At 43.0% G+C, this 72,089-nt stretch overlaps 1 protein-coding gene across 1 annotated transcript; it reads left to right on the plus strand.

Annotated features, from left to right (window-relative positions):
* The first annotated feature begins 3,554 nt into the window (after window positions 1-3,554).
* LOC129869599 (BMP/retinoic acid-inducible neural-specific protein 3-like) lies at window positions 3,555-48,571 on the plus strand. The gene is made up of 8 exons (XM_055944143.1): window positions 3,555-3,912; window positions 9,744-9,934; window positions 11,697-11,893; window positions 17,024-17,129; window positions 19,042-19,278; window positions 27,727-27,949; window positions 43,738-44,080; window positions 44,225-48,571. Exons 1-8 carry the CDS (start codon window positions 3,701-3,703, stop codon window positions 45,011-45,013), a joined length of 2,298 nt encoding a protein of 765 aa, XP_055800118.1. The 5' UTR covers window positions 3,555-3,700; the 3' UTR covers window positions 45,014-48,571.
* The last annotated feature ends 23,518 nt before the right edge of the window (window positions 48,572-72,089 follow it).

Consider the following 72,089-nt stretch of genomic DNA (forward strand, 5'->3'; position numbering starts at 1 on the left):
TTTCTCTTAGCTTATTTGAGCTGTTCTTGCCATAATATGGTCTTGGTCTTTAACCAAATAGGGCTATGTTCTGTATACCACCCCTACCTTGTCACAACACTACTGATTCGCTCAAACGCATTAAGAAGGAAATAAATTCCACAAATGAACTTTTAACAAGACACACCTGTTAACTGAAATGCATTCCAGGTGACGACCTCATGAAGCTGGTTGAGAGAATGCCAAGATTGTGCAAACCTGTCATCAAGGCAAAAGGTGGCTACTTTGAAGAATTTGTTTAACACTTCTTTGGTTACTACATGATTCCATATGTGTTATTTCATAATTTTGCTGTCTTCACTATTATTCTACAATGTAGAAAATAGTAAAAATAAAGAAAGGCCCTTGAATGATTAGGTGTGTCCAAACTTTTGACTGGTACTGTATAGAAAAGTGTGATGTTGGGATGCAAACTCAAAATGTAATACATTTCAACTTTATATCTGACATGGTGCAGGTGTCTTATTTTTTTAAAGCCCATAACCATGTGTGTGAGGTGTATACTTTTATTTCAAAGTATATTTGTGTAAGACTACCAAGAATCACTCTGTGCGACCCTGATTTAGAACATTGCAGTATTAAGTATGAATAGGTAAAAGAAAATGAATGAAACACTAATCATATGAAATGAAAAAACAATGAAAAAACACTAATCATATGGAATTTAGTTTCGCTGTGAGTGATTGGAGAGCAGCAATGACAATTGTCTACATATTTACCTTTCGTCATTTGGTAATTACTGACTAACTATAATACAGTGTAAAGTGATTATTTTCATTATCTGTATATTTTCTTTCCTAACACTTATCAATGCCATCTACTATTGGATAGGTATTCTACATTCCTTTCTATACTCTGAAAGACCGACACGGCTCATTATGTATTGTATAGCCTTTCTTCTGTACCTTTTCTTCCATCAAATGCACTCTTTTCACCCAGAGAACCCGTCCCCCCGTCCCCCCGTCCCCCGTCTCTTGCCTAACATACATACACCCCCATCACTGGCCTTTGTGTGGTGGCTTCACACCGGCCTGGGTTAAAGATGGCCCACAATGTGTACAATCATATTTGAGTTGAGCCACAAGAGCCCTTGTTCTCTCTCCTACTGCTGGTAATAATGAACGTGCCTTTCACTTCAAAACCATAGCCTAGGCCACGGCAATCTATATGTTATATTCACGCACGGCTTTGCTCGTGTCTCAAAGAAAGGCGATTTAACGACATTTTATGAAAATGTAAAGTTTGTGTTTTCACATATGTACAAATGTGATCCAGTAATGCCCTTCTCAAGTGGGAATGGTGTGCACCTGATATGACTCAGACAGATAATAACAACAATCTGGTTAGTCTTGTTGTGTCTGATAATGTGATTATAGAGCTGGTGATGTCTGAATCTGTAGACAGATATATATTTTTATATATTGGAATTTTACAGGTAGAGAGAATAGAGAAAGAGAATGAGAAGGAGGAGAGGGTAAACTGAGAGAGAGGGAGAGAAGAAAAAGAATGAGAGAGAGGTAGAGAGTTTTCCTTCCTGCATTAGCGTTTGTTTGGCCCCATGCCTGTGGGGTGATAGGATTAAAGTGTCTTTAAACATGACCCCTGTTCTCTATTCTGATATTAACAGGATAGACAGTCCCCTCGCTGCAAGTCAAGGTCACTTTTAAACCATGTTTACAAAAACCCATGTAAACCCTAGGCCTATGTGCTGCCGAGAGGTCCAGTAGATTTGATACAACACCAGAAAATGAAAATTGTAATAGCTGGAAAAAGATCTCACTGTTTAACATTAACAACAGCAACAAAAACAAAGTTAAAAGGGAATTACTGAGGATTGCCATGGTTGGATAGTTTCGTAGCCCCCCTACCTCCCTCACCATCTCTATCTCACTATGTGGAACACCACTGTGCTGAAATGAACTGCGCTCCATTGTTTGCTCCCTGCTGTGTACTCAGATCCAAACCCCCCCACCCCAACACACACACACACACACACACACACACACACACACACACACACACACACACACACACACACACACACACACACACACACACACACACACACACACACACACACACACACACACACACACACACACACACACACACACAGACACACATGCACACATGCACACACTCATGCAAACAAGCCCACAAACGCACACCTCATCAATATGCATGGCCATGCACGGATGTCTGCACTGAGGAATTAAATGTCATGCAGCAAAACCAGAGCATTTGAATCTGGTGTAATCACAGGAAAAAGCATTGTGAACCAGATAAAGCCTGTGTTTGCATCAGTGAGGGATATCCACTTATCTGTGAATTAACACTCAGTCTGCAGTTCATTATGGCCATACAAATACACACACACACACACACACACACACACACACACACACACACACACACACACACACACACACACACACACACACACACACACACACACACACACACACACACACACACACACACAGAGGGTCAGAAAGGGCAATGATTTTGAGTGGCATACAGAGTGAATGACAGTGACTCATCTAATAAAACCACCAGCACATTTATTCATGGCAGTCCATATTCTCTCTCTGTGGGGTCAAACATCAGTCATTAACCTCTGTCTCGCTCTCTTTTCCTTTAACTTTCAAACTACCTCACCCTTTCCCTTTCTTTCTCGCTGTTTCTCTCTCTATCTGCCTCTTCCCCATACTCTCTATGCCTCTGTTTCTCTCTTTCTTCCTTTCTCTCTCAGACTACCTCACCCTCTCCCTTTCCCTCTCTCTCTGTCTCTCCCTCTCCATCTCTTTCTTTCTCCCACACTCTCTCTCTCGCTCTCTCTATCTTTCTCTCTCCATCTCTCTCTTTCTCCCACTCTCTCACACATCTCCTAGCACCTACCCCCACGTCTACCCCCCGGCGTCTTGCGGTATTGTTTTGAATAATGATTTCTGAAACCCTCCCACACACATGGTCACATGGCTGAGTTCACTTGACAGATTGTCATCAGAATACAGTAATGGGATTTTTTTTAAACCAAGCATCTGGTTTGGTCCCAGCTGCAGGGGAGAGATTGACAACACTTAGGAGGGAGATGTTGAGTAATGGGAGGCTCGGACTAGAGGTGGAATAGAAGTGTAGTCTCAAAACAGATGACTAGTGACTTACTCCATAAGAGCTAAAGAGATCAGAGTTCTGATTGTTTGACGTGTAAAATACAAAGGCATTTTTTACTTGTCAGTATAGGATCTCTTAAAAGATGAAGGTGTCTGATGATTATAAGAACAGTACATTCTCAAGTGACAAATATTTACGTCTTTCTCTCCCAGGTGCTCCAGTGGATGTAAGGGAATGCAGATTCCCCGGTCATCCCAGAGGAGGAGTGAGCTCGCGTGTAGGAACCCCTTCCACTACTGATCCCATTCCTCCACCCCCCCCCCTCCACCCACCCCTCTCTCCCTCAATCCCTCCCTCCCTCCACCCCCCCCCTCCACCCACCCCTCTCTCCCTCAATCCCTCCCTCCACCCCTCCCTTCCTTCCTCCCTCCACCCCTACCTCCCTCCACCCCTCCCTTCCTTCCTCCCTCCACCCTTACCTCCCTCCACCCCTCTCTTCCTTCCCTACCTCCCTCCACCCTTCCCTCCCTCGCTCCCTCAATCTCTGATGGCTCTATGGGGCTTCCTCAGTGTCAGCCTGCACTGCTGGGTCTGGCTCTGGGCCGGGGCCCCTATCTCGACCAGCTTGCCCCACGACCGCCCCGGAGGGCCCCTGGACTGGCTGCTGTCCGACAAGGGCCCCTTCCACCACTCCCAGGAGTACACAGACTTCGTTGAGAGGAACCGGCAGGGCTTCTCCACCCGCTACAAGATATACCGGTGAGTTGTATAGCAGGGCTTGTACATGGGGCAGTCTTCCCAAACTCAGTCCTCAGGCCCTAACACTACACAGCTTATTCAAATGATCCAAGCTTGATGATTAGTTGATTATTTGAATCAGCTGTGTAGTGCTAGGGCAAAAACCAAGGAGTCCCGAGGACTAAGTTTAGGAAACCCTGACGTAGGGGCGGTTTACAGGTAAACAGGTGAGTCTCATAGCAGTGCTCTCTTCAGAGATATATAGGAGAATCAGACCACAAGTAGTCCAGATTAGGTATAGGGAGAATCAATAGTTAGATGGACAGATTAGACTGCCTACCAACGTGTTAGTACACCAAAGCAGGCTGAATGTTATATCCACTGTCAAATTGCTAAAGCACGTTCAGTCTCATGTGGGGTTTAAAGTCGTGAAGTAAATACCACTGGAAGGAAAGCCTTGAAAAGAGATGTGGAAAGTTCTCACCCCATCTAGGATAGTCTAGTAGTGGAATCTTTATTGAATTAAAGGAACTGCAAAACTAAGGTTAAGTAAATAAATGGCCTTTGAGGAGAAGAGGAGGGAAAAACTTAAATGTTTAAGTTTGGCACCTACGTGTGTAGCTATTGGTTGTTATTTCATAATCAATTAATCTACTATTGTAGCTGTTTTGTATCTACAGTATGCACCTAGGCACCAACATAATATAACTATTGTTGATAAATAGTACAGTTAAATTATTTGAGTGTATCAAGGTAATTACAAGCAAATGGCCATATGCATATTCTGATATCTGTTCAGGTAAAATATGTTGATTACTGTAGTGTAGGGGGAAAAACGTATGATTTGTCATAACGTTGAACACATTTTCACATATTGGCTCGTGATATAAAATGAGTGGAAAGTGTGTCATATACCCTGTCCGTCGTGAGTTGGAAAGGTATTGAACATGGACCGGGAAACCGCAGACGGGCCTCTGACTTCTATGGATTTGTGCTGGGTGTTTTATGGGCTAAGGTGTTCTGCTTCCCGCGTTAAAGTGTTTTAATATTTCTCCTCTGGCTAGTGCAGGCCCATCACAGCTCTCGGGACTGAGCTTCATTGGCGGTAAGATTAATAGTCTTATCATGTGGCCAAGTGATTAGTGGGCTCTTAATAGTTATTACTCTGCATTATCACACCATCCCCTGAGAGTCTACTGTCAGCTGCAAGGTTGTGTCTGAGGCACGCTAGATTACAACCAACCCTTGATTAACAGTAATATTATTAAAGCCCTTTCGTTGGCTGGTAGAAATGCTGAGCACTGTATTTTATGTCGGCTGTGTTTTTTTTTCTTTCATAAACCAGGTTTCCATCCAACCTCTTAATGTGAGTAAAGTACATGTCACGACAGGCCTGACGGAAACAGTCAGTAAACCTTCTAAATGTCTACAAAACAAAATACGCTTGACAAGGTGGGATCTTTTTGTGTCTGTAAAATTAATGATGCGCAAATATTATGCGCAAATATTTATATAATAACCATCATATCGAAGTAAACTTGGAGTCACGCAATGATATGGTGATATGTGTTGTGGTCCTACTAATACGACACCGGAAAGCATGCATTTTATTAGTCTACAGTCTAAATACGTTATGATGAACTTCACAGGGTGGTGAAAGGGCACGGTGACGGGCTTGATGCAACTTTTCAATAAATATCAAGGGTCTTATTCTGTTGACATGATGTTCGATGCTTAATAATCTTGCTTTTGTCCGTAATAGGAATCTCGCAGACAGAATCTGTGCACTGTCGGCGAACTGTTGGCAAGAGCGCACATGCAAATACCAGAGTGGGGACATTCTTTATAACGCAAAATGTGTAGTGATAAGACAATCAGTCTAGTTTGTTATCAGTACATAAAAACGCAAAAGTAATTGTCATCATGCACAACTTTTTATCGGCAACAAGTAATTTTGATGGAAACATATTATCTCTGGTGGGAAAATGTGCATATTTTTTTAATGCAGGTTTTACAATATCGCAAATTGGATGTTAACATAGCAAATTACTAATTGGTATTAATCGACCAGACAAAATTTGTGCTGAGATGACAACTGCTAATTGGGACATCATAGACAGATAATCACTTGATCACTTGATATAGGGATAATTCAAGGTAATTGTATGTGTTACAGACATTGGTCTCTTAACAGTATCTTACATAAGGACTGCATCAAGTTATACAATGTTCCCTTAAAATCAACAGCTTTAATGGTACAAGGCGACAGCCTACTCGGAACAGATGTCAACTCAATGTCTATTCCACATTGGTTCAACCTAATTCCATTGAAATGACAAGAAAACAACATTGATTCAAGCAGCGTGTGCCCAGGAGGAAACTATACTGCAGGTTTTTACAGTAGGAGGAAAGGTGGTAAATGAATCCAGCGTGCCTTTAGTTGTCAAGCAGATTGTTACTGATATCTGTTCTCAAACGTCCCCAGGGGATCTCAACACATCAACAATGGTTCCCAGTGGCAAAACTACTATCTATAAAAAGCTATCACATAGAATAGAATCCTGTAGAATTGCTTTGCCTTTGGCTTTACTGTGGCATTGTGTGGTGGCCATTTTGTATTAAAGTGCATGCAGGTGGTACTAATTGTCTCTGTCTCTGTTAATATGAGAAGTTATTGTGGCATACTCACATGCATATATCCAATATGTCCACTCTGTTGCCAATTCCCAGTGACAGCAGCATAGCCAAACAGTCCACCACACAGTTTGTTTGTTTAAATTACCTCTCATATCTGACAATCTATTCCCTATCCCGTAACACATAATTTCACAGAAAAACAGACATGCAGAGATAGAAAGTGACATTATTTGCTCCTGCAGAGTTTTGGATCTCTGCTAAATTCTCATAATCTTCACTGACAGAGAGAAGATGAATTACCGCAAGTGGGTGCTTCTAGTTACAGTGGCTGTGTGTTACTATGCCATCATTGCAGTAATGAAATTGCACCATCTCATCCCTCTTTCAATTTTCCACCTCTCTTCTTGATTGAATTTGAAAGAATTTTAATGGGTCCTCCAACAGGAAATGGAGGCTGCTTTCCTGTTTGGGTAATCACTCATTGTTTTGGCGAATGCAACAGCTTTTCCCTCAGTCAACATGCGTAGAGACGGGGTTCCGCTGCACCACCAGTCCTAGGCAACCATTGCCAAGTGACAGTTGCCGTAGACAGCAGGTTGTAGGAAATTGTAGGCTACACTTGTGTAGCTCTTGTATTTTTTGACATATTGCATTTGAGAAACGTAAATGAGTGTTGGTTCCAAATCACATAGAGAAGTTCACAGTATGAATGCCGTATTTCTGTACAGCTGCAATGCATCAAATTTGAGAATGTCTTTTGGAAACCTTGAAAAGACCTTGATCTGTGTTAGTGCCCTTCTTATTTCATACCCAGAGAAAAGCAATGTATCCCAATTCTCTGAAATCTCCACTAGGAGAAATAGTCCAAAAGAGAGATGTGTGAAAATGAATGATATCTCAAATGAAACCAAGGTAGCTACGTACAGCAGTGGAGGCTGCTGAGGGGAGGACGGCTCATAATCATTCTGGAATGGAGCAAATTGAATGGCATCAGACACATGGAAACCATGTGTTTGATGTATTTGATAACGTTCCACTTATTCTGCTCCAGCCATTACCACGAGCCTGCCCTCCCCAATTAAGCTGCCACCACCTTCCGTGACGTACAGTACAGTGATGAGAAACAGATAAGAAGAATAACTGCATGGTGTAGTCTAAGGAAAGACTGCAGAACCCCAAAAACTGCTCCATGGTAAAATCCATTTAATTTCAACCCACTCCTTGTTGGATGTAGCATTAGCCCTATGGGGGGTTTAAGATAAGACAAGTCCAGCTTATCACAGTCAACGATAACTGGAGAAACCAACGACAGAATGATTTTGAGAATCCACTTTCCTTACCTGTTCCCTTACTCTCTCCTCTCTCCCTCCTCTCTTGATCCTTTCTCGCTCTTCTCTCTTTCTCGCTCCTCTCACTCTCCTCTCTCTCTCCTATTTCCTCTCTCTCTCCTCTCTTGCTCCTTTCTCACTTCTTACATGCAATGCCTTTGAACTGGCGAATCTCAGCTCTCACATAGCAAAGCAAGATATAACTGGTGAGGAATGCTATGGTGGCCCAGTTGAAGAGGAAATGTATATGTATGGAGTGAAAAGAGGTCAGGATTAATGGTTATGTTTGGTGTAACTGACCGACAAATTACTCAAGGGACATGTCTAAAAGTAGAAGTATGTGGGTGTGCATACATTCATTAAGCTGTATGTTTCATGTATTGATTTGAGAAAGCTTTCCCATAAGTGGATTAGGCATGCTAACATCACACAAATTAAACTAATTGCTATATTTTCACTACCTGTATGAGAGTAGACATGAAAGTATTTTACAATTTTCCACATTGCCCCATATGATCCTTAAGAAGAGGCTTTTCATCATTACTCCTGCTTTAATGTGATATATCTCCTATCAAAAGGCCACGCCCCCTCTATCCATCACCTACAGCACAGGTTGGCGAACCTATTCTGATTACAGCAGACAAGCATCCAATTCACAGCGCAGTGCATCATTTAGTAATAACTTGCACCTGTGAGGTTAGTTAGGGAGTGTGTGTATGTGTTTGAATGTGTGTGTGTTGGAGAAGAGAGAAATAAATATAGCGGATAGGAGACAGAAAGAGAAACAGAGAGAGAGACAGACAGAAAGAGAGAGAAAGAGAGACATAGTGAGATCTAGAGAGAGAGCGACAGACAGACAGACGGGCAGACACACACAGACAGACAGACAGACAGACAGACAGACAGACAGACAGACAGGAGAAAAAAACAGGCAAGAAGAAAGGCTTTCTATATCCAGCATCAGGATGTAAAATATTGCACATCATTTCTTCTACATTACATTGCTTCTACTGTAGCCTCCAGCTAACTGACACAGACAGAGCATGTTCATTTCGACCTCCCTCACAGAAATATTATCTGAACCTGTCAGAGCCAATTAAAACTGAACCCGTGTTTAGATACTGTAATTATTTAAACACAGGGGATTAACGCAAACAAAGTCTTTCAAGGCGTAACAATGCTCCCATCTTTAAGGCTGCATACAGAATAACTTAGTAATGTTTGTAAATGTAACAGAAGATGTCAAAGCTACAGACGCTGATGCGAAATCAGAACTTTACAGCTGCCTCTAGCATTTCCTTTCCTTTCGGTCGCTTTACTTTCTTTCCTCATTATGAGTTGTATTGAGTGTCAGAGATCCGCCGATGTCTATGGGTTTCTCTGTCACTGCACATTTTGATTATGATGTGTTTATTAAGGAGAGCACCTGTCAGCTGCAGGCTTTGGGAGCATTCTCCTCCCCAACTACAATCATCTTCCAAATGGTACCTGCTTTGGATCTCTCTCTCTCTCTCTCTCTCTCTCTCTCTCTCTCTCTCTCTCTCTCTCTCTCTCTCTCTCTCTCTCTCTCTCTCTCTCTCTCTCTCTCTCTCTCTCTCTCTCTCTCTCTCTCTCTCTCTCTCTCTCTCTCTCTCTCTCTCTCTCTCTCTCTCTCTCTCTCTCTCTCTCTCTCTCTCTCTCTCTCTCTCTCTCTCTCTCTCTCTCTCTTAAAGCTAAGGATGCAGTGAGGCATTGCGGTTGATAGCTGCCACCATAGACTCACCTCTCCCCTACCCTTCTGCAGACAGACAGGACAGACCGACAGAAAACCATTTATACCATCACATCATTAGTGAGCCTTATTTACCAAACAGTTTCAAGGACATTTTAAAGTCTTCTTCTTTCCAGAGAGTTTGGGAGATGGAAGGTGAACAACCTGGCTGTGGAGAGGAGAGACTTCCTGGAGTCGCCGTTGCCCCTGACACCAGAGTTCATCCGTAACATCCGTCTCCTGGGTCGGAGACCCACCACCCAACTCATCACTGACAACCTGATCAGGAAGTATGGAACACACTTCCTGCTGTCGGCCACGCTGGGAGGTAAACACCACTATGTCTGAAATGGCACACTATTCCCTATATAGTGTTTGATCAGGGGATTCTGTGGGAATGATGAAGTAGGTCAGGAGCAGGAATCCTGGTGCTGGAGTGCATTTAGTCAATCACTGAACTGATCAATTAGCTCAGTTGGTCAGGTGTGCTGCCTACCTGGAACAAAATCCTATAGTACCTGCAGCACTCGAGGAACATGGTTGCTTATACCCCTGGAGTAGGTAGTAGTAGTTGACCCCTATTCACTGATACAGGGTCATATTTTTTAATCCCCCTAATGGTTAGGAAAGAGGGGAACGTTATTCTAATAATCTGTCAGTTTTCTGTGTTTGTAAAGTCCCAATAACACCAAAAAGCTAATGAGGGCAGGACATGTACATGCCTTCTATGCCAATATTGGTATAGCAGCCTATATGAATTCAGTGGAAGACCTTTCTTGAATAGATTTTTGTCTACATAATGAATGCCCATGTAAAAATCTCACTACACGTACATGTACTGCAGTGCTTTTGATAGTTATGTGGACAACGCCGTGAGGGTGGTTGCTCTTTACAGGAGAGAAGCTTATTTCAGCTACAAAGCCCTGTGCATGTCGGGGAAACCAAGGGAATGGGTTTCCTGTTGGAAAGTAACACTTGTCGATTACCTCAGCCGGGCTCCTGGAAAGGTCGTAGTTGTGAGTGGCCACACACACACACACACACACACACACACACACACACACACACACACACACACACACACACACACACACACACACACACACACACACACACACACACACACACACACAGCTGCACTGGCTGACGCGATGCAACCTCTATGCCATGGCACACAACCAGAGCAGTTCTGTATAAGGAGAGGAAGATGAGGCGCTGTTGCTTGGCCATGAGCCAGAGATGTGCTGCTGGCTGCTGAATGGGGTTATAAATGGATTGCCTGTCCGTGTTCTGGAACACATGGACTTCATGAAATAAATGAATAAATTACATAGGGATTTAAGGGCACCTTTCTGCAGCAGAGGAAGAAGAACACAAAACACAGACTACCATTGATAATATGATATGATGCCCTCCTTTATGGTGTCACGTTCCTGACCTGTTTTCCTTTTTCTTGCATTTATTTAGTTGGTCAGGGCGTGAGTTGGGTGGGTTTGTCTATGTTTGATTTTCTATGTTGGGATGTTTGTGTTCGGCCGGGTATGATTCTCAATCAGAGACAGCTGTCAATCGTTGTCCCTGATTGAGAATCATACTTAGGCAGCCTGGGTTTCACGTGTGTTTTGTGGGTGTTTGTTTCCGTGTCTGTGTTTGTGGCACCACACGGTACTGTATCGGTTTATGCACTTTGTTTATTTGTTTTGTAAGTCAGTTTCAGTTTCGTTATAATAAATCATTATGAACCCTAACCACTCTGCGTGTTGGTCCGATCCATCCAGGATTACGACTGCCGTTACATATGGTTGAATCTGGATGTATATTTGTTCATATTCTACCAAATAGCACATGGTTAATAGTCCTAATACCTGGCAGTGAATAATACACTATATTGTTCCTATTCATTGCCATACTACTGGGTAGCTGGGTAGCTGTTGATTATGTAGTTCAGAGACCATCTAAATAATGTCAACTGACAGTTGTATAGACTGTTAAAACCATGTTAGTCAGCGAACGTTCTCCCAATAGTTGAAAAAAAAGCCTGTTTAAAAAGCGTCAGCAAACATTGTCGTAACGCCATCTTGTGTTTGCAGGGGAAGAGGCCTTAACGATATTTGTGGACAAGAGAAAGCTGAGTAAGAAGGCGGAGGTGAGCGAATACTCTGGCTCTGGCAACTCGTCCAGCGTATCTCTGGAGGCCCTGCACCAGCTGGCTGCCTCCTACTTCATCGACAGAGAGAGCACCCTGCGCAAGCTGCACCACATCCAGATAGCATCCACAGCCATTAAGGTACACACAAACACACACACGCACACACATGCACACACACCGGACACACGCACACAAACACACACGCACAACCAACACCCAAATGCACACCCACACATACCCACACTCATGCACATGTACACACACTGACCTTCCATCAAACTTGAAACTTCATGCAATCATACTTGTTCAAGTGGAGCAGCACAGTTGGTTAGCTGATTAGAGATCCTGGAATGCCCCTTGTAAGAAGTGTCAGCTTGTCAGGTTGTAAAGAGCCAGGAGTGTTGATCAGTAGGTGGTGTATTTCCAGGGCCAGGCGTTGACATACCTCCTCTGAACTGAGTACTGTAGCTGTTGGGATGAATGTTGTGACATACAGGACATACCAGTAGGTTACTGCAATGTTGTGTGAATAAGGAAAATCATATAAATACCTCCACTCTGTTAGTGCAACATTTCGACAGGATGGATTTTGTCAGGCTGAACTAGTGTGCAAATATTTATGTTTCTTTATTATGCAATTTTTTTTAACCCTGTACCCGTAAAGTTGTTGGATGTGCACACACCCCTTTTGAAAATAGCAAACGTGAACCTTTCAGATCCTTCATGTTGCTATATAGCGACAGTCACATCTGTGTGTGGCATCCGGCCTCTCTGAATTTGTCGGAGCAAACTATGAATAACAGCTATCAAAGCTCTGTACTCCCTGAACCACAAGGATGTGTGGGAGGTCGGACATTTCTATCACAGCAGAGGTATCTAGTCACTACAGAAAGCGAGACGCGCTGCTTTGTCTGTTCTGTTGGGAGTCACTTTTGAAGTGTGTGGGTATGTGTGTAAGTGTGGGTATGTGTGTGAGCGCCAACTTTAATGGTTCAAAGGCAGAGACGTGTCGAGAGTGACAGGTGAGAGCAGAGAGGCAGAGAGGTTGAGCAGCTCATCAGTGAAGCAGAGTGAATCACTGAGAGGGAGGGAGACGGGGGAGGGATTCTTCAGCACACGCATCATTTCCACAGGGCGTCAACCCCCGTGACGCCGGAACAGACACAACCAACCGCTCCACCATGTGAATGTGAATTGGACAGGGGAAGGTAGGAGGATAGCAGATGAGGCTGCCGGTGCTTCCGCTGCCCCCCCCCCCTCCTTGTAGCCGTATGGAGGGGAAATTTGGGAGCTCATTTCAGAGGAAAAGCCTGTTAGTGCTCTGGTGTGCTGGGGGTTTGCTGTGGAAATCTTCTCCCTCTTAAAGAGGTCACGGTGCAGCCTGCTACCTCTCTACCTCTGTTCAGAAAAGGTTGTTGCTATAATGAGTAATGACTCAAGCTATTACCAGAGCGGCAGGGATCATTTTTGTTATGATTTGACAATTTCCCCAACTAAATCGATGTTGATATCCCCACCTGACCCATGTGATGGTTGGCAGTGTGTCTGCAGAATGATGAACAATGAGAGAAAGTTTTTCAGCAGTGGGGCTCTCACAACACCGTGTGGATTCATATTTATTTCCACTCAGACAGTCCCAGTATTGCATTATGTTCCCATTATGGCAGCATTGCATTTTTCACGTTTCCACCCTGCTACTCAATCGATTGTTGTCTGTGTTGTCACAGGGGCGCTGTACAATCTGTACCTTTCATTTCTAGTCTAAAGTCCTGCCCCTTCACTTGCCAGTGAGTCTTGGGCAAATGTAACTGCCACTGAGTTAGCACATAATTTAAATAACTGCCTTTTAGCTAATCTCTTCCTCCTCTTTTCTTTATCTAGCTATCATAGACATATTACATATGCACAGTACTATCTTAATTTGACCAGTTTCTCAGCTGGAAATGAATCCTGCAGCAACCGGAAATGTGAATTATCATGTGCATTATAATTCGTGGCCATTTTCGGAAGGGTTGATGCATTTTTAGTTAGGATAAATCATGTCTGACATTTAAAAGTGGAAATGACAATTAGCATTTCTCTGCGACAACAGTGATCAAATTAAGATGGTACACCTGTATATCAATCCTTTCACCCTAGTGGTCATGAAGAAGAAGGAAAAGAAGCTTAACTGTGTCACACCCTGACCGTAGATTGCTTTGTATGTTTCTATTTTTTGTTTGGTCAGGGTGTGATGTGGGTGGGCATTCTATGTTTGTATGTCTAGGTTTTGTATTTCTATGTTTTGGCGGGGTATGGTTCTTAATCAGGGACAGCTGTCTTTCGTTGTCTCTGATTGAGAACCATACTTAGGTAGCCTGTTTTCCCACTGTTAGTGGTGGGTTGTTATTTTCTGTTTAGTGTTTTCACCTTGCAGGACTGTTTTCGGTTTTTCATATTGTTATTTTGTATTCAGTGTTCAGTCAGTTAAGCGAATAATGATGAACACGTACCCCGCTGCATTTTGTTCTGACGATTCCTCTTCGTCTTCCGATGAATGCCGTTACAAACTGAGACTACTAGAACACAGTCTCTCTCTGTGCTCCATGTCAAATCCCTCCAGCAGCAGCAGCATAGAGATACAGGTGGCCAATAATGTGCCATTAAGCATTTAGTAATATACCAGAATATATCTGCAATGAAAAGCAGCTGCTATCCATAGAGGAAATTGAATGCCGTGCTCATCAGTCAACGTTGTGGCATATGGGCTATCATATGGCATATCAAATAATGCTCTGTATAGATTCAATATTCAAGTGTCTCAAAACTCTGCATTGTTCCTCATTTCCTCACAGTCTTATCAGCAGTATAATCCCATATCAAGGAAATTTGTGATTTACAATGTGCTGTTAATAATAATGGCAAAATCATTGCACACAGATGGTCTCCCCTCTCTCTGATTTACACATTCTATTCATTTTCCCAGACACCCAGATTTTGCTGGTTCAGGGTTTGATTGAAAAGCTCCAGAAGTTTCCCCCTACACAGCATTAGCTTCAGGTCTCTCTTTAGTCTTTCCCTCTGTCAGCACTTTGGGACTGTGTTTGATTGTGTAACTGATGGACTGACCCTTGTTTCCTAGCCGTCTCTCCCCCACCAACTGTCCTGTGACAGGCTAGACCTGGGCACATCTCTGGGCTGACGACACTGTCCCTCTCCTACAAAGAGAGAAAAAATGGCAATCAATTAGGAGCTTTCTATCAACAGGAGAGGACTGGAAAGAGATTTCATGTTGCAAGCGAGGGAGAATGGAAAGAATGATGAGGTCTGGCAGAGATGGTTTGCCAGGGAAAGGTCAGGAGAGATGTCTCAGTCAATATGACAGAAAAGACCTGCCATGGCTGAGTTGTTAGCTCTCCTTCAACACCACTCTGATGTTTCTATTTTTTTTGAGTGGGAGAGAATAAGAACAACACCGATGCCATTTTCACTGCGGGTGCATGAGAATACCTGTAACAAAGGAATGGATGTAATCAATTAAAGACCCAGTGCATGAGAATACCTGTAACAAAGGAATGGATGTAATCAATTAAAGACCCAGTGCATGAGAATACCTGTAACAAAGGAATGTATGTAATCAATTAAAGACCCAGTGCATGAGAATACCTGTAACAAAGGAATGGATGTAATCAATTAAAGACCCAGTGCATGAGAATACCTGTAACAAAGGAATGGATGTAATCAATTAAAGACCCAGTGCATGAGAATACCTGTAACAAAGGAATGGATGTAATCAATTAAAGACCCAGTGCATGAGAATACCTGTAACAAAGGAATGGATGTAATCAATTAAAGACCCAGTGCATGAGAATACCTGTAACAAAGGAATGGATGTAATCAATTAAAGACCCAGTGCATGAGAATACCTGTAACAAAGGAATGGATGTAATCAATTAAAGACCCAGTGCATGAGAATACCTGTAACAAAGGAATGGATGTAATCAATTAAAGACCCAGTGCATGAGAATACCTGTAACAAAGGAATGTATGTAATCAATTAAAGACCCAGTGCATGAGAATACCTGTAACAAAGGAATGGATGTAATCAATTAAAGACCCAGTGCATGAGAATACCTGTAACAAAGGAATGGATGTAATCAATTAAAGACCCAGTGCATGAGAATACCTGTAACAAAGGAATGTATGTAATCAATTAAAGACCCAGTGCATGAGAATACCTGTAACAAAGGAATGGATGTAATCAATTAAAGACCAAGTGCAGTAAAAAACATGAATTGCCTGTGTTTTATCTATATTTCCACACTATGAGGTTGGAATAATACTGTGAAATCGTGGAAAATTATGATAGTGCCCTTTTAGTGTATGAGCTGTTTGAAAAGCGCTTGCAATTTCAGCCTCTTTTGGTGGGATGGAGGTTTGGTTGCCTGGTAACATCACCAGGTGGTAAATAAGTTAATAGACCAATAAGAAAGAAAGTTACAAACCTCTCTGCCAATAACAGCTAGTTTTCTCTTTTTCCTTCCCCACTCAGACCACTTCCAGACAGCCCTAGCAAAATTCTTGCTTGAGAAATTGCTCTTTGCTAAGAAGATATTCTTGTTTATTTTTCACCATTTTAATTGAAAACAATCTAACTAACTTAATTATTACCCAGAAATGATTTGATATTGAGATAAAATGACTGCATTGGACCTTTAAGTGTTGTATGTGGGTGGAAGGAAGGAGAGAGAGAGCAGAGGAGAGGGCGTACTGTACATATGCTCTACCACTGCAATGTGCTGCGTCTCTCTGCTAGCCGTGCTTCATTATCTACTCAGAGCTGTGGGTGATGGTCATTAAAGGGCCTGTGTAATGTATATAATAGGGCCTCAGCCCTGACTCATAGAGCACAGGAAGCAGGAACCCATGGTTGGACACTCATCTCACCAGGGAACACACATGCCCACCACTTCATTGCTTTTCCCCAGCAGAGAGCAGCCACTCTCAGAAGTGTTTCTTTTGGCATTATGTGTCTCATACAGAAGTACTGTAGAAGTAGTAGTATTTTTTTTATTTTTTTCAATTTGGAATACTTCATGTACGTATACTAATGTCATTCATCGTACGGCAAAGCATGCACATGAATCCAGGGCAAGAGTGGGTGTAAGATTGCCAGGGTGTCAATTCAAAGGAAATGCATGATGCATAAATATATTTTTGTCATTCTTACATTGCTCTGATGTTAAAAGGAATGTGTATTCAAAGCATTGTGTGTTTGTTGTTACCCAGGTAACAGAGACCCGGACAGGCCCTCTCGGATGCAGTAACTATGACAACCTTGATTCTGTCAGCTCTGTTCTGGTTCAGAGTCCGGAAAACAAAGTCCACTTGCAAGGTCTGTTTCTTTTTGATTCATACCACGTATATTGCATTTTAATGTCAGACCTTTGATTACGTATTCCTGTTATGCAAATCCTGCACACCATTATCACATAATGTTACTAAGAAATAAGAACGTGAAATATTTTTAAGGTTTTTAGCACTCCCTATCATAAATTCCCATACAATAGCATCTTCAAAGAGATCCACACATCCCATGACAACGTTTGTAGAGAATAAAATACAGTATGGACCATCATTGTTCTGCTCTTACATTGAGAGTCTAGTCAAGGGTCACATAACCCTAGACCCACTTCAATATGCTTACCACCCCAATAGTTCCACAGACGATGCAATCGCCATCACACTGCACATTGCCCTATCCCATCTGGATAGGAGGAATACCTATATAAGAATGCTGTTCTTTGACTAGAGCTCAGCATTCAATACCACAGTACCCTCCAAACTCATCATTAAGCTTGAGACTCTGGGTCTTGACCCCGTCCTGTGCAACTGGGTCCTGGACTTCCTGACGGGCCGCCCCCAGGTGGTGAAGGTAGGAAACAACATCTCCTCTGATCCTCAACACTGGGGCCCCACAATGGTGCGTTCTCAGTCCCCCCCTGTACTCCCTGTTCACCCACGACTGTGTGGCCATGCACGCCTCCAACTCAATCATCAAGTTTGCAGACGACACCACAGTGGTAGGCTTGATTAACAACAACGACGAGACGGCCTACAGGGAGGAGGTGAGGGCCCTTGGAGTCTGGTGTCAGGAAAATAACCTTTCACTCAATGTCAGCAAAAGTAAAAGAGATAATCGTGGACTTCAGGAAACAGCAACGGGAGCACCCCCCTATCCACATCAAAGGGACAGCAGTGGAGGAGGAGGAAAGTTTTAAGTTCCTCGGTGTACATATCACCAACAAACTGAAATGGTCCACGCGGACAGACAGTGTGGTGAAGAATGCACAACAGCACCTCTTCAACCTCAGGAGGCTGAAAAAATGTGGCTTGTCACCGAAAACCCTCACTAACTTTTACAGGTGCACAATTGAGAGCATCCAGTCGGCAACTGCACCTCCCACAACCGCAAGGCTCTCCAGAGGGTGGTGAGGTCTGCACAACGCATCACCGGGTGCAAACTACCTGCCCTCCAGGACACCTACACCACCCGATGTCACAGGAAGGCAAAAAAGATCATCAAGGACAATAACCACTCGAGCCGCTACCTGTTCACTCCGCTTCCATCCAGAAGGCGAGGTCAGTACAGGTGCATCAAAGCTGGGACAGAGAGATTGAAAAACAGCTTCTTTCTCAAGGCCATCAGATTGTTAAACAGCCACCACCAGCACAGAGAGGCTGCTGCCTACCTACAGACTTGATATCACTGGCCACTTTAATAAATGGAACACTAGTCACTTTATAATGCCACTTTAACAATGTTTACATATCTCGCATTACTCATCTCATATGTATATAATGTATACGGTATCCTTCACTATCTATTCTTTACTATCTATTGCATCTTAGCTGCTCTGTCATTGCTCATCCATATATTGTATACTTATATATTCTTATCCCATCCCTTTACTAGACTGTGTGTATTAGGTTTTGCTTTGGAATTTGTTAGATATTAGGTTGTGGAATTGTTAGACATTACCTGTGAGATACTGCTGCACTGTCTGATCTAGTAGCATAAGCATTTCGCTACACTCACAATAACATCAAGTAACCATCTGTATGTGACCAATACAATTTGATTTGATTTTAATTGACATTGTTAGTGTACCAAGGCTAACAACTATACTTGAACTGCCTTGTGATTCACCCACTATAAATCACTTATTGCTATCCTCTCATACAGTACCATAACTCTACACTTTGATGGCGGTACTAAATCTTGGTTGTGTTGTGTTGTTTTACAGGCCTGCAGGTTATCCTGCCAGACTACCTGAGGGACAGTTTTGTCCAGGCTGCTCTAAGCTACATCGCCTGTAATGGGGAGGGGGGCTTCGTCTGTAAGGACAATGACTGCTGGTGCAAGTGTGACACCAAGTTCCCAGAATGCAACTGTCCCTACATGGACATCCAAGCCATGGAGGACAGTCTACAGAGGATCACTGAGACCTGGGGGACACTCTACAAGGAGTTTGAGGATTCAGGTGAGGACAAATTGTCTCTCGAACTTTTTTCATGTATTTTTATATCTCTAGTCGACAAACACGCCTTAGAGATAAAAATAGAACAAATCCTTGGTTTTGTATTGAACTTTCAGATCTCATTATAATGAGAAATCAGGCTTGGGCCAAGGCTAGAAAACCGACTTGGTAGCAGATTGGCAGTGTTTCAGGCAATTGAGAAATATATGTACTTCCTCAGTAAAGAAAGCTAAATCAAGCTACTTTTTATAGTTCTATCTCAGACTCTGCTGGTGATCTGTCAAAATGTTGGAAAATTGTGGAAATGTGGAAATTCCTGTCCTTCCCTGCCTAAGCAACTTGTGTCAGACTGGTATCATTACGGAGAAAAAATTGATATGTGATGCTTTTAATCAGCATTTTATCTCAGCAATTTATTTGAAATAAATTGTGATTTCATTTGGCCTGGTCAGTCAGTCTACTGCTTTTCCCTCTACCAGCATCTAGTTGGCTCAATGGAAGATCAGTGAATCTTCTAGCGAATCTTTGTTTTCATTTCAGCAATGTTCCACTTTTTAACGCCTTGCTTAAAAAATCAATTGGACTGGTTTGCTTTATCGTTTCTTGCTGCAGCTTTCTGTTCCGCTGATTGCAGAGTCATTGACACATATTTTTAATCTGACGATTATCTCAGGGTTTAGAAGGCGGCCCATGTGCTCGATCTCCACAAAGGTTGTTACACCTCCAATAATTATATTTTCTGAAATGTTTTACGAAAGGTTTCCTTGATATTACGAAAGGCGTCCCACAGGGATTGATTTTAGGTCATGTACATTTTACTGTCTATATAAAAAATGTTGGCCTATCTGCAAAAACAATGCAGATGACACTGTTTTGTATGCTACTGCCCCGACAGTTGACCAGGCTCTTTTGGAGCTTCAATCTACCTTCATTGCTTTGCAGAAAGCCTTGTTGAACTGAAATGGGTACAATCCAAGTATATGTCATTCTCCAAATCACATAAAGATCTATCTGATGCTTATGCATGGTGGTGCCCTCCTGTCCCCGCTTTTTAATATCTGGGTGTCTGTCACTTTCGTCATAAGGAGTAGACCAAGATGCAGCGTGGTATGTTTCCATCCTTTATTTTGGAATAGAAAACTTCAAAGAACAAAAACAACAAAACAAACAAACGAAACGTGACGCTAGAATAATGCTCACAGGCAACTATACATAGACAAGATCCCACAAAGCACAATGGGGAAATGGCTACCTAAATATGATCCCCAATCAGAGACAACGATAAACAGCTGCCTCTGATTGGGAACTATACCAGGCCAACATAGAAATATAATTAACCTACATTAACCTACCCTTAACTAGGGGGGCGCTGTTTTCACTTTGGAAAAAATCGTGCCCAATTTAAACGGCCTCGTACTCTGTTCTAGATCATACAATATGCATATTATTATTACTATTGGATAGAAAACACTATGAAGTTTCTAAAACTGTTTGAATTATATCTGTGAGTAAAACAGAACTCATTTGGCAGCAAAATTCCATACAGGAAGTGAAAAATCTGAAAACGAGGCTCTGTTTCAGGGCCTGCCTATTCAACTGGCTTTTATTTATCGATATGTATGCACTTTATACGCCTTCCACTAGATGTCAACAGGCAGTGGAAGGTGGAATGGGGTGTCTAGCTTGATCTGAGGCCGAACAAGAGCTTTTGGAGTGACAGGTCCGGTATTTTCTTTGTCTTCGACGGCGCGCGAGGGACCTCGACACTGTCTTCTGAAAAGCGTTCGGTATACACGGCGGAAATCTCCGGCTCTGATTTTATTTGATACATGTGATAATAACATCATAAAGTAGTTTTTTTCAACCGAGTTTTATCAGTTTATTCAACGTTTATTGGGACTTTTGGAGTTTTCCGTTCTTTGCGCCAAGAGAGGATGGGAATGTTAGCAACCTTGGCTAGCATTGTGGTGCGAATTCGACAGAAGAAATGGACATTCTAAAGCCAAACAACGATTTATTCTGGAAATAGGACTCCTTGTATAACATTCTGATGGAAGCTCAGCAAAAGTAAGACAACATTTATGATGTTATTTCGTATTTCTGTGTAATATGTTGATGCTTATTCTCCGCCGTGTTGGTGAGCGCTGTCTCACAATAACCCAAGCTGTATGTTGTGGTAGAGTTATTTAAAAAAATCTAACACATGGGTTGCATTAAGGTGCGTGCACTAATTCCAGACAAAGTTTTTAAAAAGTACAATAAAAGTTAGTAGAAACATGCCAATCGATGTTTAAAATCAATCCTCCGGTTGTTTTTGTCAGAAATAATCAATAATATTTCAACCGGACAAAAGCTTCGTGAATAGGAAAGGAGAAACAAGAAAGGCGCGTTCCCGATCAGGGCGCATGGCTGATGAATGGAAATTTCCACTGGCCACTGATTGAAAGTGCTGTATCTCCCTCATTTTTCAGAGTAAAAGCCTGAAACAATGCCTAAAGACTGGCCACATGTACAGGAAGCCATAGAGACCGTGAACTGGGTCCTAAGTTTTTGTATGGTGGATAGGCTTTCAATGGAAAAACAGCATTTCAAAATAATAGTACTTCCTGGTTGGATATTCCTTGGGTTTTTGCCTGCCATATCAGTTCTGTTATACTCAAAGACATTATTTTAACAGTTTTGGAAACATTAGAGTGTCTTCTATCCAAATCCACTAATTATATGCATATCATATCTTCTGGGCCTGAGTAGCAGGCAGTTTAATTTGGGCACGCTTTTCATCCAAAATTCCGAATGAAGTTAATTAGGGCCGATTCCAAGTTTTCATAACAATCGGTAATCGGCATTTTTGGAGAACCGATTGTGGCCGATTACATTGCACTCCAAGAGAAGACTGCGTGGCAGGCTGACTACCTGTTATGCGCTGGCAGCAAGAGCCAAGGTAAGGTGCTAGCTTGCATTAAACTTATCTTAGAAAGAACTATCAATCTTAACATATTCACTAGTTAACTACACATGGTTGATGATATTACTAGTTTATCTACCTTGTCCTGCGTTGCATATAATCGATGCGGTGCCTGTTATTAAGAAGGAAATAAATTCCCCAAAATGTACTTTTAAAAAGGCACACCTGTAAATTGATATACATTCCAGGTGACTACCTCATGAAACTGGTTGAGAGAATGCCAAGAATGTGCAAAGCTGTCATCAAGGCAAAGGGTGGCTACTTTGAGGATGACTCAACACTATACATATCAGCTACCACAGTGACTGAAATGACTGCAAGCCTTAACAAAGAGTTTCAGTTAGTTTCAGAGTGGGTGGAAAGGAATAAGTTAGTCCTAAATATTTGAAAAACTAAAAGCATTGTATCTGTAACTGTCATGGTCAAGGCATATTGATACAACTGTAGCTAAGATGGGGAGAAGTATGTTCATGATAAGGCGCTGCTCTACCTTCTTGACAGCACTGTCAACAAGGCAGGTCCTACATGCCCTAGTTTTGTCGCACCTCGACTACTGTTCAGTCGTGTGGTCAGGTGTCACGATCGTCTATGGGTGAGAGGACCAAGGCGCAGCATGTGCAAAATACATTCTCTTTTATTTAGAGAAAGGAAAAACACGAAACGAACACTGAATACAAACTAAACAAAACAACAAACGACCGTGAAGCTAAATGATGTAAGTGCAATGACAAGCAACAAACGTTCAACATAGACAATTACCCACAAAACCCCAATGCCTATGACTGCCTTAAATATGACTCTCAATCAGAGACAATGAACCACAGCTGCCTCTAATTGAGAACCAATCTAGGCAGTCATAGACATAACTAGACAACTACACTAGACACTGCCCCATACACATACAACACCCCTAGACACTACAAAAACACATACATTCCCCATGTCACACCCTGACCTAACTAAAAAACATAAAGAAAACAAAGAATACTAAGGCCAGGGCGTGACAGTACCCCCCCCAAAGGTGCGGACTCCGACCGCACAACCTGACATAGAAAGGGGAGGGTCCGGGGTGGGCCCCATCATGGCGGCGGCTCGGGTGCGGGACGTGGCCCCCACTCCACCATTGTCAATACCCGCTTTGGTAGCCTCCTCCAAATGGCCACCCTCCAAATTAACCCCACTGGATTAAGGGGCAGCACCGGAATGAGGGGCAGCACCGGACTGAGGGGCAGCACCGGACTGGATGGCGGATCCTGGCTGGCTGGCTCTGGCGGATCCTGGCAGGTGGACGGCTCTGGCTGATCCTGGCTGGCGGACGGCTCTGGCTGATCCTGGCTGGCGGACGGCTCTGGTTGATCCTGGCTGGCGGACGGCTCTGGCTGATCCTGGCTTGCGGACGGCTCTGGCTGATCCTGGCTGGCGGACGGCTCTGGCTGATCCTGGCTGGCGGACGGCTCTGGCTGATCCTGGCTGGCGGACGGCTCTGGCTGATCCTGGCTGGCGGACGGCTCTGGCTGATCCTGGCTGACGGACGTCTCTGGCTGATCCTGGCTGACGGACGGCTCTGGCTGATCCTGGCTGACGGACGGCTCTGGCTGATCCTGGCTGACGGACGGCTCTGGCTGATCCTGGCTGACGGACGGCTCTGGCTGATCCTGTCTGGCGGAAGGCTCTGGCTGATCCTGTCTGGCGGAAGGCTCTGGCAGCTCCTGTCTGGCGGACGGCTCTGAAGGCTCATGGCAGACGGGCGGCTTTGCAGGCTCAGTACAGTTGGGCGGCATTGAAGGCTCAGTACAGACGGACAGTTCAGACGGCGTTGGGCAGACGGGCAGTTCAGGCGCCGTTGGGCAGACGGGCAGTTCAGGCGCCGTTGGGCAGACGGGCAGTTCAGGCGCCGTTGGGCAGACGGGCAGTTCAGGCGCCGCTGGACAGACCGCAGACTCTGGCCGGCTGAGACGCACTGTAGGCTTGTTGCGTGGTACCGGAACTGGAGGTACCGGGCTAAGGACATGCACCATCAGGCTAGTGCGGGGAACAGCAACAGGGCACACTGGACTCTCAAGGCGTACTATAGGCCTGATGCGTGGTACCGGCACTGGTGGTACCGGGCTGAGGGCACGCACATCAGGGCGAGTACGGGGAGAAGGAACAGTGCGTACAGGGCTCTGGAGACGCACAGGCTTGATGCGTGGTGCCGGAACTGGAGGCACTGGGCTGGAGACACGCACCGCAGGGAGAGTGCGTGGAGGAGGAACAGGGCTCTGGAGACGCACTGGAAGCCTGGTGCGTGGTGTAGGCACTGGTGATACGGGGCTGGGGCGGGGAGGTGGCGCCGGAAATACCGGACCGTGCAGGCGTACTGGATCCCTTGAGCACTGAGCCTGCCCAACCTTACCTGGTTGTATGCTCCCCGTCGCCCGACCAGTGCGGGGAGGTGGAATAACCCTCACCGGCCTATGTAGGCGAACCGGGGACACCATGTGTAAGGCTGGTGCCATGTAAACCGGCCCGATGCCAGTGCGGGGAGGTGGAATAACCCGCACCGGGCTATGAACACGTACAGGAGACACCATGCGCTCTACTGCGTAACACGGTGTCTGCCCGTACTCTCGCTCTCCACGGTAAGTACAGGGAGTATGCGCAGGTCTCCTACCTGACTTCGCCACACTCCCTTTTAGCTCCAACCCCAATAAATTTTTGGGTTGTACTTGCGGGCTTCCGGCCTTGCTTCCGTGCTGCCTACCTCATATCGCCGCCTCTCTGCTTTCGCTGCCTCCAGCTCAGCTTTGGGGCGGCGATATTCTCCTGGTTGAGCCCAAGGTCCCTTACCATCCAATTCGTCCTCCTATGTCCAGAAATCCTGTGTAGGTGGGTCCTGTTGCTGTTTCACACGCCGCTTGGTCCGATTCTGGTGGGTATTTCTGTCACGATAGTCTATGGGTGAGAGAGAGGACCAAGGCTCAGCGTGTGCAAAATACATTCTCTTTTATTTTAGAGAAAGGAAAAACACGAAACGAACACTGAATACAAACTAAACAAAACTACAAACGACCGTGAAGCTAAATGACGTAAGTGCAATGACAAGAAACAAACCTTCAACATAGACAATTACCCACAAAACCCCAATGCCTATGACTGCCTTAAATATGGCTCTCAATCAGAGACAATGAACCACAGCTGCCTCTAATTGAGAACCAATCTAGGCAGCCATAGACATAACTAGACAACTACACTAGACACTGCCCCATACACATACAACACCCCTAGACACTACAAAAACACATACATTCCCCATGTCACACCCTGACCTAACTAAAAAACATAAAGAAAACAAAGAATACTAAGGCCAGGGCGTGACATCAGGTGCCACAAAAAATGACTTTGCAATTGGTTCAGAACAGGGCAGCATGGCTGGCCCTTGGATGTACACAGAGAGATAATATCAATAATATGCATGTCAATCTCTCCTGGCTCAAAGTGGAGGAGAGATTGATTTCATCACTGCTTGTATTTATGAGAGGTATTGACATGTTTAATGCACCGAGCTGTCTGTTTGAACCACTGGCGCACAGCTCAGACACCCATGCATACCCCACAAGATATGCCACATGTGGCCTCCTCACAGTCCCCAAGTCCAGAACAGACTATGGAAGGCGAACAGTACTAAACAGAGCCATGACTACATGGAACTCTATTTCACATCAAGTAACTCATGCAAGCAGTAAAATTAGATGTAAAAAAACAGATAAAAAAAACACCTTATGGAACAGCGGGGACTGTGAAGCAACACAAACATAGGCACAGACACATGCATACACACACACACACACACACACACACACGATAGCATACACACTATACACACACGTACACATGGATTTTGTACTATATATACAGTATGTGGTGGAGTCGGGGCCTGAGGTCACACAGTCTGTGAATGTATTGTAATGTTTTTTTAAATTGTATAAACTGCCTTAATTTTGCTGGACCCCAGGAAGAGTAGCTGCTGCCTTGGCACTGCTGATGAGGATCCATAATAAACAATACAAATACTTTGAATAATCTCAAATATAAAATATATTTTGATTTATTTAACACTTTTTTGGTTACTACATGATTCCATTTATGCTATTTCATAGTTGTGATGTCTTCACAACTATTCTACAATGTAGAAAATAATATTTAAAAAAAGAAAAAATGGAATGAGTTGGTGTGTTCAAACTTTTGACTGGTACTGTATATACGGCTGATCTGTAAAAGACTGCTCGTCTCAGCCTGACTCCCTGTCAAAATAAAGTTTAAATAAAAAATAAATACAAAATTGTTTTGGATCCTATTATATATTAAGATGCTCAAACTATTACACGTTTACTTTGATATATGAAGTGTCCAGTGCCACTCAGTTGACATGCAATATCTACAGGTGTCTTCAGCTAGCTTAGCTGTAAACTTACTCGTTGTGCATGCAGTTGATAATTGATCAATTAATGTGGACAATCTTTGTCTATATGAGCTGAATAAAAGTGTTTTATCATATGTCACACCCTTAAAGGTAGAGGACTGTTCCTCGGTGTGTACCCAAGACATATTGATATATACAGTTGAAACAGTGTAAACCATAATGACTCACAGTGAAACCTGGGGGAATTGGCACACGGTCTGTATACAGCAAATCACAACCTGACAGGATTGGATTAGAAAATCAACATCTCCTTGCACAGGTAGTTTACAATATGTCTCGAGCAGATTAATCATACATAAAACACATTTATTACATGTCCAGTGTTTCACATTGGCATAGTAACATCTTATGAATGAGGGCACTTAGTATAATCTGGGGCTATTATTGCCTCTCTATGTCACCCTGCAGTGGCCATGGTTGCTGAGGTGAAATCAGAAAGGATGTTTTTTTTTCTCTTCTATTTTTTGGTGTGTGAAATATCTGTGCAATTACTTTCAAAGTTGATGTTTTAATAGGAGGGAGGAGAGGAGAGTGCAGGGCAGTGCCAGGAATAAAGAGTTTTTCAGGTGTGGTCGTAAACGTGTCCTTCGGTAAAGGATATCAAAGACTTGTCAACGTTCTGCTCTATCAGCGGAATGGGATGCCAGCAGGAAGAAAGTAACCACGGAAACGTAGAACATGGCAGTTCTGGAACCAATTACATTGTTCTCCTTTAGCCTTGAGGAATGTGGCGACATGCCTGAAGTGATCGTATGCACTTTCTTTTCCAGCATAGGACCAAACAGAATGTGCAGGGAAATCCCAATGCCTTTACAGTTATACCTTTTGAAGGCAGATTTGTTTCATTGTTTTACTTTAAATCATTGTGTCCTGTTCATTTCTTTACTTTAAATAATTGCCAGGGGTTAAGAAAGTTCTACCTCCACAGATGTCCCCTGGCCATACTCATGGCGTGTTCATTTAAAAACAATCCCCTTTAAAAAAAAGTTGACTCTTCTTTTCATTTTCACTCTCTTTCTGACAGATGAGTTCAAGACCTTCCTTATGAGGCTCCCGCAGAACTTTTTCCTGAACGTGTCGACTATCCAGCACCTGTGGTCGTTGGATGGCATGTTCCAGTGGCGCTATGAGCAGCTGGAGAACAGCATGAGTGTGCTCTTCAGACGAGCCCAGAGAGTGGTGTTCAAGCTCTTCAGCCTCAGCAAGAGGTGCCAGAGGCAGCCTCACATCCGCCTACCCAGAGAATGGTAAGAGTCCCGCTCTGCTCTTACAATTACACCTCTTTCCACTGAGCCCCAATTACACTTTAATCACCCATCCAGGAAGCTGATAGCGATCCTCTCTACCTCTCCCTGTGTGAGTGGGAGAAACAGGGAGCCAGCCAAGTAATGTTTATCTACTTTATTACTGCAGCTCTGAAGAAAACTGGAAGTACTATACTTTTATTTGTGAAGAGAAATCTCCATAGACTGTGGAGAGAGAAAGTGGAATGTTTGTCAGTTTGCCTGGGAGTGAAGCGGAACACTTGAAAGGCTAAAACTTGAAAGGCTCCCCTACGTCCCGTTCGTTCGCAGCACTTCACACAGACGAAATATGATTGATTTCACTTCCTGGGGCCAGTTCCACTGCTAACAATGAAATCAAATCAAATCATTGAATCAAATATAATTTGTCACATGATTCATAAACAACAAGTACAGACTAAGAGTGAAATGCTTACTTTTCCAACAATGCAGAGTTAAAGATAAAGATAAAACATAGAAATAGCAACAAGAGGAATAAATACACAGCGAATAACAAATAACAATGATAAGTAAAAAAACATAGATAGATATACAAAGGGGAGAACAAGTCTTTGACACACTGCCGATTTTGCAGGTTTTCCTACTTACAAAGCATGTAGAGGTCTGTAATTTTTTATCATCGGTACACTTCAATTGTGAGAGACGGAATCTAAAACAAAAATCCAGAAAATCACATTGTATGATTTTTAAGTAATTAATTTGCATTTTATTGCATGACATAAGTATTTGATCACCTATCAACCAGTAAGAATTCCGGCTCTCACAGACCTGTTAGTTTTTCTTTAAGAAGCCCCCCTGTTCTCCACTCATTACCTGTATTAACTGCACCTGTTTGAACTCGTTAGTTGTATAAAAGACACCTGTCCACACACTCAATCAAACAGACTCCAACCTCTCCACAATGGCCAAGACCAGAGAGCTGTGTACGGACATCAGGGTTAAAATTGTAGACCTGCACAAGGTTGGGATGGGCTACAGGACAATAAGCAAGCAGCTTGGTGAGAAGGCAAAGACTGTTGGCGCAATTATTAGAAAATGGAAGAAGTTCAAGATGACGGTCAATCACCCTCGGTCTGGGGCTCCATGCAAAGATCTCACCCCGTGGGGCATCAATGATCATGAGGAAGGTGAGGGATCAGCCCAGAACTACACGGCAGGACCTGGTCAATGACCTGAAGAGAGCTGGGACCACAGTCTCAAAGAAAACCATTAAAATCCTGCAGCGCACGCAAGGTCCCCCTGCTCAAGCCAGCGCATGTCCAGGCCCGTCTGAAGTTTGCCAATGACCATCTGGATGATCCAGAGGAGGAATGGGAGAAGGTCATGTGGTCTGATGAGACAAAAATAGAGCTTTTTGGTATAAACTCCACTCGCCGTGTTTGGAGGAAGAAGGATGAGTACAACCCCAAGAACACCACCCCAACCATGAAGAATGGAGGTGGAAACATCATTCTTTGGGGATGCTTTTCTGCAAAGGGGACAGGACGACTGCACCGTATTGAGGGGAGGATGGATGGGGCCATGTATCGCGAGATCTTGGCCAACAACCTCTTTCCCTCAGTAAGAGCATTGAAGATGGGTCGTGGCTGGGTCTTCCAGCATGACATCGACCCGAAACACACAGCCAGGGCAACTAAGGAGTGTCTCCGTAAGAAGCATCTCAAGGTCCTGGAGTGGCCTAGCCAGTCTCCAGACCTGAACTCAATAGAAAATCTTTGAAGAGAGCTGAAAGTCTATTGCCCAGCGACAGTGTCTCGTTCCTGACCTGTTTTCCGTTGTTTTTGTATTTGTTTAGCATGGTCAGGGCGTGAGTTGGGGTGGGGTTGGGGTATGTTATTTGTTTCTTGTTTAGGTTCATGGTTAATTAGCCTTATGGTTCGCAATCAGGGGCAGGTGTTTGACGTTTCCTCTGATTGAGAACCATATTAAGGTAGGCTGTTCTCACTGTTTGTTTGTGGGTGATTGTCTTCCGTGTCAGTGTTTGTACAGCACGGGACTGTTTCGTTTGTGTAGTCTGTTCCTGTTCGTGCGTTCTTCGTTGTTTGTTAAGTTCTCATGTTCAGGTCGGTCTACGTCGTTTTGTTATTTTGTATTTATCAAGTGTGCTTCGTGTTTCGTCTTGTCTAAATAAATTAATCATGTATTCATCACCCGCTGCATTTTGGTCCGATCCTTGCTCCTCCTCGTCTGAGGAGGAGGAGAACGACTTAGACGAACATTACAGACAGCCCCGAAACCTGAAGGATCTGGAGAAGGTCTGTATGGAGGAGTGGGCCAAAATCCCTGCTGCAGTGTGTGCAAACCTGGTCAAGAACTACAGGAAACGTATGATCTCTGTAATTGCAAACAAAAGTTTCTGTACCAAATATTAAGTTCTGCTTTTCTGATGTATCAAATACTTATGTCATGCAATAAAATGCAAATTAATTACTTAAAAATCATACAATGTGATTTTCTGGATTTTTGTTTTAGATTCCGTCTCTCACAGTTGAAGTGTACCTATGATAAAAAATTACAGACCTCTACATGCTTTGTAAGTAGGAAAACCTGCAAAATCGGCAGTGTTTCAAATACTTGTTCTCCCCACTGTATATAAGTTGAACAAAATAACATGGCTTTACACACGGAGTAAAAAAATATCATGGCTATATACAGAGAGTAGAAAATAACATGGCTATATACAGGGAGTAGAAAATAACATGGATATACAGTGCATGCGGAAAGTATTTAGACCCCTTCACTTTTTCCACATTTTGTTATGTTACAGCCTTATTCTAAAATAGTTTTTTTTTACTCATCAATCTACACGCAATACCCCATAATGAGAAAGCGAAGACAGGTTTTTAGACATTATTGCTAATTTATTACAAATAACAAACAGAAAAAAACGTATTTATATAAGTATTCAGACCCTTTGCTCTGAGACTCGAAAATGAGCGCAGGTGCAACCTGTTTCCATTGATCATCCTTGAGATGTTTGTACAACTTGATTGTAATCAACCTGTGGTAAATTCAATTGATCGGACATGATTTGGAAAGGCACACACCTCTCTATATAAGATCGCACAGTTGACAGTGCATGTTAGAATAAAAACCAAGCCATGAGGTCAAAGGAATTGTCTGTAGAGCTCTGAGACAGGATTGTGTCAAGGCACAGATATGGGGAAGGGTACCAAAACATTTCTGCAGTATTGAAGGTCCCCAAGAACACAGTGACCTCCATCATTCTTCAATGGTGCAGAACCCCCAACACTCTTCCTAGAGCTGGCCGCCCAACCAAACTTAGCAATTGGAAGAGAAGAGCACCGGTCAAGGAGGTGACCAAGAACCCGATTGTCACTCTAATCTCCACAGAGGAACTCTGGAACTCTGTTAAAGAACCTACCAGAAGGACAACCATCTCTGTAGCACTCCAGCAATCAGGCCTTTATGGTAGAGTGGCCAGACAGAAGCCACCCCTCAGTAAAAGGCACATGACAGCCCGCTTGGAGTTTGCCAGATGGCACCTTAAAGACTCTCAGAACATGAGAAACTAGATTCTCTGGTCTGAAGAAACCAAGACTGAACCTTTTGGCTTGAATGCCAAGCGTGAAGTCTGGAGGAAACCCTGCCCCATCCCTACGGCAGCATCATGCTTTGGGGATGTTTTTTGACGGTAGGGACTAGGAAACTAGTCAGGATCGAGGGAAAGATGAACGGTGCAAAGTACAGATGTATCCTTGATGAAAACCTGCTCCAGAGCGCTCAGGACCTCATACTGTGGCAACTGTTCACCTTCCAACAGGACAACAACCCTAAGCCCACAGCCAAGATAACGCAGGAGTATCTTCGGGACAATTCTTTGAATGTCTTAGAGTGGCCCAGCCAGAGCCCGGACTTGAACCCAATCGAATATCTCTGGAGAGATTTGAAAATAGCTGGGCAGCGACACTCCCCATCCATCCTGACAGAGCTTGAGAGGATCTGCAGAGAAGAATGGGAGAAACGCCCCAAATACAGGTGTGCTAAGCTTGTAGCGTCTTACCCAAGAAGAGTCAAGGCTGTAATTGCTGCCAAAGATGCTTCAACAAAGTACTGAGTAAAGGGTCTGAACATTTTACTTATATAAATGTCATATTTCAGTTTATTCTTTTAATGAATTTGCAAACATTTCTAAAAACCTGCTTTGTCATTATGGGGTATTATGTGTTGATTGATGAGGGGGAAAAAATTAATCCAAAAAGTCAAGGGGTCTGAGTACTTTCAGAATGCACTGTATACAGGGACTATCAGTACCGAGTCAAAATGCAGGGGTACAAGGTAATTGACATAGCTTATTGTATATACAGTTGAAGTCGGTAGTTTGCATACACCTTAGCCAAATACATTTAAACTCAGGTTTTCACAATTCCTGACATTTAATCCAAGTAAAAATTCCATGTCTTAGGTCAGTTAGGATCACAACTTTATTTTAAGAATGTGAAATGTCAGAATAATAGTAGAGGGAATCCTTTTTTTCAGCTTTTATTTCTTTCATCACATTCCCAGTGGGTCAGAAGTTTACATACACACAATTAGTATTTGGTAGCATTGCCTTTAAATTGTTTAACTTGGGTCAAACATTCCAGGTAGCCTTCCACAAGCTTCCCACAATAAGTTGGGTGAATTCCTCCTGACAGAGCTGGTGTAACTGAGTCAGATTTGACGGCCTCCTTGCTTACACCTGCATTTTCAGTTCTGCCCACAAATGTTCTATAGGATTGAGGTCAAGGCTTTGTGATGGCCACTCCAATACCTTGACTTTGTTGTCCTTAAGACTTTTTGTCACAATTTTGGAAGTATGCTTAGGGTCATTGTCCATTTGGAAGACCCATTTGCGACCAAGCTTTAACTTCCTGACTGATGTCTTGAGATATTGCTTAAATATATCCAGTTTTTTTCCCCTCCTCATGATGCCATCTATTTTGTGAAGTGCACCAGTCCCTCCTGCAGCAAAGCACCCCCACAACATGATGCTGCCACCCCGTGCTTCATGGTTGGGATGGTGTTCTTCGGCTTGCAAGCCCCCCCCTTTTTCCTCCAAACATAACGATGGTATTTATGGCCAAACAGTTCTGGTGGTGTTTATGCTTAAGTACTATTGTTTGACAGATGAGCGTGGTACCTTCAGGCGTTTGGAAATTGCTCCCAAGGATGAACCAGACTTGTGGAGATCTACAATTTCTTTTATGAGGTCTTGGCCTTCTTTCTATTGATTTTCCCATGATGTTAAGCAAGGAGGCACTGAGTTTGAAGGTATACATTGAAAATACATCCACAGGTACACCTCCAATTGACTCAAATGATGTCAATTAGCCTATCAGAAGCTTCTAAAGCCATGACATAATTTTGTGGAATATTTCAATTTGTTTAAAGGCACAGTCAACTTAGTGTATGTAAACTTCTGACCCACTTGAATTGTGATACAGTGAATAATAAGTGTCTGTCTGTAAACAATTGTTGGAAAAATGACTTGTGTCATGCACAAAGTAGATGTTCTATCCGACTTGCCAAAACTATAGTTTATTAACAAGAAAGTTGTGGAGTGGTTGAAAAATGAGTTTTAATAACTCCAACCTAAGTGTATGTAAACTTCCGACTTCAGCTGTGGGTAGGGATAAAGTGACTAGGCAACAGGATAGATAACATGCTGAGCGGTAGCAGCAGGGTGAAGGTGAAAGTGTATGTGTGTGTGTGTGTGTGTGTGTGTGTGTGTGTGTGTGTGTGTGTGTGTGTGTGTGTGTGTGTGTGTGTGTGTGTGTGTGTGTGTGTGTGTGTGTGTGTGTGTGTGTTTATGGGTTTATGGGTTAGTATGTGTGAGTTTATGGATTAGAGTCCAGTGTGTGTGCAGAGAGTCAGTGCAAGAGAATTAGTAAAAAAACAAGTAAATGCAGGTAGCCCGGGTACTCATTTGATTAGCTATTTAGCAGCCTTGTTTAGCAGTCTTATGGCTTGGGGGTAGAAGTTGTTCATGGTCCTGCTGGTTCCAGACTTGGTGCACTGCACTTGGTGCATTTGCCATCCAGTAGCCGAGAGAACAGTCTTTAACTATTTTTTAAGGCCTTCCTCTGACACTGCCTGAATAAAAGTCCTGAATGGCAGAGATTATGACCACAGTGATGTACTGGGCCGTATTCATCACCCTCTGTTGCGCCTTGCAGTCGAGAGCCTTGTAGTTGCCGTACCACGCTGTAATGCAGTCGTTCAAGATGCTCTCAATGGTGCAGCTGTAGAACTTTTTGAGGATCTGAGGGTCCATGCCAAATCTTTTCAGCCTCCTGAGGGGGAAGAGATGCTGTCGTGCCCTCTTCACAACTGAGTGTGTGTGTGTGGACCATGTTAATTCCTTAGTGATGTGGACACCGAGGAACTTGAAACTCTTGACCCACTTCACTACAGCCCCCTCAATGTGTATGGGGGCGTGCTCCCCCCTACGTTTTATGCAGGCCACAATCAGCTCCTTTGTTTTGCTGAAGTTGAGTAAAAGGTTGTTGTCCTGACACCACACTGCCAGGTCTCTGACCTCCTCCCTAAAGGCTGCCTCATCGTCGTTGTGTCAGTTCCTACCACCGTTGCGTCATCAGCAAAGTTGATGAAGGTGTTGGAGTCATGCAGTCGTTGGTGAACTTGGAATACAGGAGAGTACTAAGCACACACCGTGTTGATGGTCAGCGCGGCGGATGTGTTGTTGCCTACCCTCACCTCCTAGGGGCGGCCCGTCAGGTAGTTCAGGATCCAGTTTCAGAGGGAAGTGTTCAGTCCCACGGTCCTGAGCTTGTTGATGAGCTTGGAGGGGACTATTGTGTTGAATGCCAAGCTGTAGTCAATAAACAGCATTCTTACATATTGATTCCCTTTTTCCAGGTTTGTAAGGGCAGTGTGGGGTACAATAGAGATTGTATCATCTGTGGATGTGTTGGGGCGGTTTGCGAATTGGAGTGGAGCAAGAGTGTCTGGGATGATGGTGGTGATGTGAGCCATAACAAGCCTTTCAAAGCATTTCATGGCTAAAGATGTGGGTGTGATAGTCATTTAGGCAGGTTACCTTGACCTTCTTGGTCATGATGACTATGGTGGTCTGCTTGAAACAAGTTGGTTTTACAGACTGGTTCAGGGATTGGTTGAACATTTCAGTAAAGAAACTTGCCAGCTGGTCAGCACAAGCTCTGCGTGTGCGTCTTGGCAATCCGTCTGGCCCTGTTAACCTGTTTAAAGGTCTTGCATCGTCTACGGAGAGCGTGATCACACAGTCATCCGGAACAGCTGGTGCTGTCATGCACGGTTCAATGTTGCTTGCCTACATGCGAGCATAGAAGGCATTTATCTTGTCTGGTAGACTCGCGCCGCTAGTCAGCTCGCGGCTGGATTTCCCTTTATTAACTGTGATAGTTTACATGTCCTGACACGTTGTTGAGTGTCAGAGCCGGCGTAGTAGGATTCGATCTTAGGAAGTGTTCAAAATATACACAATTGTTACCCGGAAGAAAATGGGGGTGTCATGCTTTATCACTTTCATTCAGGCGAGGGTTTAGTATTTTTACATTTGGTCCAGGGGAGGGTCATGTAATTTGTAATCGGTTAACAAACCTAACGCAATGGTAAATCTAAGCGCTGGCGGTAGCACTGTTGGTTCGGGGGGGTGTCAAAAAGTATCAGAGCAGTGCTAGCAGTGGCACAAACTGACTTTTGATGAATAAACCAGTTGTGGGTGTGTCAAGGCTTTGCCCCTCACTGGCCAATCAGAACATCCTCCATGGCTAAATATGTGGTTTCTTCAAGTTGTGTAGTTATGGTATTTTATGTAATAGAGTTTGTTACACAACTTATAGAAACGTAATAACAAAACGTAGACCAATCCCATCTTTGCTAAAATGATAACTTGAACCTGTTTGCAGCCGACATTGTTCTAAGTAATTGCATGGCTTCAATGGGTAAATATATACATAGCATGTATACTGATATAAGGGCTAGGCCTACTTTAAATTGCATTATGGCTAAGCATGGACATGCCGAACCTTGTCAATAAGCAAGATAAAAAATCATTTATTGATAAGGTCTAAAAAGAGAGCCATAATTATAATCAAATTCAAAACAAAACAACAACTTGTTTTAATAAGGCAGTTGTCCGTACCTCTCTGTCAGTTTAAGCTAGAGATATTCTGTTTTTTTGCATTGGATGTGTCTCAATCCACTGCATCCGCCTATGTAACACTTCCGCATCTGCTAGAGCAGTGTGTCACGCCCTGGCCTTAGTATTCTTTGTTTTCTTTATTATTTTAGTTAGGTCAGGGTGTGACATGGGGAATGTTTGTGTTTTATCGGTTTTGGGTGGTTATATGGTAAAGGGGGTGTTGGGTGTAGTGTATGGGTTTGTGTTGAGTGTATGTGTCTAGCTGTGTCTATGGTGGTGTAGTTGTCTAGGAGAGTCCATGGTTGCCTGAATGGGTTCCCAATTAGAGACAGCTGATTTCTGTTGTCTCTGATTGGGAGCCATATTTAAGGTAACCATAGGCTTTCGTTTGATGTGGGTAATTGTCTATGTTATACGTTTGTAGCCTGTGTGTGCACTACGTTTTATTAGCTTCACGGTCGTTTATTGTTTTGGTTAGTTCGTAAGTGTTTTTGTTTCGTTTTGCCTTCTTCTAAAATAAAAGAGATGGCTTATTTTCCAAATGCTGCGTTTTGGTCCGTCAATCCTCCACACGATCGTGACAGAATTACCCACCAATACAGGACCAAGCGGCATGTAAAGCGGCAACAGGACCCACCTACACAGGATTCTTGGACATGGGAGGAGATACTGGATGGGAAGGGGCCTTGGGCACAACCGGGAGAATATCGCCTTCCTCGTGAAGAGCTGGAGGCAGCTAAAGCCGAGAGGAGGCGATATGAGGAGGCAGCACGGAAACAAGGCTGGAAGCCCGTGAGTACAACCCAAAAATTTCTTGGGGAGGGGGCTTAAAGGGAGTGTGGCGAAGTCAGGTAGGAAACCTGCGCCTACTCCCTGTACTTACCGTGGAGAGTGAGAGTACGGGCAGACACCGTGTTACGCAGTAGAGCGCACGGTGTCTCCTGTATGCGTGCATAGCCCGGTTCGGTACATTCCAGCTCCACGTATCGGCCGGGCTAGATTGAGCGTTGAGCCGTATGTCATGAAGCCGGCCCAACGCATCTGGTCACCAGTGCGTCTCCTCGGGCCGGCGTACATGGCACCAGCCTTACGCATGGTGTCCCCGGTTCGCCTACATAGCCCGGTGCGGGTTATTCCACCTCCCCGCACTGGTCAGGCGACGGGGAGCATACAACCAGGTAGGGTTGGGCAGGCTCAGTGCTCAAGGGAGCCAGTACGCATGCACGGTCCGGTATTTCCGGCGCCACCTCCCCGCCCCTACCCAGTACCACCAGTGCCTCCTCCACGCACTAGCCCTATGGTGCGTGTCTCCAGCCCTTTACCACCAGTGCCTAAACCACGCACCAAGCCTCCTGTGTGTCCCCAGAGTCCTGTGCGTCCTGTTGCTGCTCCCCGCACTAGCCCTGAGATGCGTGTCCCCAGTCCGGTACCACCAGTTCCGGCACCACGCACTAGGCCTAATGTGCGCTCCCAGGGTCCAGTATGCCCTGTTCCTTCTCCCCGCACTAGCCCTGAGATGCGTGTCCCCAGCCCGGTACCACCAGTTCCGGCACCACGCACCAGGCCTACAGTGCGCCTCAGCCGGCAAGAGTCTGCCGTCTGCACAGCGATGCCTGAACTGCCCGTCTGCCAAGCGCCATCTGAGCCATCTGTCTACCCAGCGCCATCTGAGCCATCCGTCTACCCAGCGCCATCTGAGCCATCCGTCTGTCCCGAGCCGTCAGAGCCGTTCATCAGTCAGGAGCCGCTAGAGCCGCCAACCAGACAGGATCTGCCAGAGCCGCCAACCAGACAGGATCTGCCAGAGCCGTCAACCAGACAGGATCTGCCAGATCTGCCAGCCAGCCATGTGCAGCCAGATCCGCCAGCAAACCATGTGCAGTCAGATCCGTCAGCCAGCCATGAGCAGCCAGGTCCGTCAGCCAGCCATGAGCAGCCAGATCCGTCAGCCAGCCATGAGCAGCCAGATCCGTCAGCCAGCCATGAGCAGCCAGATCCGTCAGCCAGCCATGAGCAGCCAGATCCGTCAGCCAGCCATGAGCAGCCAGATCCGTCAGCCAGCCATGAGCAGCCAGATCCGTCAGCCAGCCATGGGCCGTCCCTCAGTCCGGAGCTGCCGTCCCTCAGTCCGGAGCTGCAGTCCCTCAGTCCGGAGCTGCCGTTCCTCAGTCCGGAGCTGCCCCTTATCCTGGTGCTGCCCCTTATCCTGGTGCTGCCCCTTATCCTGGTGCTGCCCCTTATCCTGGTGCTGCCCCTTAGTCCGGAGCTGCCCCTTAGTCCGGAGCTGCCCCTTAGTCCGGAGCTGCCCCTTAGTCCGGAGCTGCCCCTTAGTCCCGAGCTGCCCCTTAGTCCCGAGCTGCCCCTTAGTCCCGAGCTGCCCCTTAGTCCCGAGCTGCCCCTTAGTCCCGAGCTGCCCCTTAGTCCGGAGCTGCCCCTTAGTCCGGAGCTGCCCCTTAGTCCGGAGCTGCCCCTTAATGCAGTGGGGTTAATGTGGAGGGGGGTCATTTGGAGGAAGCTAAGGAGGCGGTTAGTGACTGTGGTGGGGTGGGGACCACGACCAGTGCCGGAGCCGCCACCGTGGAAGGAAGCCCACCCAGACCCTCCCCTAGACTGTGTGCTGGTGCGCCCGGAGTTCGCACCTTAAGGGGGGAGTTATGTCACGTCCTGGCCTTAGTATTCTTTGTTTTCTTTATTATTTTAGTTAGGTCAGGGTGTGACATGGGGAATGTTTGTGTTTTATCGGTTTTGGGTGGTTATATGGTAAAGGGGGTGTTGGGTGTAGTGTATGGGTTTGTGTTGAGTGTATGTGTCTAGCTGTGTCTATGTTGGTGTAGTTGTCTAGGAGAGTCTATGGTTGCCTGAATGGGTTCCCGATTAGAGACAGCTGATTTCTGTTGTAACCATAGGCTTTCGTTTGATGTGGGTAATTTTCTATGTTATACGTTTGTAGCCTGTGTGTGCACTACGTTTTATTAGCTTCACGGTCGTTTATTGTTTTGGTTAGTTCGTAAGTGTTTTTGTTTCGTTTTGCCTTCTTCTAAAATAAAAGAGATGGCTTATTTTCCAAATGCTGCGTTTTGGTCCGTCAATCCTCCACACGATCGTGACACAGTGTTTGTCAGACCATGAGATATCCCAAAAATCAATCTTCTCACAAAATCGTCTATAGTGTCCGAACCGTTTGGCCTAGAACCCATTATGACCCTCACAAACACAATGGTATTCTCTATGATTCCCACAAGCGTCTTGGAACTCATCTAAAGTCGGTACAGCTGATCTTCCAACTTCTGTCTATAGCTTCCAAACAGTTTGAGATACACATTTGTGTAAAGGAAAGTCTCATGAACACATACATGTCGGTTGTTTTGCTCTAGGACACTTTCAATTTCACAAGACTCATCTGATTGTCCCCCAGTACCAGTCAAAATGTTTTATGGCACTACAGTACTAGCCAAAAGTTTGGACACACCTACTCATTCTTTATTTTTTTATACAATTTTCTACATTTTAGAACAATAGTGAAGACATCAAACTATGAAATAACACTTATGGAAACATGTAGTAACCAAGAAAGTGTTAAACAAATCAAAATATAATTTATATTTGAGATTCTTCAAAGTAGAAAAGCTTTGCCTTGATGACAGCTTCGCACACTCTTATATACTGCTTTGCACACTCTTATATGTGTACACGGACAAGGCCTACTGAGGAGTACTGGAGGTAAGCTTGCTACTGATATAATTGATTACAATATATATATTTATGTTTCATGGCATATAATGAAGCTATTTATCAGCATTATTGACCTCACATTAAGCCACTTGAGTAATTGACATAAATTACATTACTATGAAGCGGTGGCCGCGGAGATAGACAGCGCATGGGTGGTTAATTTGAGCAATCCTAATTCATTTAAACGGTCTTCATTTTCGTTTGACTTTAGGCTACTAACAACAAGAGGTCTTTCTGTTGGAGCCTATTTCTTCCTATTCAAGGAATAAGAGGTAGGCCTACCTGTTTGACAGACAAAATTATTGTCTACTATCCATAGATTTTGTCAGCCATTTCCTTCAGTCACCATGCACTCCTTAAATATCCCAGTGTCAGTGAGGGAAGGGCTTAATGTGTTAACTTAAAACCAGGGCTCGAATTGAGGGGGTGGGTGAGGGTATGTGATGGTATTGTGGCTTTTGTTAAGATCTATAATAACGCTTTAGTCCGTAATGCTAGACACAAGCTGTAAAATGCACGGGAAAGATGAGATTCTGATGCATATGGGATATCTTTGGTTTGTCTGTATGACATTCAGAGGCTGCGCTACAAACTTCTGTAGCCGAGGAGACAAAAAATGTACTTTGATTGGGAAGTAATGTGTGATTCTGTCACAATCAATTGAAGTTCAACATTTCAACATGCTATCTCTAAATCAGTCAGAAGCAATCCAGGAATAATTATTTATGCTAAATTAATATTTCAAGGCTAGCCTGCCATTTAAGAAATAAATTGTGAAGAATGTGTGACATGCTACAGGCTGGCAGGACCACTCAGCATTTCAACAACACATCAATAACAGCACTTCAACAACATGCCTATAAATATAGGCTGTATAAAATGACATTTCGAAAAAGTATTATTTCGAATTAAATAATAATTTAAAAAAAAATGCCTTATTAGACTACACTGTACATTCATTCTACAGTGCCTTTAAATTAACTTTTAGAAACACGAGTTTGGCCAGTCTTTGGTTTGAGGATCATGTGGTGTGCTATGCATGCCTGGTTTGTTAATATAGTTTAGCAAATGCTCTTATATTCTCATGCCCTAATCACAGTCAACCAAATCTATTTTGGAACAACACCCTCTTGGAATAAAATATAATAAATGAGAAAATGACAGTTTGCAAAATGAAAAAAAGTTACAAGTGCATATAGGCCTACCTGATGATATGCGGCTCCTGTGTAATTTAAAGAATAAATAAAAACAATAGCCTGTATAGAAATCATCAAACTTTCCGGTGCTGCAACCTGCGCTCATTCATTATCATGTTCTGTTTTGGTATTAAAAGTATCTGCTTGAATCACAGCCTATGAATGTGCATTTTCTTGTTTTCTTATGGCCCTATACAGCTCATTGAGTGCGGTCTTAGTGGTAAATAGACAGCTACGAATAATATAGATTAAAACTCTTGGTAAATAGTATTGTCTGCAGCTTATCATGAGGTATTCTAACTCAGGTGAGCAAAACCTGGAGACTTCCTTAACATTAGACATTGGGCACCAGCTGTTGTTGACCCAAAGACACACCCACCTCCCTTCATCTTACCTGAGTGCTGTCCGGTCTTGACGATACATAGAAAAACCAGCACAATGTATATCCATGTCCTCGTTCAGCCTCGACTCTGAGAAACACAGGATATTACAGTTTTTCAGGTCCCGTTGATGGGATAGTCTCAAATGTAGCTCATCCTGTTTGTTCTCCAGTGATTGCACGTTCGCCAATAGAACAGAGGGCAATGACAGTCTATTTTGCCACTGCTTCCCCTTTCGAGTCCCGGGGAGTAGGGCCTGGTCCGGAGTGGGCAGGACGTCCAGAGCTGCCAACTCCTTGAAGTAGAAATGTTCGTCCAAATCGAGGTTGGTGATCTCTGTTCTGATGTCCAGAAGCTGATTATGGTCATAAGAAATTATGGTGGAGACATTATGTACAAATACAGTTAAGATCAGAGTAAAAAAACACACAAAAAAGAGCAGAATTGATCAGATGCCCGTAAAACTGCTGCTATCCAGGCTGTATCACATCCGGCCATGATTGGGAGTCCCATAGGGCGGCGCACAATTGGCTCAGTGTCGTCCGGGTTTGGCCGGAGTAGGCCGTCATTGTAAATAAGAGTTTGTTCTTAACTGACTTGCCTAGTTTAATAAAGGTTAAATAAAAATAAAATAATCCACTGCAGCGCCATTTTCTTACACATTATGAAGGAATAATTTGGAGAGAGAAGTCGACTTCGATTTATAGAGCGAATAATAATACGACTTCTGAGTCGGTTAAAACTACACTTTGTGTTCTAACTTTCACCATTAGTCCTATTGATTTTGCTCTCTAAATGCCTCTTTCACAATATTGTTAACTTTTTTTCAAAGATGTGTACTTTCGCAGAGTCCATTAATAATGGTATATGTTTTATTTCGTTTTTTACTCACAGAAGCATTTTTTCTCATTAAAATAATACCTGTTTTGATTTGATTCGATTTTTTACGAAGTACACTACATATACAAAAGTATGTGGACACCCCTTCAAATGAGTGGATTTGGCTATTTCAGCCACACCCGTTGCTGACAGGTGTATAAAATCGAACATACAGCCATGCAATCTACAAAGACAAATATTGGCAGTAGAATGGCCTTACTGTAGAGCTCAGTTACTTTCAACGCGGCACCGTCATAGGATGCCACCTTTCTGACAAGTCAGTTTTTCAAACTTCTGCCCTGCTAGAGCTGCCCCGGACAACTGTATGTGGTGTTATTGTGAAGTGGAAATGTTTTGGAGCAACAGCGGCTCTGGCGCGAAGTGGTAGGCTGCAAAAGCTCACAGAACAAGACCGCTGAGTGCTGAAGTGCGCGGCAAAAAGCGTCTGTCCTCGGTTGCAACACTCACTACCGAGTCCCAAACTGCCTCTGGAAGCAACGTCAGCACAAGATCTGTTCGTCGGGAGCTTCATGAAATGGGTTTCCATGGACGAGCAGCCGTACACAAGCCTATCACCATGTGCAATGCAAAGCGTCGGCTGGTGTGGTGTAAAGCTCGCCACCATTGGACTCTAGAGCAGTGGAAATACGAGTGATGAATCACGCTTCACCATGTGGCATTCAGACGGACAAATCTGTTTTTGGCGGATGCCAGGAGAACGCTACCTGCCCCAATGCATAGTGCCAACTGTAAAGTTGGTTGGAGGAGGAATAATGTTCTGAGGCTGTTTTTTCATGGTTTAGGCTAGGCCCCTTAGTTCTAGTGAATGGAAATCGTAACTCTACAGCATACAATGACATTCTAGACGATTCTGCACTTCCAACTTTAAGCCAACAGTTTGGGGAAGGCCCTTTTCTGTTTCAACATGACAATGTCCCCGTATAGAAATTGAGGTCCATGCAGAAATGGTTTGTCGAGATCGGTGTGGAAGAACTTGACTGGCCTGCACAGAGCCCTGACCTCAACTCCATTGAACACGTTTGGAATGAATTGGAAAGCCCGCTGCGAGCCAGGCATAATCACCCAACATCAGTGCCCGACATCACTAATGCTCTTGTGGCTGAATGGAAGCAAGTCCCCACAGCTATGTTCCAACATCTAGTGGAAACAGTTCCCAGAAGAGTGGAGGCTGTTATAGCAGCAAATGGGGGACCAACTTCATATTAATGCACATGATTTTGGAATGAGATGTTTGACGAACAGGTGTTCACATACTTTTGGTCATGTAGTGTATAATTGTACAAAAAAGTTTCTAAATAAACCAATTAAATTCACATCCATTTAAATTCCCAAATGTTTTGTTTTATGTTGTCTGTCTCTCTGTCTACGTCCCAGGCCCCAATCCTACTGGCTGATACACTTCCAGTCTCTCCTCTACTGTTCTGAGAACAACCAGCTGGGTTCCTTCTCTGAGGAGCTCCACAGCTGTACCTGCAGCTACGAGCACAGCCCTTGTCAGCTGCCCCCACCATGTGCCATTGGAGAGGGTCCCGCCTGCGCAGCCTGTGCCCCAGACAACCACACACGATGTGGGAGCTGCAACCCTGGCTACGCCCTAACTCAGGGGGCCTGCAGACCCATGGTGGCTGACTCAACAGAGAACTACCTGGGCTTTGAGACAGACCTACAGGACCTGGAGCTGAGATACCTCCTGCAGAGGGCCGACCGTAGGCTGGAGGTAAATACATGGCTATTTGATTTTGTGAACGATTTTGTGGATAAGTTGTAGAGATATTTTAAATGTAATAAAGTTGAATAGGATCTTGAAAAAGTAGATTGACTATTGTCTTAACAACTTAAACAACTGTATCTGTCCATCCAGGTCCACACCATCTTCATCAGCAATGACATGCGTCTGAACAGCTGGTTTGACCCATCCTGGAGGAAGAGGATGCTGCTGACGCTGAAAAGCAACAAGTACAAGTCCAACCTGGTCCACATGCTGCTGGGCGTGTCTCTCCAGATCTGCCTGACCAAGAACAGCACCCTGGAGCCCGTCCTCACCCTCTACATCAACCCCTTCGGAGGCAGCCACTCTGAGAGCTGGTACATTCCAGTCAGTGAGAACAGCTTCCCAGACTGGACGGCCACCAAACTGGATCTACCCCTGGAGTGCTTCAACTGGACCCTGACACTGGGCAACAAGTGGAAGACCTTCTTTGAGACCATCCACATCTACCTGCGGAGCCGGATAAAGATGCAGGGAGCTGGAGGTCCGGCGGGGGCTGTGAACGACAGCCTTTACTATGAGCCATTAGAAATAGTAGACCCTTCACGGAACCTTGGCTACATGAAGATCAACAGCATCCAAGTATTTGGCTACAGCATGCACTTTGACCCGGAAGCAATCCATGACCTGATCCTGCAGCTGGACTACCCATACACACAGGGGTCCCAGGACACGGCTCTGCTGCAGCTGCTGGAGATCAGGGACCGGGTCAACAGACTGTCCCCCCCAGGTCAGCAGAGACTGGACCTGTTCGCCTGTCTGCTCAGACACCGGCTCAAACTGACCGCCAGTGAGGTGGTCCGCATACACGCCTCCCTGCAGGCCTTCAGCAACCGCCTGCCAAACTCTCTGGATTACGAGACCACCAAGCTGTGTAGTTAACAGCTACTATGGAACGACTGGGAGACGTTAAAGCTCAACGGCTACAAGGGGAACTATTGGAAGGTTAAATGGTATACTGCTACAGTAGTTTGACTTTCAATGGTTTGTTGATTCTCTGGATTACAAGACCTTAAATGTATGTACTTAACCGTTACAGAGACACAATAAGGACACGTGAATTGTGTCTTTTGGCTTTCAGTTGGGTTGTGACTCAATGACTTGTATATGGTTGAGAGATGCTGGAAGCTGGTGCTTTTTTTGTCCACAGAAGACAAACAAAAACTCTGACACCATAAACAAAAACAGATCTAGAAAATCAAATATGTAACTCTCTCCACATCACCATCTTGTTTAAATACAACCCTGCTCATTTATACAGTGTATACTGAAGCCAACAGGAAGGACCTTTTAAGATACATGGTACAGCCTGTTTGTTTGTAACTCTTTTATATGTTATTTTGCTTCAGTGACAGTGCACTTTCCATAACGACCAGAATACAGTGGTGTCAGTCAGATTTGTAGATAACTTGTTATTAAAACATCATGGAGTAACAACTGTGGAGAATATTTGTCAAACTTAGAGCCGAGTAACAGCTGTTGTCACATCTCATTGTCAGACACATTTATCGCAGCAATTAAAACCACTTAGGAACTGAGTGAATGAAATTAAACATGATAGCAGAGTTTGATCAAATAATCATGAACCTATTTCATTAATTTATGCGGTTAGTTTATGGATGATGACCAAGCTTCTCCATCCTAATTAAGTAGACTTTGTAACAGGAACAATTGAAGCAATATATTGTTTAGTGAATGTGCACACACACGGACACACACACACCAAAAATGCAGATATGAGTGAACAAAGCTGAGATTATTGTAAAACTGGTTCCTTTAGGGTTGTGGCTTAAAAACCCACACGGTATTTTTTTACATTATCTGCAACAGGTTCAATTGGAGCAGACCAGTAGACACCCCAGCTGCCCTCTAGGACCAGGAGTGATAGGCATCCAGTGCACTGGGTCACAGATCCATACCTGCAGTATTCATGTCAGGTCTATAAGGTGCCAGATCTAATTTACTAACATGGCCCGTATTTCATAGTATGGCTGTCCAGCGGAGCAGATGAAGGAGAGGTCACACACCTATGAAGGTCAATGGCTGTCACCTCCATTTGTCTGCAATCCTCTTATCAAATCCTGCTTATATTTGAAGCTAAACTCGAAAGAGAGCAATGTGGATGAAACAGGCTTGATGCTGAGGTGTTTGTCTAATGCATAACTAAATGTTAGTGTCCTTTGGATGCAGGGGTGTCAGATATTAGAGAATAATTGTTTTCAAAACAGCTAGAAAATGGCTGCCGTGAAGAGATGAAAGATTAAGGTTCTGGTTGTCTCTTTGGTCATTTGACTCCATCCAGAATAATATAATTATTTCTCCAAAAATCATCAGTCCACCCTGCTCACCTACTCCTCGTGAGCGTGCACCATTAGAGAGGTGAGACAGAGAACAGACAATATCTTTACATCCTCTCAAATCAACCCTGCAATCAATTAAACATTTCCCCTTACTAAGTAATTGAGCTAAAAACACTGGTGGAATTTTCTGAGTAAAAGGAAATATATGGAAAATAAATTCTGTCTGCACATTTATTCTTCATGAGGAAAAGATCCCCAGGTATGTGCCTATAATTATGTTTAATAGACCTCTGCTCGTTCTGCAATTACCAGGCTCAGTTCTAAAGCTCGTTCTGGTGCTGCAGAGGCGGCTGGCTGGCTATAATTCATTATTGTGAGTTTGTAAATAGTTGTTATTCATTCTGCGGAGGCCTGGCATCTCTCTTATGAGACACTGAGTGGGCAGAGGAGAGGCTAGGCTTTGATGAAGGAAGGTCTGACCTTTACTGAGCTGTCAATCAAAGTGTAGATATATAAAATTGTCTTTTGTACATGTATAGCTGTCTTATTGCAACTGGGTTGCGTGTTATGCTTTCGCTGTTCAAAATGTGGTTACTTTTCCAAACTGAACATGACAGTAAGACATGCCTACCCGTAGGAGAGACATACAGTATAGGGTGTGTTGGTAAATTCAATCTTGAGTGCCAGAGTGCGCTCATAGTGCGATCTGAGCATTCTGACCTCACAACGTCAGTCAAGCACCCAAGCTAACTGGCTAACGTTGCTAGCTTGCTAGCTACTTCCAGACACAAATGAGAGAACACCTCACTCTGACCAATTTACTTGCCCTAGCAGAGCTGGTTAGGCTGTTTTCATGTTATCCAGAGTGTTGATGACTGTAACTGTGCTGCTGGCATCAATTTAATTACGCTTTTTTGTAGGTGTTTACTGACAACGGCCATATTCAATGGGTGTTGAGGGTTCGTAAATTCATCAGTTATTACGAGCTCTGGCACACTCAGACGAGAGTACTCTGAGATCGGAGTAAATAGACAGAGTGAATTTATGAACACACCCTTAATTATTCTCAAACAGATAAATATGATATTATTATCAATGTAAAAGAAAGACATGCTAAAATGTCACAGACACAATCATATCAAATCAAAGTGTATTGGTCACGTACACATTTTAGCAGATGTTATAGTGGGTGCAGCGAAATGCGTATATTACTAGCTCCTAACAATGCAGTAAAATGTCAAACAAGTACACAAATAAAATGTTTTAAACACAACAAGAAATCAACAAATGTCGTAACGAATCTAATTAACAATGCAAGTAGCACTGTAACAGTAATCCAAATGCAATGTACACTACCGTTCAAAAGTTTAGGTCACTTAGAAATGTCCGTGTTTTTGAAAGAAAAGCAATTTTTTTTGTACATTTATAATAACATCAAATTGATCAGAAATACAGTGTAGGCATTGTTAATGTTGTAAATGACCGTCGTAGCTGGAAACGGCAGATTTTTTATGGAATATCTACACAGGTGTACAGAGGTCCATTATCAACAACCATCACTCCTGTGTTCCAATGGCACGTTGTGTTAGAGAATGATAGGTTTCTCATTTTAAAAGGCTAATTGATCATTAGAAAACCCTTTTGCAATTATGTTAGCAAAGCTGAAAACTGTTGTCCTGATTAAAGAAGCAATAAAACTGACCTTCTTTAGAGAAGTTGAGTATCTGGAGCAACAGCATTTGGGGGTTCGATTACAGGCTCAAAATGGCCAGAAACAAAGACCTTTCTTCTGAAACTCGTCAGTCTGTTCTTGTTCTGTGTCACGCCCTGGCCATAGAGAGGATTTTATTCTCTATATTGGTTAGGCCAGGGTGTGACTAGGGTGGGCATTCTAGTTTCTTTATTTCTATGTTTTCTGTTTCTATGTTTTGGCCTGGTATGGTTCTCAATCAGGGACAGCTGTCTATCGTTGTCTCTGATTGGGAATCATACTTAAGCAGCCTGTTTTTCCACCTTAGTTGTGGGTTGTTGACTTTGTTAGTGGCCTGTATAGCACTAGTAAGCTTCACGGTCATTTTTGTTGTTTCTTGTTTTTGTTTGCGACATTTTAAATAAAGTGAAATGTACGCTTTCCACGCTGCACCTTGGTCTCATCATTATGACGATCGTGACATTCTGAGAAATAAGGGCTATTCCATGTGTGTACTACTTCCTTCACTGAACAGTGCACACTTTCTCTAATCGGAAGAGAAAGAGGAGTGGGAGGCCCCGGTGCACAACTGAGCAAGAGGACAAGTACATTAGAGTGTCTAGTTTGAGAAACAGATGCCTCACAAGTCTTCAACTGGCAGCTTCATTAAATAGTACCCTTTAAAAACAAAACTCAATGTCAACAGTGAAGATGCGACTCTGGGAGGCTGGCCTTCTAGGCAGACTTCCTCTGTCCAGTGTCTGTCTTCTTTTGCCCATCTTAATATTTAATTTTTATTGGCCAGTCTGAGATATGGCTTTTTCTTTGCAACTCTGCCTAGAAGGCCAGCATCCCGGAGTCGCCTCTCCACTATTGACATTGAGACTGGAGTGTTGTGGGTACTATTTAATGAAGCTGCCAGTTGAGGACTTGTGGATAGAGCCAGTTTGCGCTGTTCTGTGAAGGAAGTAGTACACAGCGTTGTACCAGAGCTTCAGTTTCTTGGCTATTTCTCACATGGAATAGCCTTCATTTCTCACAACAAGAACAAACTGATGAGTTTCAGAAGAAAGTTCTTTGTTTCTGGTCATTTTGAGACTAATCAAACCCACAAATGCTGATGCTCCATATACTCAACTAGTCTAAAGAAGGCCAGTTTTATTGCTTCTTTAATCAGAACAACAGTTTTCAGCTGTACTAACAAAATTGCAAAAGGGTTTTCTAATGATCAATTAGCCTTTTAAAATGATAAACATGGATTAGCTAACACAACGTGCCATTGGAACACAGAAGTGATGGTTGCTGATATTGGGTCTCTGTACACCTACGGTATGTAGATATTACATAAAAAATCTGCAGTTTCCAGCTACAATAGTCATTTACAATGTCTACACTGTATTTCTGATCAATTTAATGTTATTTTAATGTACAAGAAATGTGCTTTTCTTTCAAAAACAAGGACATTTCTAAGTGACCCCAAACTTTTGAAAGGTAGTGTATGTGTATATACCGTGCATTCGTAAGTATTCAGACCACTTTACTTTTTCCACATTTTGTTATGTTACTCATTCTAAAATGGATAAAAATATATAATCCTCATCAATCTACACACAATACCCCTTAATGAGAAAGCAAAAACAGTTTTTTGGAACTTTTTGCAAATGTATTGAAAATAAATAACTGAATTATCATATTTACATAAGTATTCAGACCCTGTACTCAGGACTTTGTTTAAGCACCTTTGGCAGTGATTAGAGTCTTCTTGGGGATGACGCTGCAAGCTTGGCACACCTGAATTTGGGGAGTATCTCCAATTCTTCTCTGCAGATCCTCTCAAGCTCTGTCAGGTTGGATGGGGAGCATCGCTGCACAGCTATTTTCAGCCGGGCTCTAGCTGGGCCACTCAAGGACATTCAGAGACTTGTACAGAAGCCACTCCTGCATTGTCTTGGCTGTGTGCTTAGGGTTGTCGTCCTGTTGGAAGGTGAACCTTCTCTCCCAGTCTGAGGTCCTTAGCGCCCTGGAGCAGGTTTTCAACAAGGATCTCTCTGTACTTTGCTAAGTTCATCTTCCCCTCGTCCCTGACTAGTCTCCTGAAAAATATCCCCACAGCGTGATGCTGCCACCACCATACTTCACCGTAGGGATGGAGCCAGGTTTCCTCAAGACGTAACACTTGGCATTCAGGCCAAAGAGTTCAATCTTGGTTTCATCAGACCAAAGAATCTAATTTCTAATGCTCTGAAGTGCCTTTTGGCAAACTCCAAGCAGGCTGTCATGGGCTTTTTATGGAGGAGTGGCATCCATCTGGCTACTCTACCATAATGGCCTGATTGGTGGAGTGCTGCAAAGATGGTTGTCCTTCTGGTAGGTTCTTCCAACTCTGGAGCTCTGTTAGAGTGACCATCGGGTTCTTGGTCACCTCCTTGACCAGGGCTCTTCTCATCTGGGGTATTGGGTGTAGATTGATGAGTAAAACATTTCATTTAATAATTTTTAGTATAAGGCTGCAACGTAACAAAATGTGGAAAAAGTCAAGGGGTCTGAATACTTTCCGAATGCACTGTACACTGGATTAATATACACAAGATATACTAAGAATGATATTTACAGCAGTAGTTAGAGTAAACTATGTCAAGAATCTAGTATACAAATAAATGTGCAGTGTGTATGAACAGTACAATTAAAATGCAATGAACAGTAGTAGAAATATTAGAATGAGCTGTCGCGAATACAGTATTTAAATACACAGTACAAAACCCCATGGAAAAATGGACAGAATTGCAGGAAACCAGAGTACGGAATATATATAAACACTGATTATATAAACATTAGGAACATCTTCCTAATATTGAGTTTCACCGCCCCCTTATGCCCTCAACACAGTCTCAATTCGTCGAGGCATGGACTCTACAAGATGTCGAAAGCGTTCAACAAGGATGCTGGCCCATGTTGACTCCAATGCTTCCCACAGTTGTGTCAAGTTGGCTGGAGGACTATTATTGATACAAACAGGAAACTGTTTAGTGTGAAAAACCCAGCAGCATTGCAGTTCTTCACACAAACTGGTGCACCTAGCCTGACACCTACAATGATAACCTTTCCAAAGGCACTTAAATATTTTGTCCATTCACCCTCTGAATGGCACACAAACCATGTCTCAATTTTCTCAAGGCTTAAATGTTTTTTATTTAATTAACCTGTCTCTTCCCCATCCTCTACACTGATTAATGTAGATTTAACAAGTATCAATAAGGGATCATAGCTTTCACTTGGATTCACCTGGTCAGTCTGTCATGGAAAGAACAGGTGTATGTAATATTTTGGATACTCAGTGTATATGTAGAGTATGTGAATAGAAAAGTGTGTATAGCAGTAGTAATATAGGAAGAACATTGACTAGAATACAGTACCAGTCAAAAGTTTGTAAACCCTTGAATGAGTAGGTGTGACCATTGTAGAATAATAATGAAGACATCAAAATTATGAAATAACACATATGGAATCATGTAGTAAGCAGAAAAGTATTAAACAAATGAAATATATTCTAGATAATTCAAAGTAGCCAACCTTTGCCTTGATGACAGCCTTGCACAATCTTGTCATTCTCACAACCAGCTTCACCTGGAATGTTTTTCCAATAGTCTTGAAGGAGTTCCCAAATATGCAGAGCACTTGTTGGCTGCGTTTCATTCACTCTGCTATCCAGCTCATCCCAAACTATATAATTTGGATTGAGGTCAGGTAATTGTGGAGGCCATGTCAACTGATGCAGCACTCCATTACTCTCCTTCTTGGTCAAATAGTCTTTACACAATCTGGAGGTGTGTTGGGTCATTGTCCTGTTGGAGAAAAAAAAATTGTCCCTGTAAGCACAATCCAGATGGGATGGCGAATTGCTGCAGAATGCTGTGGTAGCCATGCTAAATAAGTATGCCTTGAATTCAGTGTCACCTGCAAGGCACCAACACACCTCCTCATCCATGCTTCACGGTGGGAACCACACATGCGGCGATCATCACCACCAAACACGGCGGTTGGAACCAAAAATCTCAAATTTGGACGCATCAGACCAAAAGACAGATTTCCACCAGTCTAATGTTCATTGCTCGTGTTTCTTGTCCCAAGCAAGTCTCTTATTCTTATTGGTGTCCTTTAGTAGTGGTTTCTTTGTAGCAATTTGACCATGAAGGCCTGATTCACTCAGTCTCCACTGAACAATTGATGTTGAGATTTGAATGTTACTTGAACTCTATGAATCATTTATTTATTTGGGTTGCAATCTGAGCAGTCGCAGCAGACGCAACTCTGGGTCTTCCTTTCCAGTAGTGGTCCTCATGGGAGCCAGTTTCTTCATAGCGCTTGATGGTTTTTGCGACTGCACTTGAAGAAACTTTCAAGTTCTTGACATTTTCCGGATTGACTGACCTTCATGTCAAGTAACGATGGACTGTCGTTTCTCTTTATTTATTTGAGCTGTTCTTGCCATAATATGGACTTGGTCTTTTACCAAATATGGCTATCTTCTGTATACCACCCCTACCTTGTCACAACACAACTGATTGGCTCAAACACAATAAGAAAGAAATTCCCCAAAATGTACTTTTAACAAGGCAAACTTGTTATTTGAAATGCAGTCCAGGTGACTACCACATGAAGCTGATTGAGACAATGCCAAGAGTGTGCAAAGCTGTCATCAAGGCAAAGGGTGGCTACTTTGAAGAATCTCAAAATAAAATATATTTTGATTTGTTTAACACTTTTTTGGCTACTACATGATTCCATATGTGTTATTTCAGAATTGTAATGTCTTCACTATTATTCTACAATGTTGAAAATAGTAAAAAATTAAATAAATCCCTTGAATGAGTAGGTGTGTCAAAACATTCGACTGGTACTATACATTTAAAGTGGGTAAAACAGTAGGTAAACATTATTAAAGTGACTGGTGTTCAATGTACGTAGGGCAGCAGTCTCTATGGTGCAGGGTAGAGTACCTGGTGGTAGCCGGCTAGTGACTGTGTTTAAGGTTTCGCGCATGGTAATGGGTGGAGGCCGGCCAGTGGTGAATTTTTAACAGTCTGATGGCATAGAGATAAGTCAGTCCCGGTCATTTGCTACACTGACCAACCTTGTTGCCTTACTCATTACAGCATTGTTACCTCATCAGTCTCATTTCTGAACGTCGCAAACCCTTGGATATCTGCACGAACACGAGCATCAAATCATGAATCAGCGATATACAAATTGGCTTAATTATTTATTTGCTAACTAACTAATCAATCACATAATTACATAAACACACACATAATAGGTCATACATTGGTTACTAACGTGATACAAATAAAAAGCCCCTAGTGGACGAAACCAATATGACGGCTTGGTAGACAAGGAAAGGGTTGGGGACAGTTCAAGAGCAGGAAACTCAGAGTGGACCCACTGTAATACAGTTCATAACTACAGTCATATAAATGCTAATACTTTGAACATGAACAGCCGCTCATTAGAAAATAAATAGCAATTTACATATTTACGAGTGTATGCCTTTGTCCATCTCTGTGATCGCCTGTCCGTGTGTTGGATAATAGTCAGTCGACAGAAAGCCTCTGGTTTGTCCACCAGAGATCAAAGTATGTCGTAGTTGTAGGTTGTTATAATGGCTACGTCAGAGTACCATTCGGAAATGATCTTACATCGGACGCGTTTACCAAACTAAAGTTGTAGTTTGAACCCCTTCACACCAGCATCACCCGGCGTGTTTTGGTCTAATGTAAATTTTGTCGCAAGTGGGTTTTATACTTTTAGTAGAAATGGGGGCGTTCCATGACGCCAATGTAAATGTCGGTGCTCACGGGGTGTGGTCACTGACTAGTTAAAACTTTATATGAAAACCCGTACTCTCATTTAGAAGGCTAACATCTCATTTCATCTTTTCAAATGTATTCCTATACTCAATCATTTATTTTGTACAACATTCAGATGCAAACCCCATAATTGAGAAGTGTATACAAACAAAGGAACAGTAATGTGTGTCTCCTGTCCTTCATGAGGTCACCAAATGAAACAAACTCAACATGACTTTTCCTTAAGTGTCCACAGACCACTCCAACTGCTTGGAATACAGAAATGCTGTTCAATTATTCAACCTTTTGACGTTACCCTACTGCAGTCTTTTTCTGTGGTAACAAAGCGATTCTCAACTTTCAATTTGGCCGAGTGGGGTAAAGAGTTTTAGGCAGTTTTGACCGTCATGAACCTGTGGTGGGAGAGAGAGAGAGAGAGCTATGATTCTCACCCAAAAAGGGCATGTCATGACAACATTATACAATTAAGTCATTTATCAGACTATAAGGGTTCATGGAAGTTCAAAGAGAGTGATAATGAATGGTGCTGCTCGGTCTGCTTTTTTGAAAAAAGTGGAAGGTCACTATCAGAAAATCAAAGCACAGATCTGAGACAACAACTGAGCTTCCTGTGTTCCTAACAAACACAAAGTGTAAAGAAAACATTGCACCCTGGTCGATGCTCAATTCAGTTTAAATGGGTAGGCTGTGTGGCAACCATTGTACTGTGACACAGGAAGTAAGATCTCAGGTTTCCGACAAAACTTTCCCCTCCTGGGGACCGGGCAGTATATTGGGAATAGCGAACACAAGAAAAAGGTAACCGCTGTTGGCCGATAAATCAATAGTCTGCTTTATTACCTGGGAGAACAACAGGTTCTGCAGAGATCAATAATTACACTTAGGAGGCTCCTCTGGCATTTTGTCCCCCCTTCCCTTCACCCCGACCAAACGAGACTAGATCAGAACCAATTTATTACTGATGTCGATTTCCGCCTGGCGTGGTTTGTATAAGCTCAATTCAATCCTGATTTTTATTTCCAAGGATGATGCATTTTAAAATGACATTAGTTCAGGTGTCAGTTTAACAAACTCCATTGCTCAGCCACTCAGGCTGTGAACACAAAACCCCCAGCTGTGAGGAGAACAACAAATAACATAGCTACATATCTTGACGATGCTGTGAGAAAAAGCTCAACTCCAACATGAATATAGAGTTTCAGACAAGAGAAGTAATAATAATAATAACTTCTAAGTGAGAAATTCATAATTTTTCCCTCGGAGTTGTTTCTGCCTGTGGGGGAACAGTGTCTTGGGACCCAGAACAAAGTGCCTTTCAAAATCAAACCACAGTGAGGGGAGAGCAGCATGTTTTCAGTACCAGAAAGAATTATACCACATGCACACCCAAGCCTCTTACAAAAGAGTTCTGCAGAGTAGCAACGTTTCGCAGTAACAAATACATAGCCTATAAATCTTCATCACCAAAACCCTAGCTCCCAAACTGTTCTTGTTGATCTCTACATTTACAGACAATGTAAGAAAATGAAAGGAAACACAAAGGAAACAAAGTAAAAAGAACATGCAGAAGTGTTTTTCCTATGAATAGGAATATTCCAGTGTGATTTTTCCTGATGCCATCAAGCAAAGGTATTCCCACAGGAGGCTCAACACCTGTTCAAAGGTATGCTGTTAGATGTGCTAGGCTGTAACCAAGAGTTACTGGAACCACCACATTAGCATTCTATCCCTAGAGCGCACCCAGCAAACCACTTTTTAAATGAACAAAGGGAGAGAAAAGGACAGAGAGAGTGAGAGAGAATGCTCCAAGCTGCTATTTAACTCTGACTTATGGCTGAAGAGATAGACATGGGCATGTTGTTTTGTGAGGTCTTTCCCGAATATTCCTTCTCCTGAATTTCAAAGAAAGGTTAGTTAACATAGAAATTAGAGAGAGAATGGTAGAGAGAATACAGCTGTCCACATGCCCCTCCCCAGTTCATTAGAATGCATTACAAGCATACTATATACTGTATATGGAAGTTGTTTGATCTTGAAAGCAGTGCATGGACAATGGGCTTGAAGGTCTTGTATGGAGGATAGGATGATTGAGTCTAAAGCTATCATTCTTCCTGGTGTGTTGAGTGAGTGTTTGCGATGCAGACAGAAACCTAATCAGCCCGGGCCTACCCAGAGACATTTTATGCACAAATGAATTGCTTTGGGGATCTTCAGGCCAGGTTTTCAATGCATCTTGTATTAGACAGTGTTTTACTGTAGCATGTACTCATCACAGGATGTATGAACATAGTCATTTAGGAGGCAGCCTCAGCTGGTGAGTCATATAATTTACCTGGTATCTCCAATATTCTTTGAAGTCATTTTCTAAATTCTTTGAAGTGACTGAAGTCTCCAGGTAGAATTGACAAATGGGTCAGACACATAACTTATTGCTTTATCCCTTTTGTTAGTACTGTACTGTAGAATATTCCAGGTTTCAGAATCAAATTTATTTGACAGACTTTCCCCAACAAATGAATACTGTGGACCATTGAATGTTGATAATGTACTCAGCTCCTATTGTCATAAGATAGTGTTTGTTATCTTTCACTCCTCCATGTCCTGCCCCTGATCTCTACACCCTTAGAAAAAGGGTTCTTTGGTTATACCCATAGGAGAACCCTTTTCGGTTGCAAGTAGAAACCTTTCTAAAGAAGGTTCTACATGAACCTCAATAGTGTCACGACTTCTACCGTAGTCGGTTCCTCTCCTTGTTCAGGCGGTGTTCGGCGGTCGACGTCACCGGTCTTCTAGCCATCGCCGATCCATTTTTCATGTTCCATTAGTTTTTTCTGATTGTCACACTCACCCGGTTTCAATTCCCTAATTACATGTTATATATGTTCCCTCTGTTTCCCCCATGTCCTTGTCAGGAATTGTTCATTGTTCATTGCTTTTTGTGACTGGTGCGAGACGGGTTTTGTGCCCATGTGTTTTTTTGTGTGATTTTTGTAAGCCGGGAGTTATGTGCATTAAACGGCTTCGGCCATTTACCAAGTTCTGCTTTACTGCGTTTGACTTCCATGCCACCAATTACGCACCCCTTGACGAAAAGACCTGGAACCAAAAGGATTCTTGTACCTGCAACCGAAAATGGTTCTTCAAAGGTTTATTTTATGGGGATAGACGAAGAACCCTCTGCGGTTCTAGATACCACCTTTTTTATAAGAGTGAACAGCAGTCTAATGGGAAGGGAAACAAATCAGTAACTTACAATGCATTCGGAAAGTATTCAGACCACTTTACTTTTTCCAAATGTTGTTACGTCACAGCCTTATTCTAAAATGGATAACATTAAATGTTTTCCTCATCAATCTACACACAATACGGCATAATAACAACCTAAAAAAGTGTTTTTGAATTTTTTTCAAATCTATTAAATATAAAAATCAGAAATACCTTATTAACAGAAGTAGTCAGACCTTTTGCTATGAGACTCAGGTGCATACTGTTTCCATTGATCGTCCTTGAGATGTTTCTACTACTTGATTCACCGGTGGTAAATTCAATTGATTGGAAATTATTTGGAAAGGCAGACTTGTCTATATAAGGCCCCACAGTTGACAGTGCATGTCAGAGCAAAAACCAAGCCATCAGGTCAGAGGAATTGTCCGTAGAGCTCCGAGACAAGATTGTGTAGAAGGGTGCCAAAATTGTCTGCAGCATTGAAGGTTCCCAAGAACACAGTGGCCGCCATCATTCTTAAATGGGAGGAGTTTGGAACCACCAAGACTCTTCCTAGTGCTGACAGCCCGGCCAAACTGAGCAAATGGAGGAGAAGGGCCTTGGTCAGGGAGGTGACCAAGAACCCGATAGTCACTCTGACAGAGCTCCAGAGTTCCTCTGTGGAGATGGGAGAACTTTCCTAAAGGACAATCATCTCTGCAGCACTCCACCAATCAGGCCTTTATGGTAGAGTTGCCAGATGGAAGCCACTCCACAGAAAAATGCACATAATAGACCGCTTGGAATTTGACAGAAGGCACCTAAAGGACTGATGAAACCAAGATTGAACTCTTTGGCCTGAATGCCAAGCGTCACGTCTGGAGGAAACCTGGCACCATCCCTACGGTGAAGCATGGTGGTGGCAGCATCATGCTGTGGGGATGTTTTTCAGCGGCAGGGACTGGGAGACTGGTCAGGATCAAGGGAAAGATTAACAGAGCAAAGTACAGAGATCCTTTATGAAAACCTGCTTGAGAGCACTCAGGACCTGAAACTGGGGTGAAGGTTCACCTTCCAACAGGACAATGACCCTAAGCACACTGCCAAGACAATGCAGGAGTGGCTTTGGGACAAGTCTCTGAGTGTTCTTGAGTGGCCCAGCCAGAGCCCCATCTTGAACCCGATACAACATCTCAGGAGAGAACTGAAAATAGCTGTGCCACGACGCTCCCCATCCAACCTGACAGAGCTTGAGAGGATCTGCAGTGAAGAATGGGAAAAACTCCCCAAATACAGGTGTGTCAAGCTTGTAGCGTCATACCCAAGAACATTCTAGGCTGTAATCAATACCAAAGGTGCTTCAACAAAGTCCTGAGTAAAGGGTCTGAATACTTATGTAAATGTTATATTTCCATTTTTTTTTATAAATTTGAGGACATTTCTAAAAACCTGTTTTTGCTTTGTCATTATGGGGTATTGTGTGTGTAAATTGATGAGGGGGAAAAACGATTAAATGTAACATAACAAAAGGTGGAAAAAGTAAAGGGGTCTGAATACTTTCCAAATGCACTGTATTAGGTCATGTCAATGTTATATGGAATGCAGTCACCATAAAAAGCAAGTGATAGTATCAACAAATACATCCTAAACTCTAACACAAACAACTATATCAATACAGAGAAGAAACAGCATGTTCTTTTCAGCTGCCCTTCCTGTCCTTCAGTTTCCCCAGCAAAACGTTTAGTATGTTAAGAGGCAAGACGAGGAGGATAGTGGAGCCCTGGTAACGCTTTTCCTGTTCTGTTTACTGAACAACTCAGCCATTCAAATGACACAAGCGCTTTGGAACCAATTGAGCTGTGCCTTGAGTGTTGGTGAGTGACCCCAGCAGCACTCCACATGGCAGTGTGACTGATGCATTTATCTTCCAGGGCTACTGTAGCATAATCTTTTTCTCACAGCAATCAGAGTCAAATCAGTGCTCTTAACAACAGAAATAATTACAATAGGTCTAAATCTGCAAACATAATCAACTGCCATTCAGAAGATGCATTGTGAAGAATGGAAGATGTCTGAAGAGGGTTTGCCTTTGTTTGTTTTTCTGACGCAAGAGAGAAGTGGAAGGCGGTAGGAACACATTTTATAGACACTTTCAGCATTTACGTCCTCCAGTTTTGTACTGTATGTCATCAAATAATCAGCATATGTATTGAAATGACACTCTTGCTTTCTGTATACAGTATATATATATATTTTAAGAAGGCTTACTTGAGAAATGTGAGTGTGACTGAAGGTGGTACTTTCCCTCCAAAGTAAAACCACCCCACACTGGGAAGTTAATAATGATTTTGCTGTGGAAGTGTGAAATCTGTTAAAATAATGAAAGGCTGCGGGAACTGTGGTTTTAATCAATGAACGCTGTCGTTATCATAAACAAGAGTTGGAGAAAATGATATAGTATTGATTGAGAAGATATTAGAAATTAAGGACATCACTGTGCAGATCCTGTGAAAGAGTTCCTTGCTCTGTTAGTTCTAAGTGATTTCAGACACACAGACATGGATGAAGTGCAATGGCCATGTCAAAATCGGCATCTCCTGAGTCTCTCCCCTGGACTGTAGGTCTATAAACATCCTGGTTGTCCTCTAACTCCACTGCTTATCCACCCTCACAACTGTCTGTCTGTCTGTCTCTCCCTCGCTGTCTGTCTCTCTCTCTCTCTCTCTCTCAGGTGGTTATTATACCTCCAGCTGACCTTTTACTCTGATCCGGCCCACACTATATCCTTTAGACATACAAAATCGAAGATCCACTTCATATGCTGCCCTGGCTTCCCGCCCCCCACGCCAAGAGCATCCTGCCTGGCCGTGCTCTCTGCCTGGTGGAGGGTAAGAAAATTGGAGGAGTGGGGCGACGGGCTTGATGTTCCAATTTGGCCCTGAATACAATGTGCAATCATCCATCATCCAGGTCTGAAACGACACAGCAATGAAGAGGCGTCCTCGGGTGTTTATGTGTGGATATGTGTGTGTGTGTGCGTGCACATGGTGCATTTAGTAGGTATCCATCACTCTTGAGAGCTCTGGAATTGATATGTTGAAACCAAATTGAATGGATGAGGTGATTGCCCAGCAAGAGCAGCATTGTCACACCTCAATAGACCAGGAGTGGGAGGAGCTGTAGAAAGGCTCATTGTAACGGCTGGAATGGAATCAATGGAACGGAGTCAAACAGTTGGTTGCCTTATGTTTGATGTGTTTGATACCGTTCCATTTATTCCATTCCAGCCATTACAATGAGACTGTCCACTTACAGCTTCTCCCACAAGCCTCCTCTGCAATAGACATGCCCTTATTAGGAAATATTAAGTATATTTTCACCTCCCAATTTAGACCTGCATAGGACACCAATCAGAAAAATGTTTGAACCGAAGCGTACCAAAGAGGATGCTTATTAGAGAAGTTCAATTTACATATATTGCTTGTCAAGAATATGGAGAGAAAACTGTCAAAAGTAGATCAAAGGAACCTTTCAGTATATTTGATGAAATTGTTCCTTGATTAGTCTGACAGAATGTGACAGAATTGTGACAAAACTGTTATCCTGTAGACATAAATCATTGTCAAGATATACGTCAGATATTGCATCTCCACAACTTGCTGTTCTCAATTGGTTTCACTCGAAGTAGTATAGAGAGAAATTGAAAGACATATACCATTACATGTAGGAGTGTGACGTTTAAGTGAATTTGGGAACGTTAACATTTAGATTTTTCTTTTTTCTTTATTCCCTTATTTTATTTGTACTATTTTCTACATTGTAGAATAATAGTGAAGACTTCAAAACTATGAAAACTTTAATTTAACAGGTGTGCCTTTGATAAAAGTCAATTTGTGGAATTTCTTTCTTTCTTAATGCATTTGAGCCAATCAGTTGTGTTGTGACAAGGTAGGGGTGGTATACAGAAGAGAGCCCTGTTTGGTAAAAGACAAAATCCTTATTATAGCAAGAGCAGCTCAAATAAGCATAGACAAATGACAGTCCATCATTACTTTAAGATATGAAGGTCAGTCAATTCAGAAACTTTCAAGAACTTTGTGCAATCGCAAAATCCAACAAGCGCTATGATGAAACTGGCTCTCATGAGGATCGCCACAGGAAAAGAACACCCTGAGTTGCCTCTGCTGCAGAGGATAAGTTCATTAGAGTTACCAGAAATTGCAGCCCAAATAAATGCTTCACAGAGTTCAAGTAACTGCCACAACTCAACATCAATTGTCCAGAGGAGACTGCATGAATCAGGCCTTCATTGTCGAATTGCTGTAAAGAAACCACTACTAAAGGATAACAATAAGAAGAAAAGACTTGCATGGACCAAGAAACACGAGCAATTGACATGGTGACTGGTGGAAATCTGTCCTTTCGTCTGATGAGTCCAAATTTGATATTTTTGGTTCAAACCTACGTGTCTTTATGAAATGCAGAGTAGGTGAACAGACGATCTCTACATGTGTGGTTCCCACCGTGAAGCATGGAGGAGGTGTGATGGTGTTTGGGTGCTTTGCTGGTGACACTGTCAGCGATTAATTTAGAATTCAAGGCACACTTAAAAACATTGTGCCCTGTTTTTAAATTTTTGTCTAAAATGACATACCAAAATCTAACTGCCTATAGCTCAGGATCTGAAGCAAGGATATGCATATTCTTGACACTATTTGAAAGGAAACACTTTGAAGTTTGTGGAAATGGGAAAAGAATGTAGGAGAATATAACACATTAAATCTGGTATACGATAATTGAAACTAAAAAACATGCGCTTTTTTTAATCATCTTTGAAAAGATTGGCAAAAGAACACAGACACTGGACAGGAGAACTCTGCCTAGAAGGCCAGCATCCCAGAGTCCCCTCTTCACTGCTCACATTGATACTGGTAATGTGCGGGTACTATTTAATGAAGCTGCCAGTTGATAACTTGTGAGGTGTCTGTTTCTCAAACTAGACACTCTAATGTACTTGTCCTCTTGCTCAGTTGTGCACCGGGGCCTCCACCTCCTCTTTCTATTCTGGTTAGAGACAGTTTGCGCTGTTCTATGAAAAGAGTAGTAGAGTGGAAATTTCTCACATGGAATAGCCTTCATTTCTCAGAACAAGAATAGACTGATGAGTTTCAGAAGAAAGGTCTTTGTTTCTGGCCATTTTGATCCTGTAATCGAACCCACGAATGCTGATGCTCCAAATACTCAACTAGTCCAAAGAACTACAATTTTATTACTTCTATAATCAGCACAACAGTTTTCAGCTGTGCTAACATAACTGCAAAAGGGTTTTCTAATGATCAGTTAGCCTTTTAAAAAGATAAACTTGGATTAGCTAACACAACGTGCCATTGGAACATAGGAGTGATGGTTGCTGATAATTGGCCTCTGTACGCCTATGTAGATATTCCATAAAAAAACTGACATTTCCAGCTACAATAGTAATTTACAACACTAACAAAGTCTACACTGTATTTCTGATGTATTTGATGTTAAATGAAAGGACAAAATGTGCTTTCTTTCAAAAACAAGGACATTTCTAAGTGACCCCAAACTTTTGAATGGTGGTGTATGTATTTATTTTTTATTTTATTTATTTAAACTTTATTTAACTAGGCAAGTAAGTTAAGAGCAAATTCTTATTTACAATGACGGCCTACCAAAAGGCAAAATACCTCCTGAGGGGACGAGGGCTGGGATTAAAAAATAAAAATAAATAGTAGGTATATACAGTGGGGAGAACAAGTATTTGATACACTGACGATTTTACAGGTTTTCCTACTTACAAAGCATGTAGAGATCTGTAATTTTTATCATAGGTACACTTCAACTGTGAGAGATGGAATCTGTGAGAGATCTGAGAGATGGAATCCAGAAAATCACATTTTAGGATTTTTAAGTAATTAATTTGCATTTTATTGCATGACATAAGTATTTGATCACCTACCAACCAGTAAGAATTCCGGCTCTCACAGACCTGTTGTTCTTTAAGAAGCCCTCCTGTTCTCCACTCATTAACTTTATTAACTGCATCTGTTTGAACTCGTTACCTGTATAAAAGACACCTGTCCACACACTCCGCTCCTCCGCGGAGTGTGTGGACAGGATAAGAGTGTCTGCTAAAGGACTTAAATGTAATGTAAATGTACTCAATCAAAACGACTCCAACCTCTCCACAATGGCCAAGACCAGAGAGCTGTGTAAGGACATCAGGGATAAAATTGTAGACCTGCACAAGGCTGGGATGGGCTACAGGACAATAGGCAAATAACTTGGTGAGAAGGCAACAACTGTTGGCGCAATTATTAGAAAATGGAAGAAGTTCAAGATGACGGTCAATCACCCTCCGTCTGGGGCTCCATGCAAGATCTCACCTCGTGGGGCATCAATGATCATGAGGAAGGTGAGGGATCAGCACGGAACTACACGGCAGGACCTGGTCAATGACCTGAAGAGAGCTGGGACCACAGTCTCAAAGAAAACCATTAGTAACACACTACGCCGTCATGGATTAAAATCCTGCAGCGCACGCAAGGTCCCCCTGCTCAAGCCAGCGCATGTCCAGGCCCGTCTGAAATTTGCCAATGACCATCTGGATGATCCAGAGGAGGAATGGGAGAAGGTCATGTGGTCTGATGAGACAAAAATAGAGCTTTTTGGTCTAAACTCCACTCGTCGTGTTTGGAGGAAGAAGAAGGATGAGTACAACCCCAAGAACAACATCCCAACCGTGAAGCATGGAGGTGGAAACATCATTCTTTGGGGATGCTTTTCTGCAAAGGGGACAGGACTACTGCACCGTTTTGAGGGGAGGATAGATGGGGCCATGTATCGCGAGATCTTGGCCAACAACCTCCTTCCCTCAGTAAGAGCATTGAAGATGGGTCGTTGCTGGGTCTTCCAGCATGACAACGTCCCGAAACACACTGCCATGGCAACTGTAGCAGCCAGGGCAACTACGAAACCTGAAGGATCTGGAGAAGGTCTGTATGGAGGAGTGGGCCAAAATCCCTGCTGCAGTGTGTGCAAACCTTGTCAAGAACTACAGGAATTGTATGATCTCTGTAATTGCAAACAAAGGTTTCTGTACCAAATATTAAGTTCCGCTTTTCTGATGTATCAAATACTTATGTCATGCAATAAAATGCTAATTCATTACTTAAAAATCATACAATGTGATTTTCTGGATTTTTGTTTTAGATTCCGTCTCTCACAGTTGACGTGTACCTATGATAAAAAATTACAGACCTCTACATGCTTTGTAAGTAGGAAAACCTGCAAAATCGGCAGTGTATCAAATACTTGTTCTCCCTACTGTATATATGTTAACACACACAAATGCCTAATGCAACAATGCTGTAAGATCAGTAGAAGGAGATAAGCATCTTTCAAATGATTTGCCACGGATTTAACCTGTTTGGGCTGCAAACCCGATGTCGGAACGAAAATGACAACACCCGCATGGCGCGAAATTCAAAATCTATTTTTTTTAAATATTTAACTTTCACACATTAACAAGTCCAATACAGCATTTGAAAGATAAACATCTTGTCAATCCAGCCAACATGTCCGATTTTTTAAATGTTTTACAGAGAAAACACCACATATATTTATGTTAGCTCACCACCAAATACAAAAGTGGACAGACACGTATGAATATGATTATGATGTATGAATTATGATTCAAGTAGCATGCACAAGCCAACCGAAATAAACTAAAACCAACCTAAAGAACCCAGAAAAAACTACCTCAGATGACAGTCATATAACATGTTACACAATAAATCTATGTTTTGTTCATAAAAAGTGCATATTTTAGCTATAAATCAGTTTTACATTGATGCTACCATAAATGCTACCATATAGCTACAGTCTGAATCCAGACGGGAGTAGCCAGAGAAAATACAGACACCAACGTCGACTACTAATTACACCTCATAAAACATTTCAGAAAAACATATGGTGGATAGCTAATGAAAGACAGATATCGTGTGAATAGAGCCAATATTTCCGATTTTTGAAGTGTTTTACAGCGAAAACACAATATATCGTTATATTAGCTAACAACATAAGCTAGCATAAGGCAGCATTGATTCTAGTCAAGCGCTAGCCTAGCACAGTTAGCACAGTTATCATACAACAGTTCGACAGATATATGAAAAAGCATCCCAAATTGGGTCCTTATCTTTGTTGATATTCCATCAGAATGTTGTAACGGGGTCCAATGTCCAGTACAGTCTTTAGTTGGGTTCCAGAACGAAATATTTCCCTCTTTGGTTAGCAAGCACCACGGCTATGCGGCGCTAAACTTTCTGTCTTCAAAACATTCTTCCAAAACATCACGTCTAAAGTCCAGAATAAATTGCAATAATATAATTAAAGTATATTGAAAAAACATACTTTAGGATGATTTTGTGACATGTATCAAATAATATCGAAGTCAGAGATCATATTCACCGTTATCGACCTTCTTCCAGTAGCCGAGACCAAATTCTGCTTCGCGCCCGGAATTTTTTTTTAACTGCGCAGGTCTCACAAGAAGGTGTGGTATTCAGTCCATGGACGAGATATTCGACTCGACTATTCGACTTTCAATTCTCACTTCCGCATTACACCCTGATGAAGGCGTATGATGTGTTTCTACGGTCCTAAGTGTAATGACCTTTTATAGACAAGGTCTTAAAGAGACACATCGCATTTTGGAAATCTCAATTCGGCTGGGAAAATGGCTGTAAAAATATTTCTGTTCGACTTAGAGAAATAATTCAAACCGTTTTAGAAACTATAGACTGTTATCTATCCAACAGTAGTAAATATATGCATTTTGTAAAATAAAAAATTTCTTAAGAGGCCGTTTGAAAATGTGCACATATTTTCCAGTTTTTTCAATATTCACCCTGCAGCCTGAAGAAGTTTTAAAGTGCACATCATCGTTGTTAACAGTTGGAAAAATGCCAGAGAGCGAGACAGGGAAGCGACAGCGGGCAAGTCCTGTATGGCAATACTTTCAGAAGGTGATGAAATGCAACCTTTGTGAGTGGTAATTGAGCTACAGTGGTTAAAGGGATGCACCGTGAGACGCAACCCGTTGCTAGCATGTAGTCATTGTCAATGGTGGAGGATGTCACCCTCAATACCCTAATGGCATACTGTATCTAGAACCAAACTACAGATGCCATGTTGAAAAACGGCCCTGCTGGAGAAATTGTATAATGATAACAACAAATTGTTGAACATCTATGAACACGCTGTCATACATCACTGCAACAAGCCCCATATTGATGAGAAGTGGGACATGAAGTCCCATGTACTGACAACTGAGAACATGGAGGAGAGGCACACAACAGAGAACCTAAAACAACATTGCTGAGTGGGTGACATTGTCACATACCTAGTTACATGATTACTAATGTTTTCCTGTTTCAAAAGGTATGATATTTTTGAGAAATGAAATTTACTGCTCTTTCAGGAATTTTATTTCACACTTAGCTCAGCTAAAAGCCTTAAGCCAAATCAACATGCATTTCATAAAATATGTATGCACGGTTCTTAATATGCTTTGATGAAGGACAGAACAAACAGAAATATCAATATTTTTTTTCTACTGGTAATATTCTGAAAAAAGTAATGCTGGCTGCTCCTGGATCTGTGGCTGTTGAAGCTCTTTCCACCACCTCCATGTTTATGATGACTCTGATTGAACTCTCCACCATACTATCACTTATCCATGGTACAGATCTTCCGGTGATTGTGTCCCAAAAATAGCCTTCAAGATGAAAGCAGAAGCAGATCTTCCAGTGCTTGAGTTTTCCAATACTCTCCTCCACCCATAGTGAATATATTGCTGCAGATGCTCTTTTGAGTCGAGTCGAGTTTCTCAAAGTGATCTAGACTGTAACTTTAAACACAACGAGTGAGGCTCCAAACAGATACGCATCGTGTATATGGCTCAGATGGTAGCAGATGGAGGCCAGTCAGTCTCTCTCTCTGCTCTCAGAGGGACAGCTAGGTGGTCTTTAATGTCAAGTGCCTTTGTCACTTAAGACAACTGTCACTCTCAGCCCGATGGTGAGAATATGAGAATCATATAGAGGATGGATGTATGGATGTCAGACAGAGCAGAGCAGAGCAGAGCTGGAATCTGAGTAGAGCTTTTGTCATTATCACCATCATCATGGCCATCATCATCATCAACATCATCATGAACATCATTATCACCATCATCATCATGACCATCATCATCATCATCATTATCGTTGTTGTCATCATCACTTTCACCTCCACTGATTTCCAACAGCCGGAGATTATTTGATCTATGTGAAGCGTTATCTTTCATAGAGGGCCCAATGCCATCAGAAAACTTACAAGCATTAATTATAAATCCATTAAAAGAACAGATTCATCAGAAATGTAGTCGTTACCCGATGACATCCCATTATTTTATCCTCGATAGTATGCGAGTGCGGTAGCTGGTGTTTCCTTGTGCCTTATGGAAAGAGAGCACGAAGAACCATCTGTTTATGGCAGTTCAAGATGCAGGCTGAATTTTAATCAGGACTGTCAGTGTCTTATGTAATGGTAGCATGTGAACTCACTTCTCATAGCAATGGGCTCTGCCAGTGGGGTACCATGTTCCTCACACCATGTGTGTCAGTCTTACACAAACAGCCAGACATCAGATATCTGTCTGCAGCCTGGTAACATCATGAATACCGACAGAATATATCAAAGGTGTTTTATCTTTGTATTATGGCTTATGGACAGAATTAATATTATATCAGGGAAATGTGGTGGCTTGTATGGACCGTGTCTCATCCATGATGATAAATGGTGTGAAAAAATGAAATGGTAGATGTAATATTTAATGATATTGAAGTGAAATTCTCACAAAAGCTCAAAGAGATGATGCTATCCTCACAATATTCATGTAGCACATTGCTTTTCTGATATCTGTGTGAGCATAATACTCACATTTGGAGATTGGTCAATGAAAGTTACATTTTGAAATGTGAAACCCCGAATACAGGAAGCTATTCGGAGACCAATTACTTTATATTTCAATAGGGCACATTTCTGGCTCCCCTCCAACAATGTCTCTGTATAATGAAGTCTGCCCTGAGCAATAGCAAGGTTATTTTGAATGTGAAAGATAAGACCTGCTCATTGTAAATTTGTTCAGGTTTTCTTTTGCACTAATGCTTTTCTCTCAAGGTGATGGCTGTTCTGTCTATTCCGAAGCTGTGTCTCTCTGTCTGGTAGGATCATCTTGAATGGAGGACCATGGGGACTTAGTCAGAAGCCATCAAGGTCAAGTCTTAATATCATTGTCGTGTTGAAGGACGAGTTCATTTGGAGTCATTATGGATTCATCACCTTTGAGTCACGTCTGTCAGTCAAAGTAGTAAATAAGTCAGCCGATAGGTCAAATGCGAGACAGTGGTCCACAGTGGATTGTAACACATCATTTAAAGGTAGCGCCAGCTCTTCTGATCCCTCAGCATCCCCTCATAAAGAAATCAAAGAGTGGGAGACGAAAGGCAGAGCAACAAGATCAGCTGAAATCCCTCTAAGCTGCCTATGGGATAAACCATGGGATCTTAAAGAACCCATCTCTATGGAATGGACTTTTAGTGTAGCTACACTCAACACACAACAACAAATGTTTATACTTAGGCCCAATTTAATCAAAGACAAACTATACTGTGGGCTCACTCAGAAAGTTTGCACCGGTTTGGTTTTGCATCAATATCCAACAACAATGACTGAGAGAAGAATAACTAGTTGGTGGAGTTGGTTTTAACATGGTTAACTCCCATACAGCATAATGATTTTGAGTGAACCCGCAATCAGGTTATGTTTTACTGCAGTGGGCGAAATCAGGGTTACACAGAGTGATTCTTGGTAGTCTTAAACAAATCTACTTTGAAACAAAAGTATACACCTCTCACACATGGTTATGGGCTTTAAAAAAAGAAGACACCTGTACCATGTCAGATATATAGTTAAAATGTATTCCATTTTGAGTTTGCATCCCAATATTACACTTTATATACACTACCGGTCAAAAGTTTTAGAACACCTACTCATTCAATGTTTTTTCTTTATTTGTACTATAATAGTGAAGACATCAAAACTATGAAATAACACATATGGAATCAAGTAGTAGCCAAAAAAGTGATAAACAAAGCAAAATACATTTTATATTTGAGATTCTTCAAATAGCCAAATCAAATCAAATTGTATTTGTCACATACACATGGTTAGCAGATGTTAATGCGAGTGTAGCGAAATGCTTGTGCTTCTAGTTCCGACAATGCAGTAATAACCAACGAGTAATCTAACCTAACAATTCCACAACTACTACCTTATACACACAAGTGTAAAGGGATAAAGAATATGTACATAAAGATATATGAATGAGTGATGGTACAGAACGGCATAGGCAAGATGCAGTAGATGGAATCGAGTACAGTATATACATATGAGATGAGTAATGTAGGGTATGTAAACATAAAAGTGCATAGTTTAAAGTGGCTAGTGATACATGTATTACATAAAGATGGCAAGATGCAGTAGATGATATAGAGTACAGTATATACATAAACATTATATTAAGTGGCATTGTTTAAAGTGGCTAGTGATACATTTTTGATCAATTTCCATTTTTAAAGTGAGCTGGAGTTGAGTCAGTATGTTGGCAGCAGCCACTCGATGTTAGTGGTGGCTGTTTAACAGTCTGATGGCCTTGAGATGGAAGCTGTTTTTCAGTCTCTCGGTCCCTGCTTTGATGCAACTGTACTGACCTCCCCTTCTGGATGATAGTGGGGTGAACAGGCATTGGCTCGGGTGGTTGTTGTCCTTGATGATCTTTATGGCCTTCCTGTGACATCGGGTGGTGTAGGTGTCCTGGAGGGCAGGTAGTTTGCCCCCAGTGATGCGTTGTGCAGACCTCACCACCCTCTGGAGAGCCTTACGGTTGTGGGCGGAGCAGTTGCCGTACCAGGCGGTGATACAGCCCGACAGGATGCTCTCGATTGTGCATCTGTAGAAGTTTGTGAGTGCTTTTGGTGACAAGCCGAATTTCTTCAGCATCCTGAGGTTGAAGAGGCGCTGCCGCGCCTTCTTCACAACGCTGTCTGTGTGGGTGGACCAATTCAGTTTGTCCGTGATGTGTACGCCGAGGAACTTAAAACTTACTACCCTCTCCACTACTGTCCCGTCAATGTGGATAGGAGGGTGCTCCCTCTGCTGTTTCCTGAAGTCCACAATCATCTCCTTTGTTTTGTTGACGTTGAGTGTGAGGTTATTTTCCTGACACCACACTCCGAGGGCCCTCACCTCCTCCCTGTAGGCCGTCTCGTCGTTGTTGGTAATCAAGCCTACCACTGTAGTGTCGTCCGCAAACTTGATGATTGAGTTGGAGGTGTGCATGGCCACGCAGTCGTGGGTGAACAGGGAGTACAGGAGAGGGCTCAGAACGCACCCTTGTGGGGCCCCAGTGTTGAGGATCAGCGGGGTGGAGATGTTGTTACCTATCCTCACCACCTGGGGGCGGCCCGTCAGGAAGTCCAGTACCCAGCTGCACAGGGCGGGGTCGAGACCCAGGGTCTCGAGCTTGATGACGAGTTTGGAGGGTACTATGGTGTTAAATGCTGAGCTGTAGTCGATGAACAGCATTCTCACATAGGTATTCCTCTTGTCCAGATGGGTTAGGGCAGTGTGTAGTGTGGTTGCGTCGTCTGTGGACCTATTGGGGCGGTAAGCAAATTGGAGTGGGTCTAGGGTGTCAGGTAGAGTGGAGGTGATATGGTCCTTGACTAGTCTCTCAAAGCACTTCATGATGACGGAAGTGAGTGCTACGGGGCGGTAGTCATTTAGCTCAGTTACCTTAGCTTTCTTGGGAACAGGAACAAAGGTGGTCCTCTTGAAGCATGTGGGAACAGCAGACTGGGATAAGGATTGATTGAATATGTCCGTAAACACACCAGCCAGCTGGTCTGCGCATGCTCTGAGGACGCGACTGGGGATGCCGTCTGGGCCTGCAGCCTTTTGAGGGTTAACACGTTTAAATGTTTGAATCACATTGGCTGCAGTGAAAGAGAGTCCGCAGGTTATGGTAGCGGGTCGTGTCAGTGGCACTGTATTGTCCTCAAAGCGAGCAAAGAAGATATTTAGTCTGTCTGGGAGCAAGACATCCTGGTCCGCGACGGGGCTGGTTATCTTTTTGTAATCCGTGATTGACTGTAGACCCTGCCACATACCTCGTGTCTGAGGCGTTGAATTGCAACTCTACTTTGTCTCTATACTGACGCTTAGCTTGTTTGATTGCCTCGCGGAGGGAATAGCTACACTGTTTGTATTCGGTCATGTTTCCGGTCACCTTGCACTGGTTAACCTTTCACGCCTCACTACCCCGGTTCCGGGAGCACCCCCCCCCCCCCCCCACACACTGAGTAGCATCGCTAGCATAGCGTCACAATTAAATAGTAGCATCTAAATATCATTAAATCACAAGTCCAAGACACCTAATGAAAGATACAGATCTTGTGAATAAAGCCACCATTTCAGATTTTTAAAATGTTTTACAGGGAAGACAAAATATGTAAATCTATTAGCTAACCACGTTAGCAAAAGACACCATTTTTCTTTGTCCACCATTTTCTCTCTCCACCAGTAGCTATCACCAATTCGGCCAAATATAGATATTGATAGCCACTAACCAAGAAAAAACCTCATCAGATGACAGTCTGATAACATATTTATGGTATAGGATAGGTTTTGTTAGAAAAATGTGCATATTTCAGGTATAAATCATAGTTTACAATTGCACCCACCATCACAACTCGACTAGAAAAAATACAGAG

This window comes from Salvelinus fontinalis, chromosome 14 (genome assembly GCF_029448725.1).
Source record: "Salvelinus fontinalis isolate EN_2023a chromosome 14, ASM2944872v1, whole genome shotgun sequence".
Taxonomy (NCBI): Eukaryota; Metazoa; Chordata; class Actinopteri; order Salmoniformes; family Salmonidae; genus Salvelinus; species Salvelinus fontinalis.

Bases quoted from the DNA above. Each gene is read 5' to 3' on its own strand.
- LOC129869599 (XM_055944143.1), top strand. From the start codon at position 3,701: ATGGCTCTATGGGGCTTCCTCAGTGTCAGCCTGCACTGCTGGGTCTGG. The intron at 11,894-17,023 runs GTACACACAAAC...GTTGTTACCCAG, and splicing joins TAGCATCCACAGCCATTAAG to GTAACAGAGACCCGGACAGG. The intron at 44,081-44,224 runs GTAAATACATGG...CTGTCCATCCAG, and splicing joins GGGCCGACCGTAGGCTGGAG to GTCCACACCATCTTCATCAG.